The sequence below is a fragment of the Candoia aspera genome, chromosome 2, assembly GCF_035149785.1.
Source record: "Candoia aspera isolate rCanAsp1 chromosome 2, rCanAsp1.hap2, whole genome shotgun sequence".
In the NCBI taxonomy this organism is placed as follows: Eukaryota; Metazoa; Chordata; class Lepidosauria; order Squamata; family Boidae; genus Candoia; species Candoia aspera.
Window position 1 is genome coordinate 95,899,600 of NC_086154.1, and position 72,089 is coordinate 95,971,688.

The window sequence follows — 72,089 nt, forward strand, 5'->3', positions numbered from 1 at the left end:
CAATAAAATGTATTTTCCTGTACATTTGTGTATGGTTTTTTTCTGTATTTAATGCTACATATATTACATCACTTATTGTTAACAGTTATGTATCAGCAAATATAGCAATAATATACAGATGACATTTGTCTTAAATATTTTACCATTTTCCTACCAAATATAATTCCATATTTTTTATTCACGCATTACCTGAGCATACCAGTCTTTAGCCTAATAGTATACACTAGATGAGAGTTTCAAATTGCAAGCCATTGTACAGACTACTGCTTTACAAATGGAATATATTGTAGTCCAAGCTCTCTTCCTTGTCTTTTTCTCCCTTTTCTTTCAAATGCCACTGACTTTCTTAAAAAAAAAAAAAAGTGCAGGTTCCAAATGTTTTTTTTTTTTTAAATGCAACATATTAAGAGTTTAGAGAAGTAATCCCTACACAATATAATATGAACATAAAAAAGTAAAAAAAAATGTACAATCTCATGTTGTATATTTACACATGATGTTGAAGTAATACATTTTGCCTTTCTTTTTGCCATATGTTGCAACCTAAAACTTCTCCAGTGCAATCGCTCTACATATTGACTTGAAGGTAAGCCCCCCAAAGTTCCTTGATTACTTCCGCTCCCAGGTCCGGGTGCTTAGGACAGCAACCTTCATGGGCCATTTTATAAAATAATACATTCAGAGTACCTACAGCTTATTTAAATATTGTTCTCCTTCTAAAGCAAGCAACCAAAGAAAAGCCTTAATTCAAATACAAAAGCACAAAACAAGAAACAAGAAACAACCCTGTATTGTTTTATCAAACAGGACAAAGGGATTTAGAGCTCTGCACTGAATGTGCCATTGGTTTGATGTTATTAAGTCAGGTGACATTCTGATGCTTAAAGTAAGACTGAAGTGAGAGAGCGTATTAAAGCATTCATTATATGAATCGGTGTGCTATTCTGTGAGAATATCTACCATTAGGAAACAGACTTTTTTGTATGTAAATATGAACATCAATTTGCTTTAAAACTGGTGGTTGGGAAGTTCAGCAAATAGGAAATCTAGGAAAAATACTATATTTTCTGGAATCCAGCACTTTGGATAGACGCATCTCCTATAAAAGAATTCAAATAAGCAGCACTCCAAAAATGGAAACTAGAAGACCTTATGTGCAACATGAACATATATAAAGACGGTTTTACCCTCTATCATTTTGCATAAAAATATTTCTGTTCTGCCATGTACAACATCGCTTCTGGGAACATCCAGCAATAGGCTATCGACAAGTGATTTGGATTTCTTACATTTCCCTCGCTTGTTCAGAGTCCCGGTTCAGAATCTGGTGTCTACGTCACATTATTACAGCCCTAGAATACAGAGTTAATATCTTTTCTATTATATATATGTATATATATAATATACTTTTGCTTTATAAAATAAGGAAATCTCAATTTCTTTAAGACAGAGGCAATGAAGCAAATGAGAACTGCTGTGTGTTTAGAACCAAAAAGCAATTCCCAGTGCAAAACAGATGGGCAACTCTTATGGATGATGGGGCTAGTGTGGCGGGTTTTGGTCCTTAAGCTGGGGCTCTCTATTTAAGTAGGTAGCCCAATACACTAAGTTAAAAATCCCAAAGAGCAGTGGAAACGCTATTCTTGATAGTCGATCGATTTTGCTGACACTGTTAAAAGTTTTCTTGGGTTCAGGTGGCTTTGTTTCAGCTTTCACTTCTTTGGGCTCTATCGTTGCACTTTTAGCAATGGTAGCTAGCCCAGGGTCCCTTGCAATATTTGGGGTAAAGCTTGTTGCTGGTGCTGGTGCGGTGAATGAGTTGTTTTTCATAATGAGAGGGTCCTTTACTTTCTTTGGCTAGGAATAAAGAACACAGATTTTACACTCAACGTCTGTTCATCCATATAAACGTATTAGTGCTCTGGAATGGGAATACTTGGTTCAGCTCAGGTATCCCACAGAGAGGCGTGTAGAAACAGAAACTTTTTTCCCCTTTTTCCAGATATTGCACGTGTCAAATAGACCACAGAGAGAGAAAATAGGAGCAGGAATATTCCCTCTCTTCTGTTGAGAAACCAAATGTCTTTGCCTGTTCAGCTGTCACCAAACAGTCATTCCATTCGGTCAAATGGTTTCCATTTTGGTTTACCACTATTAGAACTGTAAGTTCTAAGAAGCGACTTGAATGGAAAACTTGGGCTCTCAATCAAAAGAGTTATGACTGGGTGATGCAGAGAGTTCTAAAAAATTAATATTCAGATGAAACCAGAGTTTTTCTTATTAGGACTTATGGATAGTCAACTAGAAAAGGCTCAGGCACAATTGGTTTTATACATGGTAACTGCCGCGAGGTTACTATGTGCACAAAGATGGAAGAATACAGAAATACCCATGATGGAGGAATGGATCGTGAAGATGGCAGAGCTTCTAAATGGCTAAACTGACTTATTTGACTAAGGAGGGAACAACAATTACTTTTATAAAAGACTGGAAACTCTTTATGGACTTTTTGCTGAAAATGGATACAAATGAATTGGTGATTCTGGGATTTATTGATTAAAAAGTTTTATTTATGGGAAAAATAAAACCATGACATGTCATTCCGGAGAGTGGAAATAGTAATTACTGTGTTTGTAATTGCTGCAAAGAAGATCAGAAGTCACTTCTTTAGATATCAGTCTTTTTCTCTCTCTTTCTTTTGCTGTTACTTTTTCTTTTATTCTTTCATATTTCTTCTTTCTTTCTACTTTTCCTTTTGTTTCCATAGTTTGTTAATCTTATATCAAATTTCTTTTAATAAAGATTATATTTAAAAAAAGTTATGAGTGGCATGCAAAAGATGTGACAGGAGGACACTTTTCTAGAACACAGCTTGACTAGCACAAAAACAAAGTATCAATTATGCTAGATATTCAATTTTAATAATATGAGAGAGAGAGAGAGAGAGAGAGAGAGAAGGTGAATAGACAACTAATGTCTTCCTTGGAGCTTAATCAGAGTAGTAGAAATAAGTAAAATATCTCCATTGCACCCTTTGATGGGCTTCAGGAAGGCAGGAAATCATCAGAAATATTGCAATGTGGTAGTAGTTCAGAATTATATATCTCCCAACTCCATGTTCCTAATGGTCTATACGCATTCATAACTTTCCCAATGCCATAGAAAAATGACATTTTCTTTTTAGAAACAGATATATGAGGAAGCACCATTTCTTTCTGACTTTCGAGTTACAGAAATGAATGGAAATTTAAAGGAATAAGTTCTGGATGAGAAGTCAATTTGTTTCTTATTAATTTCATATCTTTTTCCAATACCGTCCATTGATGTCTTGACAGAGGAACCTGTTAAGGTCACAGAATGGCAAAATCCAGTGAAGTTGGCATTCTCAAGACCAACTTGCCACAATACTGGTATGGAGCAGCAAACCTATCCTAAAAAGGTAAGCTGTATAGGCAATTTCTTCCAAAAAATGCTTACCCCTTCCATCCCCCCCTTGTCTGCACAGTCCCTTTTCTCCTACTTCTGGACACAGGCAAATCCTTTTTGCTTCTATTACTTTGCTCAAACCTCTCAGAAATCACCTTTGGTGGCTATTCTGCACTCATGGAAGTTCTCCCTTATGCTGTAAGCAAAGATGGACCCTACACTGCTTGTATATTTGTTTGGAAGTTCCCAGTAATATATTTCTTTCAGGTGCTTTGTATTTTTTTCCTGTATTTCTATTTGTCTCTATTTTTACAGATGTTTTTAATTTTGGTTTTGATTTTAATTGTGTTAATTTGATAGGTTTTATATTTCTTTTGGAATAAACAGAAAGGTGGGGTAAAACTTCAGTAATAAATAAATAATTTACTGATATTTTTGAAGATAAGAAATAATGCATGGATAGAATAAATCATTTAGAAACCTTGTGGATAAAAGGTGTCAGCTATTTTCATCTAGTAAGCAGAATAAACATAGTTAATCCCATTTGTAGAGCATGATCCAAAAATAATTTAGTTAAGATCAAGAATACTTTGGTTAGCTGACTTTGTTCAGCACTGGTTTCCAAGTTTCTTCTGATTGTTATTAAAAAAAATGTTTCCAATATTTTGCTCATAATCCTTTTCAGGGCAAAAGGAACCCTAAATCCTTGTAACTTCATCTTCTTAATTCTTAGCAATGGATATGTTATTGAGACCATTGGGGGACTGCCATAAAGATATCATTCACTTCTTTCACTGATCTGGGGACTGGATTCTTCTTTCTGGTAGGGCAGAATTGATCTATGGGCCAGATCCTGGACCTGGTCATCATTTCTTGGCAGAAGTAGGATTGGACAGCCAAGGTTACACGTTGCTATGCAAAGCTGGAAACTTCAGGTGTGCCGCAGGCTATGCTGCCAGAGGCTGTGAAGGAATGTAGAGCAAATCTTGAGAATAGGAAAGGAATGAGCAATCCATTGAGGGGGAACTAAGAAAAGATTATTCCTCTAAAAAAGAGGAGAGCATGAGGAAGAAACCCCAAATAACCTTACCTGATTTTGTTTAGTATCAGGAAGGACAGAGAGAAACTTGGGCAGGCTTTCAAGATTCGGTTATTCTACCTTGCTACAATAAAGAGCGTTCCTGCAATCCCTGGTGTGCCTGTTTCTTGACTGGGCTTACCTCGAATGACTGACAGGTGCAATTTAAAGTTCAATAAAAATCATAAATAATACCGGTAATCAATAAATATATAAAATACAGTCAAATCCAAGTAATGGCAGATCTAATTCAGCCATAAGCCAGTAAGACCTGCCCCGGGCAGGACTAGGGAACCAACCAGCCCCAAGAATGGCTCTTCCTCTCCCCACTCTGAGTATGGTGGCAAAACCATGTCTTCAATTTTTTTCTGAAGTTCAGGAGAGAGGGGGATAGCCTCACTTCCGGGGAAAGAATGTTCCACAGGGTGGGAGCTGCTGCAGGGAAGTCCCGCCACCTGTACCCCACCAGATGGAATTCTCTTGCAGATGGGGTCCGTAGCATGCCCTGTCTGCATGCCCGGGTGGGATGGGTTGAGGTAACGGGGATGAGATGGTCCCTCAGGTAACCTGGCCCCATGCCATGTAGGGTTTTAAAGGTGATAACCAATACCTTGAACTGGACCCAGAAGCAAACTGGCACCCAATGCAGCTCGCGGAGCAAAGGTGTTATATGTGCTGATCTTGAAGCCCCTAAAATCGCCTGCACAGCCACATTCTGTACCAGTTGAAGCTTCCAGATACTCTTCAAGGGTAACCCCATGTAGAGCACATTACAATAGTCTATATGGGAGATGGTTGTGGTTTGGGGGGAAGCCAGATCTTGTATACTCTAGGGTCTATCAAGTATCATCAGAATAAAGTAGTGCTGTGTATGAAATTGTGTGAAATAGCCAATGCACGCTCATTTTATCTCTTGCCCTTGCTCTCAGAATTACTTCTTTCTGCAATTTTTTTTTTCCAGACTCAAGGGTCTGAATCACACATGCATATACATCACTTTATGTCCTATGGCACGATGAATCATCACTCAACAACTTGCTGCTGAATGTTCCAATTTTCTCTATTGAAAAGTCTTATTTTTAGATGGTAATAAGTGGGTGGTATGAAAATTCTTTTTGAGGATTCTGATGAGTGATGGATGTTTCACATATATCAGCAGTTGCTTCTTAATCTCTGAGTAAATAGCATGCATGTGTGATTTTGTCCTTAGCAGCTATTTGGAAAACAGCCAAAACAAATGAAATTTCTATGTAGATTTAAACATCATTTTAATTATTTAATGAACTAATGCATTAATAAATACCTTACTTGTTAATATCTAATGTGAAATTCTACTTTCTGGATTATTTTGAAAGTTATTGACATTTCTTCCATTGTGATTGTGAAAATACTGTATAACTGAAAGTAATTCAGTACAGGCAAATATCGAAGTGAGCAGTTTGAACTTTAGACAGATTTACTTTTAAGTAAACTTGTATGTAACAGATTGCAAGTCTAGGATTTTTTTTTCAGTATGTTACTATTAATATAATAATGTATTGTCATATAATACCACTTTGTTTAGCAGGTTCGTATTTCTGAACCCCACTAGGTAGATAAGACCATGAAATCCACAGGAAGACTAAAACTATTTTTATGGAGATTGCCTATAATAATAGAATTTTGAAAGTCTGATTGTGCTGAACCTCTTCCTTCTTCTTACAGTTCTGGGAATTAGGAAGGTGTCTTTCTGAGCTGCTTCTGAATGTTATCTGAACATTCTGGACTTGAAAAATGGTGTAGCCTTTTGCCCAAGAAACAGCTTCTTCATATCTCCATCAAGGTCATCTTCCTTACTCTCTACATATTGCCCATAGTATATGCAAGTACACAGCAACCATTTCAAATATAAATAAAATATCATATCAATATTTGCCTTATTACCTTTTCAGGAACTACACTCTTGCCATCCCATGCATAACCTCTCTTTGTAAAGTAGTTCACTGTGGCAAATTCGATCAGAGCTGAGAAGACAAATGCATAGCACACAGCTATGAACCAATCCATAGCTGTAGCATAAGCTACCTTGGGAAGAGAATTCCGTGCACTGATGCTCAAGGTGGTCATTGTTAGCACAGTTGTCACCCCTGAAAAAACAAAGCAAGAATATTTCAAAATCTTTCAGGCTGCCATTTTGTTGCTACCTTCTTTTCAAGAAAGCAATAGATTTGCTTGTTTTCTTTAGCCTGCTCAAATTAGCTGAGTATGTCAGAAAGAAGTTGGGATATAAATTCAATCAAATAATTCAGTCAGACAATCAATAGGTAAAATTATCTTTCTGGATCCAAAAAGCTGTTTTAATAAGGCTGGGGAATTTGAGATACTTCAGATCCCATTCATGGATAGAAAGCAATCAGTAATAGACATTTGAAGGTTGTAATCCAGGGATGAAATGGTTCCACAATGGTTTTTAGTTTTTCATTTGGTGATTTCTCCTGAGTAAAAGCATGTAAACTTGAAGATTTAGAACTTAGACTACAGGCAGATTTTTAATGCCTACTCCCACCAGTCCTAGCTAATAGGGTGTATTTCAAGAGATTGTGGGAGTAGAGCAAGTTGCTTGTTCTCATCTTAGACTAATCTGCAATGATCTTTCTATGCCATATTTTTCCATTCTGCCTAAAAACCAATAATAGGTGGTGAATTGACATTGCATCCAGAGGGGAATAAAACTGAGTAAAATGGGAAATCAGAGGCAGTTCATTGGACAGGTGAGATAGTCTACCTGTGACAAGTGATCATACTACACTCATAATCTGGGGATGTATCAAAACATCACTTTACTACTTATTTATCATTAATAGATGTCTTTTTGCTCCTACCTCTTAGATGGCTTTGTGCTGACAGTACATACTGAGGTGAATTAAAGATACAATTTTGTTTGCTCTGGCATAATAATCCTAAAGTGAAATGGAAGGCACTTTCTGTTCACCAGCTCATTTCTAAAACCCAACTTGATTTCTCCAGCTGGCTTTTGCAACTGTTCACCTCAGGTTCAAAGGCTAGCTATTAAGGTTGATTAAGGTAGGAATGGGGGAAAGATGCCACTGTGCCAATATATTTTGCATGTTCTACAGTGCTGTTCCTCACCTACTGCTGAATAGTTTTCTTTTAACTAGCCACTGAGCTTTTACTAAGAGTAAAAAGTCTGCATCTTTCTACACTTTCTACCATTGCCTTAAATCACATACCCAGCAGTTACCTTGACAACTGCAGACATCTCATGGATTAAATCTCTGCTACAGCATATTTTCACTATGTCAATTGTTAGCCAAAACCCACAGCAATCAAAAATATCTTGCACTATCCATATTCAGATGCATTATTTATGGAAAATAATCTGACTTTTCTATTTTCCATCAGCTCTGTTCTGAAATGGCTTAGATTGCATAAAGATCTCTACAAAAAAAAATCTAAATTTAAGATGGGAATTCTATTCGGAGGAAGGATTTTAATTAATTTTAATTTAGTTATATAATTATGATAGATCCTACTATCCTCATATAGTAGTTTATTTATTTATTTATAATTCACATTTCTATCACCGCCCATCTCCCCCTAAAAGTTACAAGCTATTTGACCAAACTCTACTTTCTATCTCTCTAGTTCCATGTGGATACATTTATATGAAATATTTGAAGTATTCTTCTTGAGTTACTTAAAGGAAAAAAAATCCACTTCCATCTTCATCCCACACATAGACAAAAATTCTCATAGAAAAGCCAATGAAGCAAATACCATGAAATGGAGACTTGAAGGAGAGAAGACTTGAATGAGCTCTGTCCAAACCAGTGCAGGACAAATTTTGGTGGCCAAAGCCTAAATTTAACACTTTTAGGGAACCAAGGGCTGTAGTGGATAAGATAACAATGCAAACAATAGTTGGGACTATATCACACTCAGGTTTTGGGTCCAGGACTTGTCTCAAATGTGAATGAGCTGTCTCTGTAATTAGGTACTCCCTGAACATGATTTTGGCAATTCATGGACAAAAGCTGGCCAAAGACTGGTTTTATTACTTTTTGTGAATCTTGTTGCATTGCTAATGAAGTTGTCACACAGATTTTACCAGGAATCATTCAGACAAGCTGAAATTAAATCTAGACAGGCCAAGAAGCAATTTTGGTAAGAAGAAAGTTAAACTTCAGGACTGAAGTAAAGCCTATATTGGAGGGTAATGAGCTCCTTCAGAAAGCACAGGTCCACACTTTGGATGTTTTACCTGACCTGCACCTGACGCTAGATTTACAGTTGATGGATATGATGAGGAATGCACTTACATAGCTACAGCTGGTATATCAACTGCAGCTTTTCTTGGGCTGATTGGAATTAGTGATGGTTATCTGTGCCTTGGTCACATACAATATACTTTCTGAGAGTCTACCTTTGAAAAGCTTCTAGAAATTGCAATTGGTGCAAAATACAGCAGCTATTTTGCTGATATATGAATTGTATGATGCCTGTTCTGAAAGATCTGGTTGGATGCCAATTGCCTACCAGACATTTTAAAGTGTTGATGTTGGCTTTTAAATCCCTAAACAGTTTAGGATCTGACTATTTGAGGGAACCCAGTAGGAAAATCCAGTTCAAAGATTTCCCCCTTGCCAAAAGCTCACATATCTTCCACAGCAAAGAAGGCCTTCTCTTGTGTGACCCCCTACCCACATCCCATACCCCGGTTATGAAATATACTCACCAAGAAAATGTACTTAGCCCCCACTCTACCAATAAAAATGGTTTAAAAGCCTGCTTTCACCAAGCTTTTAATTGTTAATTGAACTGAGTTTCAAATAATCAAATAAATCAATAAATGTTAAGTCAGAATTTTTAAATCATAGTTTGTTGATTTAATCATTTATATGGCTTTGTTCATATAAAACACCAGTCCATAATGGGAGGAGATAGCTAAACAACAAAGCAATCAACCACACTATGATCTGGTGTTATTAATATTGTACAAAGCTTCCAATCAGTGTTTTGCTTTGACAAAGTTCATGTCACACACACACCACCCTACTCCCTCATAATACAAGGCAGATGTGCTGCTTCACTTAAAAGCCTTGCCCAGCAGGTCCAAATGCCCTGATGAAGCAACTGCATCACCTTTGCTTCTCACCAAGGCAAATCATGACATTTTTGCAGTACAAAATGCCTCAGTGAGACAAAGTGCTGCTGCCACAGACACCTTAAATGTGATAATGTAAATCAAAGGGCATTAATGCCACATACATTAATGCTTCTGAACAATTTGAACAGATTTGGGTAATGCAAGACACTCACCAAACACAGTTCTTGCTGGAACTGATTCTCTGTTAAGCCAGAAGGATACCTGGGATAGAATTACTGTCATTATGCATGGCAGGTATGTTTGAATGACAAAGTACCCGATTTTTCTCTTCAAATGGAAATGGGTGGTCATCACAACATATTCTCCTGGATATGGGGGGAGAAAAAGGAGGTTTCTTAGAATATAAATAAGAGAGGGGAGAAGAAGAACTAATGCAAAGTCTTCCATCAGCAATAGAGTAATTCAGAAATTAGTGTACCTTTGTTGCTTTAAATTATTTACATTTTTCACAAGAACTAATACAGAACATCAGGAATGGTTCAGCATTCTAATCTGGTGTTTTAGAAGGAAGCAGTTGGTATTTTGCAAGAATAGGAAGAGCCCCCCCCCCCACACACACACACACAAAACTCCTAAGCCTTTGATTCTCTAAGATATCATCAGCTGAACACATAGCATAGTTGAATACATCTTTCCCCTCTCTCAGACTCAATGGATTTTGCTAGTGACCCAGGACTTCCTTTCCTTTCTTCTGTGTGAGATTTATTTGACCTCAATAGTACAGTTTGCTAATTGTGACATTCAGAGGTAAAGAGTACTTCCCCAATCATCTGCTCTTTTTTCAGTCCGTATTGTGGTTTCCTTGCCTATTTGCTAGTCATCAGGCTGAACACTGGAATACTGTTAATATGATTATTCTCCAGTCATTAAAAATGTCAATCTGGTACCCGGAGAGTCAACCAAAGCTTCCTGTTGCCATATGTAGGCCTGAAAGGACACATGTTGTACATCTTGCTCTATGGTGACCCATAAGACTCTTCTTTTACTATACGGGTTGAATGCAGAAATTAAGATCATGGTGTAATGCAATCACTAAGCTTGTGCAAAACCATTTACAGGGACATTGTACTGAGCCTTCATCTGAGCTGGCTGCTTGAAGTGTGGAAGCATCATATCTGAACATGCATGTTGATGCTGCTTTCCTTCAATACCAGTCCAAGTGACATCCCCTTCTCTTGGTCAATGAAAGGCCCTTAAGGTAGCTATGCTGAACTTTAACAAACTCAACAGACTATGCCTGTTTGATGCTTCAGATAATAGTTTTAAAGGGACAGCTTGCCTTCTTTGCAGAAAGCATCCTCTTTGAACGGTTTTGTACAGCCCTAATGATGATCAGACCATCTAATGCATTAGCTTCATAATAGCATGCTTACAGGGCTTGGCTCAGAACAATCAGCAACAGGGATGAATGGGTTGACTTCATGAGAGGCAATTTACTCATAGTTCCTTTTGGCCCATTCTCTTTCTGCTTACTGTGCCACTTTTAGATTTCTTTTCTTTCTGTTTTTATAAACCAAGGAGAAGTTAAACATTGGTGGTGGCTGTTCATTATTTAATGGCTCTGGTGAAATGAGTGTTTTCAAGAAATTAAACAACCATCTCATTTTTCATTTCATCTTCTGTGACTATTAGTTTAAAATTTAATATCTTGAAAATATCAAATTCCTTAGGGGACTAATAATATGGCATTACCTTCAGCACTGACAAAACAAATGTTAGCCAAAAAAAGAAATGAGAAGGTCTGAAATCAAATAAAAAGTCTTCTTCCAAAATTAGAGATGACATATAAAATAGTCCTGGGGATTTGAAAAATCTAGCTTCAAGCCAGCTCTATTCAAGATCAGGCACTGAATGAAGATGTTCATTGTTTAGTGTGGTGATGATGATGACGATGATGAATATCTATAGCCCATCTTTCTTTGGGAGTTCAAGGCAACAAACGTGGTGGTCTCCTCTCTTTTTGTGACCACAGCCACAGTCTTGTGAGATAGGTTAGGTTGAGATGTAATATATTGCTCAAAGTCACCTAGAGAGCTCTGCGGTTGAGCCAGGATATAGGTCTCCCTGGACCTAGTCCAAAATCTTAACCATTTCATTGTGCTGAGCTTACTGCTGTCCTCTGGCAAATATACTGATGGAACTTTAAACTTTGTTCAGTATTTGCTGGGTTGGAGAGCTACCATAATTAAGAGGCTGTTTGCTAGCATTTGCTTGAAATGCTTGGGCATAATCCTAAAGTGGAGTTCTTGGTGGTCTCTGAGCTTGGTTGTTTGCTTGCAGACATTTCATAACCCAACTAGTGCCAAAGCATCATCACTGCCATAATCCTAATCTCGTTCCAATTCCCCATCCATACATTTTCTTCAACTCATGGAAACATTCTTATGAAATAGACACCTCTAGGTTTGCAGGTAAGCAAACCATGAACAGGTTCTTACATCTTGTCTTAGGAACCACCACTTCTAAATCTGTAACAAATCCACACACTACAGAAAATGCAAAACAAACATTTTATCATGATTTCAAAACCTGTACTGTCAATGTCCCTTCCATTTTTTCCCATCACAGATGAGGTCTCAACTGGGAAATGTGAAAATGTCCAGCTAAATAAGTATATTCCTGCTCAGTTTTCATTCATTTCAGCGATGTTTGATAGGTAGAATTTTGTCCAGCTTTCATTGCAGAGTGCAGCAAATCCTATTAAAGTGTTCCAGTTTTTATTTTGCAAGGATGCTGAGAATTTGATCCAGATTGTCCTTCATACAATTTTTCTATTAGTATATAAAATTTGTATATACTTTAGTACTGTATATAAAATTGGTTTGCTAGTTAGTTTGTTGGCTTTATATAACATCAACTACCCAAGCCTTTCAGCAGTTTGCAATAAATTTTTGAGATTAGTTCTACAAATTGCTCAGGTCTAACAAAATATGACAGAACCATGAATGATACCATTTTAGTACAGAAATATTTATTTTCTTCTTGCATTCCATTCACCGAATCATTTAATAAATAATTTATTATTTTCAGTGTTTGCCTGTAAAATATTGTAACCCTAATATCCATAAAATATTGGAGGACTTTTAGACTGCTACAATCCACAAACCAACTAAACTGAAGCTAAGGGATCAATTCAATATTTTTGGCTAGATTTTCTGAAAGTGTGATATTGTTTTGAACATATAAAGCTTATTCAAATGGAGAATAAAGGTTTATATGGGGATCCCTGAGGTTGAAAGTGTGCATTCCATTCAATCACATTATGCTCACAACCTGCAATAGTAATAGCATGGACAAATGTTCTTATAGTACTGTAAAAAAATATTTGCCCTTTTTCAGATGTTCAGAATGTTTGCATATTTTTGCACTAAATGTTTTCAAAGGTTCATGTGGATCCTACTGATATATAAAGGGACTCTGAAGTAAACAAAATAACATCAAATGTGGCTCTTGTTTCTTTTACTTGATAAACAGTCATCCAACATGACTTTGGATTCAATGTGCAAGTGTGAAAAAGTAATTGCCCCCTTATATTCAGAAATCTGCTGCACTTACTGTATACCTTTTTTCTATTTTCCTTCATTTTCTCCTATTATTACCACCACTATTACTATTACAACTCAACGCCATCATCAACTTTTAAATTTAATTATTGAAATTGTTCCTTTCTTAATAACAGTGCTTCTAGTGGTTTTACTGTTTATTTTCAGTGCCAACTTCATGCAGAACTTGTCGTTAACCGTAAATAACCATGATTAATGTCTTTTAGGCCATGATGTTAATTTTGTTTTGATATCTTTGCATTTTATAAGTGCTGTCAAATATGAGGCAGCTCAGGCAGGGGGAAAAAAATTCCATGAATAGGGCCTGGAATGCTAACAATGTTCTTCCCCTACCTTAAATATCTTTCAATTCCTGTTTCTTTGAGGGAATTTTTTATTCATGTTTCTGAGGAAGTAGTCCATCAAGTAGACCACATATCTACGTAATTGTGAAGCCCTTGGATGCCTCTTCATTCACAACTGATGGGGAAAAGTGTTTGTGTACATGTAGGGGAGGTTTGGACTTATTATAGTGGGTAGAGCCACAGAAATCAGCTCCATAAAATAGAATAGAATCCCTTTCTAGAATGGAAACAAAAAAGTGTAGAATTTAAGACTACTGACTTTTATGTTATTATCACAGAGGCTTCCAAGGATCATGCCCAGTTCATCAGATGTTTATACAGATCTATATTCCAGATATTACCATGTGTCTGATAATCAATGTCCCAAAAGCCTATGCAGTCATAAAGATTGTTAATCTTTAAGATAGCACAGCATTATTTCATTTTTTACCTTCAAAAGACTAAAACATCTATCTGTTTGGGAAGCTTTCAGCTTCTTGAGGGGGTGGGGGGTGATTAATTTGGATTTCTGATTATTTAATCCAAGCAACATCTTTCCTTGTTACCCCAGTCCCACTGTGTTTTTCTTTTCAGGCTCTTCCTTTTCTGAGCTACAGAGAAAATAAACTAATTGACTGCTTTGAAAATCGAATGTCTGTGTAGGTGTAAGCAACATGTGTTGAGCTTTACTGTTCCTAGTGAATATTAAGCTGGGGAAGATGCAATGATGTGTTGAGCTCCTGGAGGAAAGGTGGAAGATTCTCATTGTTTCCTTGTTGGATTTAATGAGATCTGAACCCAATGAGAACAATATTTGAGCACGGCCAATGTTTGTTTTGTTTTTCAGGAACACTGCAAAGCTAAGATACATTTCACTGAAAGATGTTCAATGTGATATACACAACTTTTAGAAGATGGATAATTAAAAAGCAAATTAGGGACTGTTTTCTTTCTTTTTTGAAAAAATGAAAGATGGCCCTTTAAAAAAATGCCACGTTCATCTAAGACATAATATTATTAAGATAAAACTGTGCTGTGGCACAAGCAGTGGACATGTAGCAGCACTAGTTTTTCACCCACCTGTACTGGATTGCACAATTCCAGAATCCACAGTTTGTCCCATGAGATCGTATTGGTTTAGCCGGGAGCCATCTTCAGCAACTACAACAGAACGTGCAGGTTCCCGTGTCCATTCATACATCACCTCTGATTTTGTGTAAGCATCTAATTCGTAAAAAGAATTCATTTCCAATGAATTTTTAAAATCCCTGGCCACATCAGTCTGACCAAGTGCCATGTGTTTGCTTCTCCCTTTTTCTAAAAATATTTCCAACGTTTTATTTTTGAGCAACAGTAATGCTGCGAATCAGTGGCAGTGTTCCAATATGCCAACATAAACATTTTTTCCCAAAAGATCGAATGGTAAATATACTGAAAGGCGGTTGGAGACTCACAGGCCTCTTATTAACGTTTGTGAACAGTTAATTTTTTTCATATGATCAAATATATCAAACCAACATTCAAGAACTAAGAGGGGCTATCTTCACTCTACTCCACCACAAGTAACTTGAGCAATTACATAAATTTATTTATTTATTTTCTATCCCGCCTTTATTATTTTTATAAATAACTCAAGGCGGCAAACGTACCTAATACTAAATGTAGCTCTCAAGAAATTCTTGGAACGTTTCAAAGTATGCTACTAATGATTATCACCTGAATCACCCTATCTCTTGAATTCCGATACCCTTGGCCATCCATCTCCTCCTTTAAACCACTAAGATAGCTCAGGCCATTTCAAGCAAACCTCCAACCTACCTTCTCCACCGCCATGAAATTCACAGGGAGATAAGTTCATTTGACTTCAAACTGTTTGGTATTCCCTGCCCAAGAACCTTTGCTTTTGTCCTTATGGGAAAAGATCTTATTAAGTGTTCTTTTTAGATAGGCTTCCTAACAAGTGGTTTTTAAAAAAAAAAGTATCAGCCATACAAAGTTTGAAGAGCGTGCATTTCACCTTTCCACTTCATAGTAAGTCATTTCATTTTGACATCCTGGAAGAAGAAACTATAGATTGAACAGACTGGTTTCCAGAATGGCACTGAATCTTACAAGAAGGGCATTTATTGAGAAAAGAATATAGCTATCCTGAAAGAATACCACAATTGCAAATATTTTTTTAAAAAAAAGAATGCATGGCACAATCTTTCAGGCATTAAACGATTCCAACCACTCATTCACAACTCCAGTTTTCATTTTAGGATGTACCAGATGAGACGCTTTTCAACTCAAGTCCAACAGAAATGGACAGGAGGTATGCAAGAATATCTTTCTTTTTTAAAAATGCATAGAACAATCTCCTAACAGAATACTTGTTTTCATTTTCTTTTCTTCTTTTAAAAAAGGGGGGAAGGGGGGGTCCAGAAATGATTTTCACTGTTGCTGTTTAAAACTTCCCATTCATCCTTAACTATTATGCAGTTCAGAATGACAGAAAACAATTGAGATGGCATACAAATTGACAGTTAATCAATCCTTTGAAGTAAATCTATATTTTCTGTGTGTGTTAATAAGGTTACTAAAGCTATGCTGTCTGTAATAAGATGTTGCCACAGATAAGCAGAATGGAGGAATGTATATGCTGTGCTGTCACAGTGCCCTTCACAAGTTTTCTCATGCCTGTATTAAATATTATATTATGTTTATCCATGTAGAACATCTTTAGCTACAAAATAAAGCTGCAATAATTGGAAAGTATCATACCCGCAAACCAAGGCCTTGTTCTAACTGCTAAGTGGCCTGTGGAAAGGAGAAGCTGGAAAATAATTGTCAGATTCAACTTACAGCTTCCAAATTTCAATGGGCAAGCATGTGCATCCATGGGAAAGTCTTCTAAATGCATTGGGCATTCTGCTCTCACTGTGAGTCTGCAAAGAGGTCAAAAGCAATAGAACAGATGTAGGATATAAAGAGGCTTTAATGCAAATGATAATAGACGGTCCATACTCCATTGCAGTACATTAATGCACTGTATTAAATGTTTGTTTGCAGCAAGGTTAACCAGAGATTTTGCTTACCTGGTTTAAAAGCACACTTTTTTTTTTGTTCTTCCAAGAATCCAATAAAGGAAACCTCAAAGTCTATGCTACCTTTTGCCCTAAAGACCAAACTGTGATATTTATTTATTTAGTATTTAAATTTATATCACCGCCCATCTCCCCCAATGGGGAACTCTGGGCGGTTTACAATAAATAGCATTAAAACATAGCCAGATAAAAATTACATTAAAATATACCTATATCATATATATATATATCAGTTTATAGTCCTGAAAATAAGTAATTGCAATGTGTAATTCAAAACTGTTTCTCTGTGATGCATAATATGCAAACCTAGATTTATGCATATTATACATAAATATGCATATTATTTATGCATATTATCTAGAGTTATCTTATCCCCCAAATTGTCCCATTTTGTTCTTTGCCATTTGAGCCATGATTACTACATTCAAAATGGAAGATGGGTGAATGGATACCTCACTATGGAGTGCAAATATATTTGTTACTTTTATTTATATCCTACCCTTTTTCACAACCATTTAGTGGGATAACAGCTATCATGAAGCTATGAGATAGTGCCTGGGTCAAAGTCAACCAATACCTAATTGAGAATTTGAACTTGAGTTTTTTTAATTATAATCTTGAGTTTTTAACCATTGTACCATGCCGGTTTCCCAGAATATCCTAGTCATTTTGTAAAAAAACAAACTTCTAATTTCTGAGTCTCACAGAGATACAATATCTTCCTCTACTCCTACTCCACAGTAGGGACCTTGTTTGATATTGGCCAAGAAGACTGGAAATGTCCCTCATCCTTGTTCCATCCAATACATTATTTACCTGGTTAGGACCTTGTAAAAGGGGCACAAAATATGTCATTATTCCCCTTGAAATCTGTATGCTGGTAGTCTCATCCATAAGACTCTAATTCCCAAACTTATTAAAGTAAAATATGGTGTCTTTGCTTCTATCCCAATGAATGCAGCAAGCTCAAAGGCCAGAAAGTGAAAAGATGAGTACAAATTAGAAGAAAAATAAAAACACTGAAAACAGCTACATTCCATTGACCCTTTTAAGGATGTACGTATTTTATTATCTGATGCAAATCTTGAAAAAAACACAGAACTCATTAAAGCAGAAGAACATTTATGAACAAAAGCAAAAAATACCCAGCCTGAAATATATGCAGTATATATTTTTTCATAAATAAAATGCCACATCTCTGCCTCTTACCTCATTGTGTAAAGCAGTGTCCCATCTTCTGTAATCCGCAAAAGTTTGTTAGGCATAGTCATGTTGTGAGCTACCGATTTCTTTCCATTGTGGAAAAATGTATCTGGTGTCCATATTTTGCTAGCCATTAAATTATTCAGTCGAAGTACTTGCATGGGTCCTTTGAACTTCAGTCTTTCATCCCTCCAGCTTTGTCGGAAAAATACATCTATTGTGTATTCCTAAAATTAGAGAATGGTGAGCTTTGAAAATATTTCATTTATGAGTGGCACCATTGAAGAGTACAAGGCTTTCAGGACAATACTGAGCTTTAACAGGTTCATGCTGAATATCTGTGTTCTTTCATTTGAAAGTCATAAAGCAGATGAACTGAAGTATGAAGAAGGGCGGCCCTTCCTTCTAGAAAAAAATGGATTCCTAGAACCTCCAACAAATTTTGGTTAGCACGGCCATGTGTTCTACTTTACAGTAAAATTATACTATTACTTGAAAGCTATTTTATTTCAATAGCTTGCAAAGATCAACTCTTTTTTAAAACAGAGTTCTCAAGCTCTGGGTCACAACCCCAGGAAATCCCAAGCAAATCTGAGGGGATTCTCAGGTCTGAGCAGGGCTCATTCAGTTAGAAGAAAGAGGAAAGACATAGAAAAAGCACAATTTTATAGGGTTCAGCTTTGCAGACTGAGCATAGCCTGGAACAAGTTCTAGTAGGGCTTCCACTCTCAAAGCTAGATCAAAACCTGTTCCCATTCTACCTGGACAAGCCAGCAGTCAGCTTGTCCAAGCCAAATGAGGGGTAAAGGATGAAGCACAGCCCGATGGCTTACGTATGCAAAGCTGGATCATTGACAGTATCATTGCTCCTGTTGGGCTCAGACAAGCTGGCAGCAAATTCAGGATTTTCTGTAATTGCCACCACAAAGATCCAGCAGCAATTCTAAGTAAGTATGAAACAAGAAATGAAAGTAGCTGTTTCCAGACTAAAACTCACATTTCAGGTATAATGCAAAACTAAGCAAGCTCATCCCATTAAAGCCAGCAGCCAGTTGATGATTTTAAACTTGATGTTTTATTTTTCATTTCCAATTAAAAGATTTGATTTTGTAAAGTTTTACAGTTCAATCATTGCTTTATTTGATATATAGATTAAAATTTAATTACTACAAATAAATGGTATGGCTATTTCTTGCTCAAATCTGTCAGTGAAATAATTATTAATAGGGAAAGTTATTTTATCATTATAAGGAGTCAGTTCACTACAAAGTTTGAGAATTCCTGAAATAAGTGAAGTCCTTGCCAATTGTCAATAATAGTGAGAGAGACTGTGGGGAGGCTGGGGAAAGAATGGAAGAGAGGGAAGACAAACAATCAAAAGATAGCAGGCAAATCAGTTGATAGCTTATGTCATAAACACAACCTAGCCCAGGTGGAAAAAATCTGGGTAGAAGCATTTCAAATCATTCAGAGGGACTCCACCTTAATTAACTCACCATATATGAAGATGGGAAATTTCTCTTACAGTTTCCAAGTTTCCTGATCTAGCTTTAAAGATACCTTACTGAAATCTATGCAGTTCTTTTTCCTTGATCTTGCCCCACTGTGTGACCAATCGCTAATTGTTTCTGTCTCTCTCTGGTAGCATATGGCTATGCAGTTTGCCATGTCTATGCGAAGTGACTTGAGAAGGGAATGGCTGGGCTGCTGATATCATGTGAGTAGTAAAATGTGCCTTGGGCAGCCATTTATGTAAATGGAAGCACTCCACTTGCTACATTCATTTCTCCTCAAGCCATTTTATATTCAGAAAGTAATTTAATAACATATCTGCCAGCAGAGTTCACTGGCTGTACTGCAGTTTGGATTAAAAGCATCTCCATCAAGATACCTTGTTGCTGATTTGGAGCACTATGCATAGGACTAATCTTATGGTAACATTAGAATATGATCTTAAAACCAGGACTGCAAACATGGGCAACCAACAAGGGATTTCTGTCCATCTCCTTGCTGCAATTCACATTACTTCAGCTAAAAGTTGCTGGGTCCTTTTCTGAAGAATTTTTGCTGTGCAACAGGGAATAATTGCACAATGGCTACTAATGAGTTCCAAAAAAATTCCTCTGCTATAGCTGAGGAGTCTGACTCTTAGTTCAAAAGATTTGAGAGCTAGCTTTCTGCAAATGACATTTCTCAAGAAAGAAGGAACAGATATATTTGTGAAGCCAAACATTTTCCTGAAAATTCCCACTTCTCCTGTGAAGCCTTGTCATAAACCCCAGCTCATCATTATTGAAGAATGTTTTAGGTTTTATGGCATAAACTACAAAGTGGGAGAAAGACTTAAAGGCAATATTGTTATTGAGAATGCTTATCTTTTTCTTGAGCCTTTGGGCCTTTCCTGAATCAGGCTCTGATAAAGTTGTTTGTGGCCTTCATGACGACTATTACCTGTATGAGTTGATGAATGAAAAAGATCTGAATGTTCTATCTGCATGTAACAATCCTTCAGCTATGGTTTAAACCAGGAGGATTCTCAACAATTAAAGGAACATAATAGCGTGAAGGCAGATGTACGTAAGGTAATAGCTGTGCTGTCCCAGTGGATAGAAAATTTCACCAAGTGCAAATTAAGTTATTTTATTACTGTGGGTATATCTGTAGAAAAGAAAGTGTCAATTCCAGCTGTGACTGTCAATCATTAGGTGGACCAGAACCATACCCATTACCCAGCACAGAGGATCTGTTTGCTACATTAGCTGAAGGCAAGTACATTTGTGAAATTGACTTTCATGTGCCTATCAACAACTGGAGTTAGACTCAGATTTAGACTCAAAGCAGTAATTAACTATTAAGACTCATAAATGTCTGTATCAAAGATACATTTAGGGTTTCAACTGGGTTTCAATTTTTCAATATATAGTAGATGCAATATTAGAAGGTTTACATCATGTTGTCTTCTTCTAGATGATATTTTGATCTCTTCCTCTAGGGAAAAACATTTAGCACTATCACACAAGTGTGAACTAGACCTGAAACCTATGGACTGCAAATGAAATTATATATGTGTCAATTTCTTCAAGAATCTGTAGAGTACCTGGGTAGCATACTGATCAGCACAGCCTCCATCCCATTAAAATAAGATTGATGAAATTGCTACAGCATCTCATCAACAAATGTCTGAATGAACAATATTCATTTATAGGTCTGTTAAATTATTATGGATCATTCCTGTTCAATTTGTCCACACATGCTACAATCACTGTATTAGCTGGTACGTATAAGCCCATAGTTATTCATGATAGCCTGGGCTAGATTAAGATATAGAAGAGTTTATATATGTATGTGCTGCTGCTTGTTCTGTGCAGAATCTGTCCTTTACTGCACCCTTTTACCATGGACATTGGCAAGATCAGGATGGGAAAGAATCCTTAAAACTATACTAAAATGAGCAGACAGACTTTTCTTCTGGCTGTACACAATTATTACAATTAGCTGGTGGTATTATCTACCAACATCAGTAGCAGTGAGATGCATTTCTCTCCTTTCGTCTACCAAGACTATTGGTCTCAGACAACAGATTTTAATTTACATCCAACGAACGTCAGTGATTTTTGAGACAAAATGGACACCTTCTCTGCACTATAGCACCCAGCCTAAGATGGTGCAGCAGAAAAGGCAGTTCAAACATTCAATAAAGCTTGGATGAAACAGCTGGAATTTCAGCTGAGCAAAGATCAGGGGGGCTCCTACGCAAGTACAGGAATGCTCCACACATGGTAACTTAAAAGTATTACTACTGAATGCCATGGGCAGCTAAAACCTTCTTTGGCCCATATTGTGGAGAAGCATCAGAAGAAGAAAAAAAGGGGAGGGCGGGGAGGATGTGATCATCCTACACAAAGACCTCACAATATTCAGGCCAGTGAAAGGGTAATTGTGAATTCTAACAATCTTGGCTCTGCTGATCACTAGGGACCACTTGGCAGAAGAGGGTTCCTAATTTATATGATACAGATATTGGTAACCGACTCATCCGCATTCATGGTGATCATCTACTTTCAGATAAAATTGTACATGCTACATTTTCTCACTACTTTAAGGGAGATGTGCACTGCCTTGTGCTTACATCAGATAAACTTAACACAGGACCTTTTATTGTACCTTCTTTACCAGGAGATGCCTCAAGTTCTTTGGTTGAGTGAAGGTATCCACTCTATGTATGAAAACTCAGGAAAGACTGGCTTTATATTTAGTAGTATTGTTGCATTTGTAAGAGGGGAGAGGGATGCAGTAAAATGTGACTTGGGGGGCCACTTTTGTAAGCAGCAGCATTCCATTAGATGCTCTGAGTCACATGACATGTTGTTGTTGTTTTTTCCTGACAGCTATTTTATGTCTGTCAGCAAAACTTCACAGTTAGTTAGGTTGTGCTGCATTTGGAATAAAATCACTTCCATCAAGATACCTTGTAACTAATTTGGACTACCACACGTAGGTACTCAGAATACTAACCTTGTGGCAACATCATAATAGGACCCTAACATAGGATTGAACAAGTTATTACAGTGTAAACACAGCCCATGAGCATTCTCCCTATAGCAAGTAGATGCTGGAAAGGTTCATCAAAATTTAAACTCCTGGCATGGAGGCATATTTTACTTATCAAATTATAAATTGCGTGTGGCAAAGTAGAAGACCACAAGTGCAGGCTGAGTCTCATATACGTGCTTATGATAATATTAATATTTATTGATATTATTACAAATGTGTATTACAAATGCTTATATTTCTATGAAGAGAGAAGGGCAGCTTATAAAGAGGTGCTTTGAGGATAGCTTTAGTCAGTTCTTTAGACTGTCTTCCAAAACCAAAAAAGAAAAAAGAACAGGATTTCAGACTCCAAAGTTTTCTACTAGCATGCAAACTGGATGCATTTTCAGATACTTGAAAGAACTATTTAAGAATCAGTTCCGCAATAGTATTTGCAGTTCTCCAGTGAAAATGGCTTTGCAGCTCATAACACTTACAGTATTCTGGGTTTATATATGTTATACATGGTGGTAATGGTGGATTTTAACCGTGGATCCCTTGTGAAACAGGATTGCATGTCGTGCTTCTGAGGAAAAAATGGTGTGTGTGTGTGATCCTTTTGGATATCTTAATGATTTGTTTTTTTAATACTGTCAGCCTTGGTGTTTTATTGAACCTGTTCTATGAAGTAGAAGGTGAAAATATGGTGTTATAGTGGTTCGAAACCTACTTTATGGGTCAGTTCTAGAAGACTGCATGTAGGGATTTTTGATTGTTCCCATAGCTATTAAACTGTGGAGATGCACGGTGTTTCTTTCTGTCTGCATGTTATTTTAAACTGATAGAAAGTCAATGGTAAGACTATTGGGGGGGGGGTTGGAACTGAGTGACATCAGTATGCTGATAACACTGATCTCTATTTCCGTTATCCTTTGGAATTAGATTGAACCATTCAACTGATAGACTGGTGTCTGGACCTGTAAAAGGTTATAGAAAAGCCAGCCAATGGAACCTGATCCCAAGCAAGACAGAGAATATGTGATCTGGGGGTTTCTGGTTCCAAACAGCAATTAGGTGTCCTGCTTTGAGGAGGGCGGGGCTGTTATTTTCCTTCTGAATGTGTCAGTATGTAGCTTGAGAATATTCCTAATTTCATCCTCACTACAAGAAGCTCAAGTGACTTGTAGTGTCACTGAACAGAGATAAGCTAGCCACAGTAGTTTCTGCAATGCCAACTTCCCACCTAGACCATAGTAACATGCTTTTCCTGGGACTGCCCTTAAAGATAGCATTGACTACATCCAGCACAGAAGGCAGAAGCTAGAATGGAAATATTGGAAATATCACTTAGAAACTTTATAACATTTTAAGGTAACCAGATTGATTCACAATGTTCTTCCTGTCTGAGTTCAAGGTGTGACAGGAGTTTCATAATTCAAAGTTTGAGTGAAGACCTCTCCCTGCTGGCTGGGGAATTCTGGGAGTTGAAGTCCATACATCTTAAAGTCATTGAAGCTGAGAAACACTTGTGTGTGTGTGTGTGTGTAATAAGTCCAGGTTATAAAGAAACACTTTTACCGACTTTATTGGGTTCTCTTAAATCCTTCATTTATTTTATTACTAACAAATGTGACATAACAATGTTTATTCATCAGTAGCCAGAATGTAGGAGAATTCCTTTGGACTCAAATGTGCTTGCTTGTGGCTTTGTTCCAGCACATAATATATAATGAAAATCCTCAGAATCAGTCCTAAGCTTGAGCGTTTATGTTTCACAATTTATCGCCAAGCTTTTAAAGACCTGGGTAGTCAAGCCTGACTTCAGCATTAGAAAACGTTTATAGGAAATAACAGATTTACTTAGAATCAAAAGGAATAATTGGAAGACCAATCTTCTAAATAACATATGAGAGATGAGATAATGCAGAATTTTTTTTATTACTATTTTGATTAGTGGCCTGAACAATCATAAGAAGACAGTATTTATTCTGCTCTACAATTCCCTAAGTTGGTTTAGGCTTCAAATGGTCCATTCTCATGGTGAGATGTTCATCACAAGCAAAGTTTCCCTTCCATTTGCTGCTCCTATGCCATGTTGGAAAAGCTACTACTGAATGAGCCAAATGTTATAAATGTTACAAATGAATTGAATCATTAAACTGAGGATGGCATTCAAGATGAATGCCTCGTTGCACTCAGACATTGTCAACTGCAGGGCTGTAAAACTGCTGGAGATGTAGAAGCATTTTGGACAAGAGCAGTGATAGGTACGCTCAGAATTCCACACTGTTCCTGAAGGCTAAACAATTCTTAACATACTAGAAGGCAGTATAGCATTACTTACCATATCATGATCTGAAACAGGACCAAAGCTGGTAACAAAGATGTCAGTCTTCACTGCAGTTACACGCTCTGATGAAGCAGGAAATTAGGACAGTGAATGTCTATCATTAACTTTCTTTAAATTCAAGCAACAGAAAATGCATTTATTTTTATTAGAGATACTAAAAGGAGGTGATAACTCTGTATTTGATGCTTTGCATTTGCCCCAGAATCTCTGGGATCTTCATCTAGACTTAGGAAAGACTTGTAAAACCCTGCAGAGCTATTACCAAGCTACTGTATGTATATAATACAGAACTAGAGAGACCAATAGGCTGACACAACTGCAGATGTTCAAAATTCATACACATCAAGGTTTGATCAGTTAAGCTCAAATCCATAAAATCAACTGCAGACTATGTGTGTTCCTCTGCATACACATTTCTTCTCAGAAGAAACCCTCCCAATGCTTTGTACAGTCCTCCAAGTTCAGAACACACTTTGGTGATTCAGAGTGAGATCCTTTAAAAGAAAGGTCAGTGGTATGCATAAATTCCTTTCCCCACAACCATCTTGGAAAAGCAAAAATAAGCAGACATAACATAGTTACAAGCTGGTTAGGAAGGGCATGTCAATGCACTAATAATTAAATATGCTATTATGTAAAGTGAAAACTAAAGAGAGTAAGGACCTCAATATTCATTTTATCTCTCTAAACATTAAAGAAAAATGCCAATATACCATCGCCAACAGTGACTGTAATATATTGTTTCTTTTTTACTCTATTGCTCTTAGGACTGACAGCTGTAAGAATGATGCTGAAAAGGCACTGTGATGGTAGAATCTCCTAATTAGCCATCCAATAAAATTGATATAGCCTAATCAAATCTCCTATGAGGCTATTACAGGAAGGGGTTTCTTAACATTTAATTAGGTTGTAGTGTGATTCTAAAGACTGTTACAATAAGAACTAATCGGTTATTGCAAGTCTAAAGAAAGTATAGAATATAGAATATAGAATATAGAATATAGAATATAGAATATAGAATAGAAATAGATTCCCCAAAGAAATATATTCATCCTGAGAAAACGGAATCTTCTTTTCTTAGCCTAGCAAACAGCTCCAGAACTAAAGTCTCCAAGTTTTCAATGCAAGCTGGGTAGGCTATGAACTGAGCTAGCAATGGGTAAAAGCTAACCCTTACTCAGGCGAAAAATGTTTCAGATAGGGTGAATTGAAGCAGAGAAAGGGAGACTTTCTAATGCTTCCTCTGACTTCCACTCTTTACCTCAAATTGTTCTCCATTTACAATGGCTTTTACTGAAATAATAATAATAATAGTAGTAGTAGTAGTAGTAGTAGTAGTAAACTAACTAAAGAAAAAAACCTCCAAAGCTTTCTGAATTAGTCCTCAAATAATCCATGGAATAGGTTCCCATTATTTCTAGTATGTTGTTGTTCAAGTAATAAAAGAACATTTCTTAGGTCCAGTGAAAAGCAGTATAACTATGGCGTATATTCTATTTAGTAAAAGAAAAGTGTTTCATAATATGCTATGGCTTTCACTATTTTGAAGGTGTTGGAAAGTTTCCAATTATTTCAAAATAGAGCTGGATCTCATCCCAAGTCAAGCGGGGATGGGAATTTAACAGGGAATCAATCTGCTAGGATCTTTAAATAAAAATTGCCATCAGCTAACTGTGATGTAGGTACAGCACTGTAATGGTGGAAAAGGGTGTTATAAAAGGTTAATTGTTGCTACTGATTAACTGACTTTTCCCAATCTCATTGAAGCTGAAATGTGACTATACCCCCCACACGTATTTGCATTCAGAATCCCTACCCCCCCCCCGCCCCCAAGATGCTGAAAATAAAGTTTCTATGTCTTGTCATTTCTCTACTGTGCTGGTTTCCACACTAGAGCCTTTCTATGCAGCTGAACAAGTGCTCTGGTGTGGAGAACTGGAAGCAGCAGTCATGGTGATTCCATGCAACATTTCAATTTTTTTCCCCACTGTAACCTTGCAATACTGTAGATCAAAAATAAAATGAGAGAGGTATTATTGAGTTGGGACTGGCCACCTCAAGCCATATCAAACATATTTCTTCAAATGGAAGTCCCATTGTATACAGCAGTACTCACTTCTTAGAAGCTACATGTGTACCATCAACTTAATTTTCTCCTTTGATGTGGGTTAAATGGATGTCTGCAATTGTTGACATTTCTGTGACATTTCCTGAAGGAATCTCCTTTCTTCAACCAACCCCAAATCTATCACTTTTCTTAACAACTTATTTCCTTAATCCAACCTGTTCTTCTTTTTCAGTTTCTATTTTTTTCTTTTTTAAAATGGTTTTTAATTAGTTATGTTATACAAGACAGTCAATTTTCAAACAAATATACAAAAATAAAATTAACTCTTCACTCAAAAGAAAAGAAAAAAAACAACACAACATGAAAAATAAAAACATAGAAAAAGGCAAAAAAGAGCTATAATTAAAATATGTTCCAAGTTCACCTGATGTTATAAATCTTCAAAAGATGAAACAGCTTTCAGTATTCACCAAGCCTGTCCAATATTTTTTTTTTTCCAAAGAGAAAGATAATATGACATTTTCTGATTGACAGAATATATAATTTTCTCAAAAACTGCTAGGTCACACATCTCTAAAATCAAATCCTTTATATCTGGAGTTATAGCATTTTTCCATCTTCTAAGGATTATTCTTTTTTGCTATTCCTATAGCATGAAAAACCCATCTTTGTTCAGAACATGATAACTTCCATGTAGTAGGTATATCATTTAATGCAATATACATTTCTTTAAAAACCAAAGTTTTCCCAATAGTTCTGTCTGCTTATTGTATAACATTTCTCCAAAAGGGGTTATAAAGAAGAACATTAGAATTTTCTAATTCCTGATTTATACTCTTGGGCTCAAATATCATAACAGTGAGGTGGGGGAGGGGAGGTGTTTCATTTTTGTTTTGTTTTGTTTTTTAAAAAGGCATTTGATTCCTTTTTTCATGCTAAACTGATGTTATGGTATTACCAAAACCTCAGGTTTAATTTTTTTTAAAAAAACCTATGGAAAATGTGGGTGGAAGTCAGGAACTGAATGGAATGGAATAGAAAATTATATTGAGAGGAGGTGATAACATCAGTCCCAAAAACTTCAACAGATCTTAGATTATGTTGTATTCAAGAACAACAAAAAATATTTCAAAATTATTGGTCTCCATTGTATTGAGTAAAAGATTGTGTCGCAGTGAGATCAATTCTTGCAAACATGTTTGTACAGTCTCCTACAGAGGTTCCATTTTGAGAGGAAGTTATTACAAATTTGAGACAAGATTTAATATTTTCAGATATACATATTCTTTTGCATTATATTACATTGTTCTCCTTCTTAGCTGTTTTATTTTAGCTATCTGATCTCATGTCCCTCTGTCTTTTTAACTGACATGGTCTCTCCATATATGTTTCTGAGACTGTAAGCAATGGTTCAGGAATCTGCCCATTCTCTTACATCTCCCTTCTTTAATATAGACGCATGCACACGCTGATCTTTTCGACACAATCTTGTTCCATATTTCCTGAGATGAAGCGGTAACCACTTTAATTGATTTTTTTCCTGCAGCTTTATATGGTTCAGTGGGTGTTCATTTATTATAAGTGCTTTTATACCACCTCAATCAAAACACGAATCTAACAGATTTTACCCAAGAAAAGCAGTATACAATAAATATAATATTAATACATCAGTATCATAATAAAAAAACCCACCATAACAACAATATTACCAGCAGCCACATGCATCCTAAATACATATATCCTCTGCATCTCAATCCCTGTATGCCTTAAATTTTCACTATTTGTCCACACATTAACAATCAGAGTGCATTATTGCACTGCAACAATTCCATTATTTCTGGAAGGAACTGATTCTGCAAGAGGGGGACTCCAGCAGAGAATGCTTGCTTCTGAGACCCCTCGGCAATACCTTTTGGGCATGGCGACTCCTAGTATTGTTTCTGTGCCAACATGCCATTGGAGTAAGCAGTCCCACAGATACCCAGTCCCCAACTCTGTAGGACTTTATTAGTTATTACTAGCACATTTAATTATACCTGGACACAAATCCTTAACTAATGCAGTTTCTAAAGCATTTTTATTAAATGACAATATTGGATGTTCCTATTAATACATGGGCAGCTGCATTCTATACTAGCAGAAGGTGATTTCCAGGGATAGTCCCATATAGAGTGAATTATAGGAGTCCATTTGGGAAGTAATGAGGCCATATTTTCTCTGCAGATGGTGATTTCCCATTTTACAGCTTGTCAACTGTTACAACTCATGTTCTATAGGAGATGGTCCCTGTATTAATTCCATCTCTGCAAACATTTTCTGTCATTCTACCATCTCATTAATAGTTTCAATATAGCTTTTCCATCTTCCTTTAACCCAATTTTCCTTTATTACATTTCTTCCATGATTACACTTGAGGATCCCTACCCTGGCTGAGATTTTTGGTGATTTCTCTGAAATTCTTAAAAATGTTATGTATGCTTTTTTCTTCTTCTTTTAAGTTAGATTCCTCTGTTTGTTGACATTCTTGACTGAGCTTTTCTTTTCTTGTCTTTTCTTGCTTGATGTTGAAAGTCTATACTGATTTGTTATATGTCCTTCTTGTTGCCCAAGGCTTTCGTTCTGTATCTATCCCTGATTATCATGATAAGTTGTTCTGAAAGCCACTTGGATCTTTTTCTCTTGGACATTTTGGAAATACTTTTTTCTGTATCAGTTTTCACATTGTCTATTATCTCTTCCCATAGTTCCACAGGTTCTTTTCTAAATAGAATAAGCATACTAAATCTTGTTTCTTGTTTCTTGTATTGCTCTTATATTCTGACAGTACATCTTCTGCATCAAATCTTGTTGCATACCTACTCTTTAATTTTATAAGATTAACCTGTATATTTGTCATCAATAATAATTCATGGTCTGTTCCACAGTCTACACCTGGAACTGTTCTAGGTGAGTGGATTGCACTTCTCCATCTTCTTCTTCCTGTTATATAACCTGTTAGGTTCTAGTCTTGTCCACTTGGTGATGGCCATATGCAGAGCTAACATTTATGTTGCTTGAAGTTGGTGTTGGCAATAAACAAAGAATCTCTTTGCAAAACTTTATTAGCTCTGAGAACATAGACTTTATAAACAGCAGCTATTCAGGAGAGGATCTTTTCATTCTTCACAGCTGAGCACACAACACAATATTTTTTTCTAGTCACTCTTCTCTCTCTTTTGTCCCTTCCTTCCTTATGTGAAACTTCACTGACAAATACCTGTTAACTGTCCTTATTTCTTGGTTCAGTGACTACGTGTAGTCTTCAAACCTTAGGCTATACACCTTTGTTCTAAAGCATGAATAAGTAACTTAATCAACACTGAGGGTCATGCCATAAATATATGAAGAAGCAGACAAGTTTGTTGGAGTTTGTGCAGCATGTGCAGAGTGCTGGAAAGTGTTTGGCAGGAGAGATCAGAAAGAAGACACCAGGCATTTCAGCAAAAAGGTTGTATTCAAAGAAAAACAGAGAACATAAACAGTTTCTCATCCAGATCCCTGGATGAGGTTCGAAAGCTTCTTAAATACAAAATAGCATATTTACAAGCACACGCACACACAGAAGCATGCTGGGCCCATAACCAGTTGTCTCTGTGTCTTACTCCTTAGCATAACAAAGAGGAGTGTTGGTATTTTGTTGTTGTGCTACAAGGAGCAAGTCACAGAGACAACAAAGTTAACCCTACGACTTCTTGCAAAGATGTGCTTAGATTAGGAAGCACTTTACCTAAAATATTTTGCTTATTTCAACCATATTACAAGCATCACAGGCACAAATACACTGTTGCAAATCCATAGTTCCAGGATATTCAAAGTGAATCTTTAATAGCTCAAGAAATAAAACAATTTGATTTAGGGCTAAATGGTTAAAATCTGTTGCAATCTCATTTATAAGACTTCTAAAGTTCTTGCATGTATGAAAATGATGAATTTGATAGCCTGAAATGTTCTCGATTTTACATGTATCAGAGAACTGTTAGGATTCTTTCACTTATCCTCCATAGATTAATTGGCCCTCCAGCAAGACTGAAAAAAATCATCCCACTTTTTGAGTTTCACACTACTTTCTGCTTTGGGTAATCCTCAATCCTGATAAAGTCATATGTTGTTCCAGACAGCCCTCCATTTTAACAAAAGAACCATTATTTTAATTTTTTTTTTCAAAATTATCTTATTTCCAGCAATTATTCCCTTCTTCTATCTATTGCTATGATAAAGGCAGTTGAAAAAGGTGTGTGTTTGTTATCTTTAAAGAAACTTCAACCAGATATTATTTTGATGTATTGCTACTTGTTATAATGACTGATGCTTAAATCAACACCTACTATTTTTTATTTCATATGATAATACTGGGTAGAGGGGAGGGGTTGAGAGAAAAATATTCTGTTTCCACGATACACAAAATCATTAGCTTTATGAAAGTCCTTTAAACATCCTTTAGAAACTTGGATGTTTAAAGTTCTTTTACCCTACTAAAAACTTCCCTCTGACCTGAGGGAGTGGCATTTTTAAAAAATAATTTGGTGCAAAATTTTCTAATTGCAGGATAATTTTGACTCCCATTGTGAGTCTTTCTCATCTTTATGTATACCATATGAAAACATTACAATTAGATGAACAATTAGTGCCTTTCAAGAGACCTTTAAGCCAATGTGTACAATCCAAAGCCATAAAGTATGACCTAAAATTCTGCCTCTGCTGTGATTCCCATCATTATATATATATATATGATGTTGACTTAAGGAGTAGGGTAACCAATAACAGTGTCTCTCCATAGCTAAATCAGGTCTGTTATGGTTGTTTGGGGGAATACATCTGATCTCAAGACTGTTTAAAGTTTTTCTGTGCGTGGAACACTAAAAGAGTTGAGGAAATCAAGATTATGTTTGGGCTGCTTTCTCCACAGTAGCCCCAACACAATGGAACCATCCATTTGAAATCTGGACTTGCAACAGCTTTTTAGTAGGTTGGCAACATGGATATGTTTATTTGCACATTGTATCACATTTTTATAACTATTAAAGCTTGTGTTAAAACATATAACTTTGTAATGTATACATACCACTCATAAATGCCAGATAATTTCTTCCTGCAGCTTCCATCTGATCTGTAGAATATATCTCTAGTCTTGCCAAACAAAACTACCTAAAGGTTAAATACAGTTTGTGGTAAAATTAATTTCATCCTAAATAATTACAGCTGTTGGTTCTGAATTGCAATAATTTCAATTAGGAAATTGAAAGAAGAAAAAGTCCTAAAACATGGAACTTCCCCTTAGTAATATGTGGAAATTCTGTAGAAGAAAAACTTAGTAGAGGGGAGATACCACCATCAAAGCACATAAGCAGCCATACTGCTGAGTTATTTGTATCATTCATTCACTGGGGCTTACATGCTGCTTCAGTGTGGTGTAGTAATTAAGGTGCTGGATTAGGAATGGAGAGACCCAGGTTCTAGTTCTCCCTTAAGAGGTTGAGTAACTTCAGGCCAATCACTCTATCTCAACCCTGGACTGGGAGGTTGAAAAACCTCTATCTACCAACCCAGATTGAACCAGTTTAGGAGATTATGGTCTGTAATCTTCAATGAAGAGGCCTTCATCCTGCACTAGATTGATTTTGGCTGATAATATATTTTTTTTCTTTATTTAATTTGTATATGTCTTTATTTATTTATTGAATGCCTGCGCTACCCAACTCCAAAGTGACCCTGGGCAGTTTCACAATTTAAAAGAAAAACTATGTATTTAGAACAACATCAACATAGCAAGGCTTGCCCATCCTAAGCTCACGTTGCCATATTCTGTACTACCTGTAGCTTTGGAGTGGTCTTCAAGGGTAGCCCCCTGTATAGCACATTGCAATAATCCACCCATGAGATGACAAAGGCATGAGTGACATAAGAAGAGCCTCCTGATCCAGGGACAGTCACAACTGGCACAAAAGCTGAAGATGTGCAAATGCCCTCCTGGCCTCAGCTGCCAGCTGTTTCTCAAGCAGGACCTGAGAGTCCAGAAAGACCCTCAAATTGTGCACTAGTAAGGTGGCATTAAAATGCTGCCTTAATCCAACAGGATTTACAATGTTTTCTACAGTAAGCAGGTTAAAATGCAACAACAATACAATAAAATGAGACAAAAGACTACTAAGGACAAAGCATCCACTCCTCCTAGGGCTTTCTTTAAAAGCCAGGTTTGCACAGGTCTCCTAAAACATAACAATAAAGGATAATAAAAATTGGAATGGTGATGCTGATTGTAAAAGGGACAGGAGTAGAACAGGGAAAAGAGAAAAAGTCCAGCTCATTGAGATGTAGCCACATGGCATATTAATGCATCTTGAATCTCCTTCATTCAAATAAAATGAGTAAGTACAATTTTTTTCAGTGCTGACTAAATAAATGTGGTACAAAAATTGATTTCTGTCATCAGTAAATGTGAGGTATTTAGATTAGTGTCATGTCTAATTGGTAGCATAATTTAGCCCAACCTATGCATTCTTCAAATGCATGGATCTCAGCTCCAAGTATTCCCTGCCACCATAATCATTGCTGAGAATTTGGGGAACTGAAATCTATAAGCTTGGAGGATGTCTAATCTGTGGAAGACTGAGATAACTAAGATGGGAGCACCAAAGTCTAAAATTCTTATTAAAAAAAATACTGGGATGCAGCCTAATCAAAAGGTGGAAGTGAAACACTAGAGATCTGTATCACTGCAATGACTCAATGTAGCTGCTAGCCTTGCAGCATGTAGAAAGCAAGTGGCACGTATTGCTATGCTTGTTTGTTTAAAATAATTACATTTCATCTATTTTGCAAAGCTATCTCCTCCCCTCTTCAAAACAACAATGAAACTCCCATCATGAATCAGCAATCTGTAAAGTATTGTTTTTATATAAGATATTTCCAGATGACACTAGGCATAACTTGAAAAGCAAACATAATAAAAGAATGCTCAGGTAGAAATAAGCCTGCCTGCATTATTGTGATTGAATGTACGTCACTCACCTTTGATAGAATATTACACATGAAAGGTTGAATCCAAATGTCTTGCCATGGAAGAAATAGAAGCAATCTATGTCACTGTTACCCCCAGAGCACCCCAAATATATTCCAAAAGTTTGGGGAACATTCCAGAGTAGACTGGAATATAGGACAGAGGAAAGAAAGGACAATTCCCATTGCATTAGCAGAGGGCTGCTAGCACAGTGCTGGATATAACCCAGATAGGAAAGCTGTCATATAGATGAACTTTAGAATGCTTAATGTTTTCATTGGATTATAGGCACACCTTTTGGTGATCCGGACTGCTGCTAAACAAAAATATGTAGAATTTTACTCTTTAGACTAATGCAGAAGAAGGAAGGCAATCTGGCTTCTGCATTTGTCTAAATAGTAAAAATTAAAATTAACTTGGAAGGTGTCTTATTACCTGTCCCTGAATTAAGGTAACATAAAATACTACAGCAGGAACTCATATTACAAATTGACTACTTCAGGAAATTCTGGTGGGATCTACGAGTCTCCCTGTGGTAATTTGAGGAATCTGAATTTCTTCTGATAGGTATTGGTAGATAGACACAAGATTTATCTATCGGGTTTATGAAAAAATGCAATAAATTATTCTGAAACTCAGGAGCTCTTACTAATCTAGAACATTAACAATATTTCAGAACAATGTAAATACACCTCATTTACAACCAACCTTTTAAATATATTACTAAGATCTTAAGTAAGACAGAAGGCCTCTCTCTGAAATTTTGAAAAAAGTATCAGAAGATTTGGGATTGGAATCTGCTGAATTCCATTCTATTTTAGCAAGCCATTGTTGACTAATAAATAGATAAAATAGCTGGTATTAACCCTCTCCTTAGAAATGCATTAGATCGATTGCGTTGTTTTGCATTAATAGGTAGCTGCATCATCCATTTAGTTACTCATTTCACTTGAAAACTTCTGATAGGTATTGATAGGTAAACTGGAATAAAACTCCATTGGCATCCTATCTACTACAGAGCCCCATTTTATTAAATATATACCTTAGAACATTTCCTTACCATCTTAACTGATACACAATTATTTTCAGTTACATAATGTTTGATTCAGTTTATACTATTAATCTGATTTTATTCAATGTTTTTATCTAAACAACTGTGCATCAGTAAATAGAGAACAGGGTTATAAAATTGCATGTTTTTAAGCACATTGCTTAAGAATAAATATATTTGTATTCTTAAGGAGAGACCAAAAAAATTAACATTCATAAAATGGATCTAATCTTTTCATTATTTTGTTAAAGATGTGACACGTTCCTTAACTAAAATATTCTTCAAAATTCTTTGCTTTTTAAAAATGTTTAGGCAATGTTACTTCAGACATTTTAAAATGTCAACAGTCCAAGTAAAGATGCACTTTAGTTTTCTAATATTTTGCTGCAATAAATCTGGATGGTTATAATAAACATTGAATTAACTTCTTATGTTGTACCACTTTATAATTCTCAGGAAAGATCACATTAGAATTAATTATCAAAGCCTGTTATATATTTTTTCCCAATTCCTCAAAAGTTTTCAAGTGAAATGAGTAACTAAATGGATGATGCAGCTACCTATTAATGCAGAACAATGCAATCGATCTAATGCATTTCTAAGGAGAGGGTTAATACCAGCTATTGTATCTATTTATTAGTCAACAATGGCTTGCTAAAATAGATTAGAATGGAATTCAGCAGATTCCAATCCCAAATCTTCTGATACTTTTTTCAAAATTTCAGAGAGAGGCCTTCTGTCTTACTTAAGATCTTAGTAATATATTTAAAAGGTTGGTTGTAAATGAGGTGTATTTACATTGTTCTGAAATATTGTTAATGTTCTAGATTAGTAAGAGCTCCTGAGTTTCAGAATAATTTATTGCATTTTTTTCATAAACCTGCTAGATAAATATTGTGTCTGTCTATAAGACATAGGATTCATATCAATAATCAAGTCTCTAATTCTATAAACTCCATTCTTAATCTGATCTGATCATATTTATCCACATGTTTAAATGTTGGGTGAACCAGGAATGAGAGGATAGACGAATCAAGTGCCAGAAATTGTTTCCACTTTTCCAAACTCCTAAGATAAGTTCTATTAATTAACCTACCTTAGGAGTTTAGGATTTGGGAAAATATTTATTAATTTCTTAAGGGAAGAATGGTATTACCCTAACAGTCTGAGAACCTGCTACTAAAACTACATATTAAGATTTAAGATTCTAAATAATCTGAATTAATATTTTTATGTGAAAACACTCAAAGTAGCACTTCAGATTTTGGGTATCCAAGAATCCATCTTCTCCCTCCCTCCCTCTCTCCCTTTCCTGTGGGTTTTACCTAATCCTAGTTATTTTTTTTCCTTTAATAATTTTGTATAAGTGATGAAATAATTATTTGCCATGTATAAACCAAGTAATAGGCAGGGCACTATTCTCCAACAAGAAGAGATGTTTAGAAGAAATAATCATTTTAATCACAAGCAATAACAAAGACTGGATTTCAGTAAATGTCACTGTCCTCTGTTAGTAATAGCCATACAGTCATTGAAGTTATATTAGTTTAATTGTCTATGAACTGTTTCCATTTTCTAATGTGGGATATTTGCTTAATGAGATGTAAATTGGAGATAAAAGGATTTCATTTGAATCTATTCCAGCATTCTGCATATTTTAGTATAATTAAAACCAAAATAAAACCCTACAGTCATTACAAAATCACCAGTTTCCTAGGTACCACAGAGTGACCTTCAACCTATTTGATCATTCCTGATTCTAACTACAGAGTGACATTCACCATAATTTTGAAGCAGTTTAAGATGAAAAAGAAAAACAGGTTGAATTTGATTAAGGGTCAAAAGAATTCCACTGGCTATCAATCCCACATATAGACACACACGCACCAACTCTGCTCTGATATCTTGTCCTGAAATGCACACCTAGAAGCAGGCAAATCCACAAAGTGGATGGATGGAGCATGCTATCTTCTCATGCTGTCCAGGAAGAAAAGAGGAAGAGCGTTGACATTAGGGGTGGGCAAAGTAGGTCACGCTCTCACTTGGACCGCCACTGAAGCCAAGGGCTCTGCATGCATGTGCATGTGCAGGTATAGCCAGTCAGAAGTGGCCTTGGCAGCACTGGACTTTTGGTAGGAAGCAGTGTTTTGAGGCTGCTTCACTCATGCTAAGATGCTCTGTGGAGCCTCTGTTTCAGATATTGTGAAGAGATGCAGTATATGCAGCCATTTCAAAAAGCTGCATCAACACAAAATGGGTGGGATTGTTTATCTCTTAAAACTTCTTAGAAAAGGTTGCCATACAGTGCCTGACTTAAGGAAGCTGTTAAAGAAACTTTTGCAACCCTGGGATTTGTGCAAGATTTGGGAAGACGAACCTCCCCCTCACTGACACAGCTATCCAGCTATGACTTGATCCAATCTCAATTCTTCAAAATCTCTGCTTTGCCTGAAACAAGTCTAAACTGGAGCCTGTGAAATTGTCCAGCTTTGTGCATATGATATGATCAATCAGTGCTTCCTGTCAGGGTCTAATCTGCACTTAATCCAACAGATACATTCCCTTATTCTTTATTATTGGGGGGGGAGGTGCTAGGATCTATTTATTCCTAGTATATATAGCAATCAGAATTAAAAGGTGTGTGCTTTGCTTGTTTATGCTTTAGTGGCCACAATCATCAAGAAAGCTTGAAATATGACCCCTCTTATGCATTATTCTCAGGCTGCTACCTGATACATGTTTACTTAGAAGTAACCTGCACTGAAGGTGTAATAAAAAAAATATGCATTGAACTACACCCTTACCTTACCACAGTCTTATTAGAAATTATTACATTTTTTTCAGATAAGCTAATAATTAAGAATGCTTTGCATACTGAAAACACAGTAAAAAACCTCAAGAAGTTAGCTTTCTAAATCAGACTGCTTTAACATGTCATCCAATGTCCACAATGTATACCTGAGGTTCTTATGAATTTATAGCCATCAGTAAGGCACTAACAGCCTATGCAAAGAGACTGAAAATGTCCTGCATGTCATATATTTCTTTCAGCCTACCTTGAATGTGGTTTTGCTTTGAACACTGTTGTACTTTAAATACTCATTCATCATATATTCTATGTTTCACGGACTTTCTGTGTTAGCACAAAGATGCATGGGAACGATTATATTTAAATGGCGGGTGAGCAAAACTCCTACAAATGGCCACTGTTGGTGGAGATGTTGATGCAAATTATAGAAATGGGGTGCTAATTAGTATGATATGATGACCTTTAATAAGGAACCAAATATTTTCACTATAATTAGATATTCTGATCTCGCCACGTGCAGGAAGTCAATCTTAGGCCAGAAAGTAGGAAGAACTCCAAGCCATCTCAGCTGTAATAGGATGCCCTTGGACTTATTTGGTTGTCTCCAGGGTATAGTAAAGGCTCAGATAATCAACCTGTAGCTAACTGGGCCCTTTGATTTTCAGTCCTACATCCAGAGCTATCCAAATCCCAGCTTGAATAGCCCTGAAGCATTTTAATAATGTGGTATCAAATGTCCAGTTCCAAAATCTCAGATACAACATTTACATAAATGCCTCTATTCTTCTTAAATGAGATGCATCCGCATTTATTTCTGTACTGTGTTAAGTGATATTACTAGCTCTTCTCATGAAGACTGACTGATACAATGACTACCATTGTATTAATTAAGAACTGAGAAATATTTATTTTTGAACTAATCCCACAGCAAAATAAATATTGTTATTGTAAGTGTACAAAGTGATCATTGGTACTGTTACATTGTACTTCCAAAATTACATTCAAAATTCAAGACAATCCATTATATTCTAGAGTTCCCATCAGTAGAATAAACTATGAACAATGCTTAACCAAACAAATGTTTAATAACCACCAGAGTTAATATGATCAAACAAAAATCTTATTCCAACTAGATTGCAGAAAGTGATAAAAGGCACTGAATATTTAGTTAACTACAGAACTTTTTAATGCATTAAGTGTGACAGTTGGTCAACTTTTTAGATTTCTATGAAAGTTGCACAGTTGAGAGTTGAATGCACTTTTTTTTATGCTTAGCGGGTCCTTTGGGATCCAGATAGACCATATTGTTTCTCTGAAATGAGGGCTGCACAAACAAAAAAATTATTTTTTTTGTTTTTGGCACAGCAATTGCAGCTACCAATGAAACAAGGTACTGTTTAAGTGAGAAACACATTTGTTTAAATCCAGAGTTCGCCTTCTATGAACAGAATGGTTTCTTTAGTTTATGTAGGTGACCAACATCTAGTAAAGGCTCTTACAGAAGGAAGGGTAAAACAATTGTCCTCAAATCTCTCACTACAGTGAATTCCCTTCCATTTCACCCCCTACATTTTCCTTTTTTTTTTTTAGAACAGTTTTCAGGGGAGACAAGATGCTTCAAGGACAAAAAGAAAATGTCCATGGTCTGGTACCTTTGAATACAACCCATTGTTTTCTCATAAATTATATTTCCTGAAGCAGATACAGACATGAAAGTTGCGTACTCAGTTTCCTCCACCTTCACATATATGGCTTTCCTAGTAATAGATTTCTTATTCCTTTGAAAGTCAATGAGATTGTGAAATATTAGTTTTGGCTGAAATTCACATTTCTGGTGCTTGAATAAAGTAACAAATCAAAACTGCATAGAGTACCACAATTGGCAATAATATTTAGTGTGACAAATCTTGGATATCCCATGCATGCTCATCAAAAATTTCATGCCCCCCACCCCATCCTTGATCCTAAATACACACATGCTAAAAATAAGAAAAAAAATAAATAAAACCTGCCCCTAAATATTAGAGGACACTGGAGAACCTCAAGAGAGTTTATTGAATTAATGCCTAGAACTATATGGGATATTAACTGAATTGCAGTTTATGCCATTGTTAATGCATGATCAGAACTGCAATTTTACTTTCCCTTCCTCTATGTGCTGGAGTTTATACATAGGCAATTAAGAGCAAATAAACTTTTGCAAGAATCATACCCTTCCCTAATGTACATTTTTTAAAAAGAATGTTTAAGAAATTGTGAACTAAATTGGACAATACCAAAAAGTGCAAATTTGAAAGTAGGTGCATTCTATTTTATATATAAATTTCAGGAGTGTAAGCTGAGGATTTGTTAGTGAAAGTCAGAACTGAATTAATTTCTATTATTTCTCGTTTTGAGCTTTTTACCTCAGATTCAGTTGAATTGGACAGGTACTATTTAAACCAATCTGTCCACAGGACTAGCACCCGAGTCGCACACTTTTATGTGAAAATACCTTCATTCTTCTTACCAGAAGTATGACTGTGATCACCGGAACTATCTTCAGCTTAGCTTAACTAAGTCAGAGACAAGGGGTGAATCAAGTTTAATGGAAAATATTTGAATGATGTGATGCAATATCAGTAATAGAACACCCAGTTTCCAGTTTTTTTGGTTTTGATTCAAGCATTATTTCCAGAGACAATGTATGTTCTAATAAATAAATAAGTAAATAAATAAATATCCCATTATGTTTCTATTCAGAATTAGAAGGGATCCTAGAAAACACCTTTGTTCAGCTTTGCATCAAAGACTGTGGTGTGTTTTAAGAAAACAGCAAAAGAAAATAAGGCAGAAGCCTGCTGCTAGGTGGATCAGTCACTGCATCTTCGTCATCTAGTCATTTTACTGTTTTATAAGTCTATGAAAGAAGATGGAGGAAATGCATAAAAAGCATTTGAAACAACATTGTTCTTATGGGTTTTCCAAAGATTATGATGCATACCTCCCAATCCTGGTCTCAGGCGGTTATCATAACCATCAAGTAAACGGTCCAGAATTCGAGTGAATATTGTTGTATTGTCCCTAATTTCATCTTGTAAGGAAGTTTGTCCATAGCTGGAAAAAAAACCATAATGTTATATGCTGGTCAATGACCAAAATAAAGACACTCATCCATTCACTTACCAGTACTGTTAACTTAAGCCATTAATCCACCAACAAACCTATTTAATTATAATTCTGCAACTTACTTGATCTTTCTTCCACTGATTAGTAGATTTGAAAGCTCTTTCATCAATCTGGATTATGCCAGCATTGTATAATTCCTTCTCCTTTTCTTTTCAAGTATTCATATTCTTTGAAAACCTTATGTCAAACCTAGATAATAAATTACACTGGGCTTTTTATTATTCAGCCCATCTTTCATGTACTTCTGTTTTATAAATGAGTGCTTTGCAAGTATAACAAAGCATCTTCCCATTATACCCCCAATCCTAAAATAATGTAGTACCCCTGCCTACAAAAAGAAAAAAAATACACTAAATACGATGAACACTTACAGCTCCATATTATGCAGCATTGTTTACATTCTGGTAAAGTCCACCAGCCCCAATGTAAAAAAAGACATGAAGCTTTTGTTATTTTTATTAAGATGCATTTTCTGTTTAATCTAAGTATTTGGGACTTCTTTGGTACCTGAAATGGTTTAGGAAAGCAAAACTAATTCATTTCCTAGTGAATAGAAAATTCCACTTTACGATGACATAGATATTTTCTCCATTCTTCCCAGATTTTATAACTGTAGCCCATGGATTCACATCTGTATCCATGTTCCTCTTTCAGTAGTGCTATTGTGTGATTTTTAGTGGTGGGCTGTTAACGTTACTGAAAGTATATACTGCATGTGTGTACATGTGTGTGCATGTGTTTGTGTAGCAAAACACTTTCAAACCTGTAGCAAATAGTTTCCAGGTATTCGCCATAGCCCCGAGCTAAGCTTTGGACTCATCCTCAGATCTCTGTCGTTCTTGTTATTAAGACCGTACTGTAGCTTCTTGTCTCCACTTTCAAATACAACTTACACTATTTCTCCTAATCATCTATCATAGTTGCCTCAGAGCCAAATCCTGGAGTCCTTCTTCTGCCCTTTAACCAGGGAAGATCCTATTTGTAAAATGTGATGTTTGCCAGTGTATACTCAGCAGGACTTAGCCCTTGAACCCGCAGCTGCTTCCTTCTTCATCATTCTGTCACCTACATTATTACTGAATCAGCCTTCCTTGGGTATCTGATGTGATGTGATTAACAAACATACTTTTGCAAAAATCTCTTCCAAGCTATGGAGCTTCATGAATGTTAATCCTGGGAATATCACTTTTAAGGGATATATTGCGCAATCTTAAAAGATCCTTCCCTAAATAAATCTGTGAGCTGTTTTCTAGCCAGTAATCGTAACAATAGAGAAAAGCAATTTTTACACTCTCTCTCTCTCTCTCTCTCTCTCTCTCTCTCTGTGTGATAAATTTGGATAACATGAAATCCCAGGTTAGAAAAGCAAATTTTGTTTGTAATTTTTATAATTTACATCCCTTTAGCCTAACCCTGCTATCTATCATTAACAGTTACATTTAATTGATTCTTTATTAATAATGCCTCATTTTTAGAGGACCAGACCTCAAATTTCTGTTTTAAGCATACATTTGTAAACCAATGGATGCATCTCCTTTTGGCAGAACCCTTTATATTTCTTTTAAATTCAGTCAGTAAGGAACCAGAATGAGCTACCTTATACTATTTGGTTAAAAAGAAAGGAGGACCTACATACATTCAAGAAAAGATGGAATCCCAGTCCAAGGTTGCATCCCCTGTCAACTATGCCTTTTTATGGGGGAGAGGGCAGAATTTGAAAGTTATTTTCACTTCAGAAAACCAACCCCAAGCATGCCATTGACAGCTAAGACTGGCACAAGGTACCAGGCTGGCAGTCCCCTTCAGTTCCTTTTTTTCTTTTCCCAGATGTATTAATTTTCCAAGTATGAAGAGAAAAACAAGAAATGGATAAAAAAGACAAAAAAGGGCTAAAACTAGATTTACAGACATTACAAAATTAGCTTTAAAAGTTTTGAAATGGCATTAATATAAACCTGCATATTAGCATATCATCTCAGTTTGAAGTCCTTTGTTAATATAGAAGTCAATATTAAAATCAGATTATTATAATTATCAACTATAACTCAATAAATTGTAAGATAAAATATTCCCTTGTATTTTCACTCATACATTCACTGAAATAAAATGCAGTCAAACTCTTGCAGAAATGTAATAAAATCCCTCTCTTTTTTTAATGCATGAGATGGAATCATTTCCAATTCTTCCATGTATCCAACTTTAGTATAAGGTTTGCAGCATCTAAAAGCAAGCTGGATTGTCTTCTGAGGCTACCATTATACCAACACAGTTCTTTGAAGATCAGCCTGATTCTTAGAAGCCAAATTGAATTTAAGATGGGTTTAACTAGGGATACCACTCCAAAAGCTATACTCTTCATCATGTCCCAATAAAACCAATGGGAATTTCTTTGAACAGTGAAGGCCTTCAATAGCATTGAATTCAGTGGGTAATCCTATATTTTTTTCAGATAAATATACATGTTGAAAAGGCAAGTATAAAGCTGATATACCAGTGATAATCCAGAGATGTAATTAATAGTGGAACGGGATTTTTAAATACATCGTCATAATTTCCATTTTCTAGATAAATATGCTACTATCCATTTCTTCATAAATATAACTATACTCATATACCCACTTATTTTATGATATTGGGGCAAGGTGCTCATGTTCAGATATTTATGTATGCATGTGTGCGTTCACATATTCTGCTAGTATTTAGTACCTTAACATTAATATCCTGACTGAAATAATACAACATGAAAGACTGTCCAGGTTGTTCACTGTTAAGTTTGTAACAAGCAATTTGATAGGGAGGGAGGGAGGGAGGAAACATCTCCTTGATACTCAGAACAGAACTGGTGGCCATTCAGTCCTTGCAATTTTTTCTCCCTTTGGGTTATTGATTTGTTAGTAGCTACAAGCCACACTTGAGTAAAGACTGGGCAAATGTGTTATCTAAAAAGTGATTGTTTTTCAATGTAGAGTTTGAGCAACTTCAAGAAAAATGTCATTTACCATGTTTGTGATTTCACACTAAAAAAGGTATAATAAAACACTGTACACTGACTCCATCTACAGGTCATTGTAATAGTGACACCTCATACAATTTTTCAAAAACAGGGAAATGCTTCTTGATTCTCTGATCCAAATCTGTAGTTCCGGTGAAACATGCAAGCCAGCACGTGGCATGGAAAAAATGATTAAAAAAACAGCCTTTCTGTTCTCTCTTCTTGTATTTATTTATGTTTTTTTCTTTTCAGGAGATCAGCTTTTTCTTCTTTCATCACTGATCTGCTATATAAAGTATTTTATTTATATATGTTTTTATATTCTATTCTTTTAGAAGACACAGTGAAACTAAATTTGATTCTCTCTCACACTCAGATTCTTTTACAAATATATATTATTTTTATAAGGTTAATTTAAATTACTTTCCTGAAAAAAGGATAGGGAATAAGGCAGTTACCAGTGCACAAATATTGGTTGCAATTTGTAATTTAAAGGAAAATATGTGTTTTTCATTCTTTAGTTCTATTGTTGATAGAACGGCAGTCTACATAGATGGAATTCAGTATAAGAAGACTTTCCACCTACCATTCAGGCAAGTGAAGTGTATTTTATTCAACTGATGTTAGTGACAATTTCCCCAATGATGTTACTGCTCCTAGACTGCATCCTTATTCTGCAAACTGTCTCCTGATACAAAATGTTCAATTCATGGGTATAATATCGAGATACTATTCAGAGTATCTTTAACCCAATGTCTTTAATGAATTCCACTTTCATGGGGAAAAGTCAATCTTAGAGTTTACAGCCTAGTCTCACTCCTTTAGCACAAGATCATAGAAGCAGAATAATTCCTATCTAAAATGCTATATATGAAGCATAACTGCTGGCAAACTTTACCTGCAAAGAGGACTATTCTATTTGTAGCTACATTCAGATCATTAATCTAATCTTAGACTGGGTCAAATAGTCCTTGCTGAACTCTTTCTCAACACCAATTGCACCAAAGATGTTTTGTAAACAAGCTTTAATTTTCTTTAATTTTCCTCATATTTTGGCTTAGATGGGACTTAAGCAGGATCAACTTCCCCCCAAAACGGTATGTACAAGTCAACCCTTTTTCCACACTTGCTTGCAAACAATGATGATAAAGTACCAAAATAATTTTTTAAAAAGCAAAACTCTTTTCCCACCTTTTTCCAGGTAATGTGCTCATAAGAAGAACCCAGGCCCAAAAGCGGTCATAAAGAAGATACATCATTTTGCTAGTAGATTATGGAAGCTGAAAACAATAAAAAACCAGAAGTAAACATTCTTTGCTTTGACAGATTATTTGAAAATACAACAGGTTTAAAAGAACTAGAGATGGCTTTTTTTAAAAGCAAAGAGCTGTCTCACAATGGTATGACTTCTAAAGGGAAAGATCCCTTCCATGTATACTTCAGTGTTTCATTTTCCTGAAAGTGGGTTCTCCTCTGAGTTAGCTCCATAGATAAAGGATAACTCACTTTATTTTTATTTTTCAACAGCCTTGGAACTCAAGTGTCCTTATAATATCTTTTTTTCCATCCCTAAGAAGGATTACTGTTAAGCTCAGGATTTGTACATCCATTTTACAATAACATAAAAGAAAACAGAAAGAACTTAGAACCTATTTTAGCTTTAATAGTCAGATTCCACCATTTGATTATCTGAGGAAAAGAGAGGTAAGGTCTTCTCCTAAAGTCCTTGAAATCTATTGAAGGTCCTGAAAAGGACAGAACTTTCTTCTGGAGAGAGAGCCATGCCTGTGCCCTTTTAACAAGCTAGTTGAACAACAGCATAACACTTAAAAGGCTGAGCAGGAGTGTAAGATAGAATTTCAGTGCTTTCTTTGGCTGGTACTAATCCCATCAATCCCAAAAGCATATTCTGTTGAAATAATGTACTGATTATTGCATCCACATTGTCCTTCCTTCCTTCCTTCCTTCCTTCCTTCCTTCCTTCCTTCCTTCCTTCCTTCCTTCCTCTTAGAATACCCTGTTGCAAAATAATTCATATTGCACCTTTTCACTTTATGACTAGGTCCAGTCCAGTTTCAGTTAAGGTGTTTTCTAAAGGCAAACCTGCCCTACATTTCCCACCCCCACTTGCAAACTTAGATGGTATTTTTGCAAGGGAGCCTGACCATTGCAATTCTCCTGTTTCACCAAGGCTTAGCTAATTGCCCCTTGCTCCATAGCCACAGCTGAAATCCACTTTGGTTGCTCTGTTTCTACCAGATATGTCCTTCCTCCTCCTCCCCCCAAATCTCCTGGCAGTCCTGAAACTGACTACAATTTAAAAGAAGCAGAATGCCAGACAACATAACCATCATTGCAAAAGGGCAGAGAAGAAGACAACATGACAGGATGGTCCTTGTATAAAATGTCCGAAGGCTAAAGCTAAAGGCAGGGCGAGGTGAACAAAATGATGACAGGTGTCCAGGTGGAGTGTAATAGAGGGATGTTCACAGCACAGCTTCTCCTGAAAAAATAGAGTGTTGCATCTCTAGGAGAGATGAGAAAAGCTCCACTTCTTTTCAGCCTGAACTTTTGCACTGATCCTCCTCTAGCAAGCCATTTCAGAGATACCGGCAGATGGCAAGATGCTTTTTTCTTACTCTACAATTCTTCCATACCATCATCCTTAAAATAATTAATGGGGGTGGGGGGTGGGGGGTGGGGGGTGGGGGGTGGGGGGTGGGGGTGAGAATACATGGCTATAGTTGCCTGTAGATGAGAGGAGAAGGTGGGAAATCACCAAGTGCAAAAGCAAACCACAAACAAACCAACAAAAAAACGAATCCACTTCTCATCTCTTCTTGCCCCCCCCCCATCTACCATCCTTATTTTTGAATAGTTTAAAATGAAAGAGCAAAAGGGAAATCCCAATCCCTCTCTCCCACCATAGGCACATCCGTCCAAACCTTGAGCCATCATTCAAGAGGCATTTCTGCCTGAAGTGATTTTGCCTGCTTCAGAGCCAGAGATGGAGACTTGGAGAAAAAAAAAAAAAAGGGGGGGGGGTAGTATTTATGGATTTGCAGCCAGCATAGCAACTTTGTTCTCGTCTCCCTGAGAAAGTCATCCATTGCCCCCAATCCATCCAGCTCTCGTTGGAAACGTCTGAAATAATCCCTGCTAATCTCGAGCAGATCCGAGGGTCCCCGTCTCCCTCCGTCTCAGCCCCCCCCTCCTCCTCCCCCGATTATGATCAATTGCCCATCGACCGCTGCGGATTTTCACCCGGGGTCGGGGGATGTGGGAGGTAGGGGGAGAAAGCTGGGTCCGGCGAGGTACCTGCTGGGGAAGAAGGCAGCCGAAGGAGCCCCCTCCGTCCATAAACGCTCCGCCTGTGAAAAAGGGAGCGGGCAGGGAGAGGGAGAGGGAGAGGGGGGAGCCTGGAAAAGATGCTAGGGCGATACTCACCTCGAGACCCTCCGGGCACGGCGTCGCCGATGCAGCGGGAAAGTCTGCCCGAGAGCTCCGCCAAGAAGCCAGGGCGTCAAGGAGGGAAACGGCTCTTTAGAGCACTGAGTCTCCGCGGCTCTCCTCAGGCATTCAGGAGCTTTTGGCCATCATGGACTCTGCCGCCGCCGCCGCCGCCGCCGCTTCCCTCTTCGATTTTTAACACCCAGATTCTCTTTCCGCGGCGGGATTCGGCTCGCAGCTCTACAACAAAAAGCTTTGCACTTTACCAAGACAGTAGTAGTACGTCCCGGGGTAAACCGGATGTGAAATAGGCTGTGACTTCATGCCAGAGAGATTTTATTTTAGAAAGGAAGGTGGTACCAAGCTCTCATCTAGAGACCAATCCGCCCATTTTTTTTCTCCAAATATGCAGCACAATTTAACTTCAGCGCTCTCGCCCTAATCCCCCTCTCTCTGGCTGCATGCTCAGATCCTTTCTACACTCTGCATCACGATGACTGTTGCTGTTGTGGTGGTTACTGTGGCAGAAAGGAAGGGAAATGTTTTGGAGACCAGATGAGGAGAGGAATTACTCTTACAATCTTCCAAGAGTTGCCACCGAAAACTGGTGCGGAATAATGATAACCGTCACTAACCACCACCCTCGCCACTCATCCGCCCCAGTCTGCCTCCCTTCTTGTTGAGCCTTTGGACAAATATTCATCCAGCTGATAAATATACAGGGGACCTAGGAAACGTTAAGGATGATTCTCTCTCCCCCTCTCTGGTTAGCACATGCACCCATTCGGTATATTTTGTGGTTTCGTTGGAAAGAATGAATCTTGTGCAGACGGAGAGGGCGGTTAACTGAGGATTCAAGAAGATCTGCTCAAGGCAGAAAACACTTAAGCCTCTCTGCACCTCTGGGCACTCTTAATTGGGAGGTGACATTTGTCTAAAGTGCTCTTTACGATATTGTGGAGAAAGAGAAGCTCTGTTGGGAAGGGGGTGTATTTTCACAGCGATGTGTGTGTGCCCATTCCGCTTCTGAATGAACAGTTCACTTACTTTGCCAAATGGTGCAGGAAAATGATCCTTTAATATCACTTTGAATGAAAGTACCTTACCGGCTAAGCATCCTCTCAATGCCATTGCCTGTTGAAGGAAGCATCTCTCCACAGTGCCCAGAAGAATAAGAAAATCAATTGGACAATAATAAACTGTTAGGCCTTAAATACTGGGCTTTCTCTAGGTGCACGCACACCTTCTTATAGCTATACTGCCCCAGCCTCCTCCTTTCCCTTACTACTCATCTGTGGAATTCAGCTGCTCATTTTATGAATGGATGCATTTCTAAAAGCAAAAACCAGCTGATTAGCAATGGAGCTCTCCATGGTACTGGAAAGCTTAAAGGGAAGGTGGTTATGTCTTCATGCAGCACCTAACCCTAGTGAACAGGATGAGAAAATCCTCACATTTGAGAATACTTTTTGCATAGAATGTAAATCTCCTGAAAAGCTTCTAATCGGGCATTCCTAAGAAAAATTGCTTTGCTGGACTTGGATTCCTTGACCTGTTATGGAAGGCCCCCTCAAAAGTTTATGGAAGGGTGGGGAGTGGAAACGAGATGATAGAATTTTCCTGAGCTGAAAATAGAAGACCATTGGCAATAACTCATGAGAATAAGAAAGCAATATAATAAGAGAGAGAAAGAGAATGAGAGAGTTAAAATGGGGGCTTTGCTCAGACTCTGAAAGGTTTGGGGGAGTAATGTTCATTCCACTTCATTCTTTCTCACCACACTATGTGTCAATGTCATTTCCTCCCTCCCTAGAAAGAAAATTGGATCATTTTTTAAATAAAGCTCCTGTATTCTGCAAATATTCAGAACCTTTTCTGATGCTGAGATTTTGTAGTTCAATAATTTCTCAAGGCCATTATCAGGATCAATATCCACATGAAAAAGTTGGTGATGATTCTGTATTATCATTTAACCTCTTGGATGACCTCTTTGTTAGGTTTGAACTTGGTAATTTCCAAACTATCAATGTATACCTAATTTGGGAGGATGACAGGATCAGAAATATAGAGTCTTCTCTTAACCATGAGGTGAGGGTTGTAGTAAAATATAGAAGTTTGGGGTATTTCTTTATTGCTCTTTCTTGAAGTCAGCCATTAACATTGCACATAATGGAAAGGAAGAGGGAACCAACATGTTGCCTACACCTCTTCCCTTGCAGTTGTTATGAACCTCTGCATGTAAAGTCAACTGCTATAGAAGAAAGCCTACTCAATCTACAGAGGCTTCTCCTGTAGTTTAAAACTCTTGAAAAGAGGATGCCTTTATAAAGGAGGGTGTATTCAACAGATAGTTGCCTCCTCAGGTAAAAGGCAAAAAAAAAAAAAAAATGGCAGTTGAGTTCATCCCTGTATCTCCTCCTCCTGGCATGTAGAATTTACACCACAAGAAAGAAATCAGAGGTCTTGGGAAAGAACCCTGCACTTCTAACAATCTTAATACAGGAAACTCATGGAGCAATCTCATGCCCAGGTCAAAGCTCCAACATGGGGCCATTCTGATTAGTCTAGTGGCTTGCCAGATGTAAACTGAGAGGACAGAAGTGACATCAAAGAAACCTTTTCTGTCTATAGATTTCTCAGTTGTGTTTTTCTTCCTATTGAAAGTCATGGGAATGAATAACTTTATATCCCTGCTGTTTGAAGAAATGGCCTGCTAAATAAGGCCATTTCTGTCATTCAGTGTTGACCAAGTAAGTCTGGGAAACTCATAAGTAGAACAAAAAGGCCAAAGCCTCTTCCCGTACCAAGTGGCATTTGCCTTCAACTGTGGTGGAAATACACAAGTCATCATAATTGATGACATAAAAACTTACCTTTAACCACTTTTTCGTACTACATAATTTTATATGTATTTTTCTTTTTCTTACCTTTCTAAGCTAAAATCGGTTTCTCCATAAGGTACCTTCTCTCATCCCACGTTTGTTGTTTTGCTTTTGTCTGTATTTTTCCTAAGTGAATATTCTGAAGTGAAATGACCAGCAAAGTACTCAGTATTTTAAAGACAATCATAATATATTCATATAAAAGGAATTATTATATTTTTATCTTCAATTATTTTTGTCATAATTCAGTTTGATGGAGATGGAGATTTGGGGGATTTCTGATGAAGTTTTTTTTGAATATGTAGAGGTGGATACCCAAGAAAGATTTTCACTAGCTGTTCCCCAAATGTTTTAATCTCTATCCACAGAGATATGAGCTTTAGCTTTTTATTTTGGTCTTTAGTGGCAGGAGATAAGACAGGAATCTTTGAAACACTCTCTTTACCTTTTTCATATTTTGTCGTGATATTTTGAATGCTAAGTATGATTTTAAAAGAAACATACAGAGCTAGGTTTCCAAGGAACTTATTTTGCATCATATAAGGCTTTGTGCAGATTGAATTATTGATTTGTTTACTTGTTTTATACAGAAAATAGCCATATGAGCTGCAAGCATATATGCAGTTGCTTCAGAAGAAATTCTCCTGAACAAACAACCAACCAACTACAAAAATGACTACCGGGTTGCTAGTTCTATAAAAGGAAGGCTTCTCATTATTAGGAATTATTAGGTCCAATTCATGACAACTTAAGACACAATACTTCCGGAAAACATATACGTGTAAGAAGGCAGCTTGTTTTAACTCTTTTTAGATTATAAAAAGATCTGATCTTCTCCCCTGAATGTACTTGGAAATCTTAGAGTGCAATCCTAATATATTAAAATCTCCTGCAATTGTGTTATAGATTTGAATAGTATTATGACTAGTATACATAGTGAATGGCAAATTATAAGCGACCTCTGTCAAGCAGACACATAACCTCATTTCCCTTCAGTCCAGCCAAAATGCAATGTCCTGAAAAGCACTGTATCCCAGATTTAACTTGCCCCACATAAACACACATACAGAGAGACACACACGTATTCTAAAGGCAGTTTCATATGTCACCTTGACCTTAAGTTCAAATGCATTTAAGAGATTTTGACTGAATAATACTTTAGAATGTATTCCATCATCCTATTTTCCAAATCAGTGAGAAAGATTCAATTTCATTTCTTCCCTGAAATACAGTAGGCACAAGGAAAATAAATCTATAAAATAGAGAAGCGTCCTGGGTATATGTCAGTACACTGCATGTACTTTCTAGATGGTGGGCTGTGGGCAGCAGTATGTTGGCTTGCTAGGTACTTTCTAGATTGCACAGAATGGCATGAGCATGTTTGGAATAAAACTGGACTTTGGTTGTGCTTGAAGTGTAGTGACCAAAATGTGCCCAAATTGACTAGTGCTGCCTTTACTATTAGCATGGAAGTCTTCATGTGGGATGGCAATGACTAAGGCTGGTAACCTAGTTCGCCCCTCCTCTAACTTATTAAAAGCTTTATGGAAAGCTTCAGTTGATCCAAGCTGTGATGGTCATAGTAGGTCAATATTCATAGACTCAGCTTCTGACAACTGTGGCAGGTGAAGGTTATGACTTGGAAAAGTATATAGTAAGGAGTATGACTTAACAAATGGAATGAGAGGAAAAACATGTTCTGTGTCTGTGAAACTAAAGAAAGGGGAAGGACATAACTGATCTGAATGAAGGTGGTCTGATCTTGTGGAGTAGAGTCGAAAAATCTAGGCAGGAAAGTAAATATGTGGGTTAAATTATGAATGAAAGGGCTAAAATGTAAGTCAGAAAGTATGAATTAGTGTCATCTAGGTTGATATGAGTATGCATGAAAATATGAATCTGTAGCTTGGAAAAAACTCATGTCAAGCTCCAGTGAATGGTAATAATGAAAGACCCAGGGATGCTTTTAGAAAAAATTGTGCCATATTCTGAATGAAGGTAATCTGGGAAGGGCAGGGGCAAGAAATTAGTGACATGAATTTATAAGAGGGTGGACATATATGTATGAGTAAGAACAAAATGAGAGAGTAAAGGAAAAAGTGACTGGGCCATTCAGAAGCACAGTAATGAAGTATATGGTGATGGGTGAATATCTGTTTAGTAAAAGGTCTGTTCTGAACATGTGGTTTAAGCATAATCTAGTCATGTGCACACTTGTAAAAAGGAATGAATCAAAAAGCTTGGTTGATTTCATTGACTGTGATGAAAGAGTCAGAGAATTATTGGATGATACAAGAGCAATAAGAGATTCTGAATGTGGGACAGACCATCATCTGATAATGTCAAGATATTGAGAAAAAATGGGCGTTGAAGAAAAGGGAAGTGAAACCAATTGGAACTGAAACCAATTAGAGTGAAAAATACGGAGACTGCTGGAAGAGAAAATATGAGTCCTCTGTTAAAACATATTACAGGGCAGATTCTCTCAACAGAATGAATAGAAAGTGGTGCTATCTATATTATTGTGGGTCCATATGAAAGTAGGAGTCATAGATGGTGTAGCTGCATGTTATACTGCAATGAATGGTGATATTGGAAGAACCAGAGATGACTTTTGAGGAGAAATTGTTTGATATTCTGAACGAATGAGATCCAAGGGAAAAAAAGGTTATCTTGCTAGGTAGCATGATTGGATAGGTGGGAATGACATGAGAGAATATAGAAAAAGTGATTGGCCTATCCAGTGCAGAGTCCACCAGATCATCTCTAACAGATGACCACGCAGCTTCTGTTTGAAGATTAGCAAAGAAGAATTCCTCCTTTCACAAAGCAGCCTATTTCACTGACTGACAGGTTGTGCAATCGGCAAGTTCTTCCTGACATCTAGCCTGAAACTACTTTCTTGTAGATTTAATTTAATTGATTGTTTTTAGTCCTGCCCCTGGGGCAATAGAAATTAAGTCCACTCCTTTTTCTATGTGACAGCCTTTCAGATATTTAAAACAGCCATTATATCTTTCTTCAGTCATCTCTTCTGTAAGTTAAAGATCCTTAGATTGAGGGCTTGGTTTCAAGACCCTTCACCATCTTAGCAGCCCTCCTATGAACTTGCTACGGTTTGTCACTCTCCATTTATAACTGTGATGCCCACAACCAGACACTCCACTCTAAATGAAGTTTGATCAGAACAGAGTAGAAGAACTTCCTGTGAGTTGTTAGTGAATCCCAAATAATATTCGCCTTTTTAACAGGTAACGCACAGAGCTGGCTCATGTTTAACTTACAATTCCCAAGCTAGATCACTTTCAGAGATACTGCTGACAAACCAAGTCTTCCCCCTCCTATACTTGTACCTTTCATTTTTCTTACCAAGATGCAGAACAACTTCCCAGTTGTGTCACCTGAAAACTGACTGGGTATCCCTTTGCAGGTCTTCTCCTTGAAGAGTTTGAGAACTGTTCAGGAAGAAAATCTGAAATCAGGAAGATGAGAAACTACACTGTTGGTAATTGTGAAGCTTCAGATATGCAACAACATTCAGTATCAGAGGGCTTCGAGAAGGGCGGGGCAGATGAAACATCCAAAATTGAAACCATTCATTCTAGAAGCCAAAAGAAGTAGGAGGAATGTGAAGTAGGGGAACACGACTATAATACATTCATTCCTAGTTGTAAGGAATTTGTTTGGGAGATCTCATTTAATTGAAAAGCTGCTAGGAGCTTCTGCAACTGGGTAATACTGCCTTATATACCAATAATTATAACATATTTTAAGCTAACAGCTGAAAAGCAACACTTTTTCTTCTGTGCGTAGGCCAGGAGTGGGTGAAGTTGAAGATCTGAAGTTTTCAATCTGGTTCATTCTAGCCCATAAATACAGTGACATCTCTATCAGACTTTTCTGACTATTTCCTCTCTGGGGTTGGTTTCTCTTCCTTTTGTTTCCCAATAAATTTGTTAATCTGTGTCTAATTCTATAGACTCATATTCATATTTGTCACAACTTTCCTCGGTTGACATTTGATACACTGACAGTGATTCATAGCCAGAGAAGCAGATGAGATATATTCTGTGACCCAGGAAATAGGGTCCCTGTAAGGTGGAGTGGGCAACCTCTCTCCACAATACTTTAAGATAATGAAGCATCAAAATGGTCAGATCGCAGGAAAATCTGCCATTTCCCAAAATTCAGAATGGAAATAGAAGTGAGAGATTTAATCCTACTCATTCCCCCAGTGACCTAATGCTGCTGTTTTTAGACTGACTTTGGGAAGTTTTAAAGGAGGAAATTGAGCAGGTGGCCTTCTGAATTGCTCCTATTCCTACCCTTAAAACTCCACACCTACTCCAAATGCCCCCAAATCATCCTGAAAATGGTGATTTCAGCCCTCCCCCAGTCAGTCCTTATGGTGACATAACTACATCATTTGATGGCTTCCAATAATTCCCTGGAGGAACAGGATGCTGAGTTGTGGCTTGTGATACAAGCTTGCCATAAGAAATCTAGCAGGTGGTACCTCAATTCTCCAACCACAAAAGAGTATGTCAGGATAGTCCTCAGGTAGGTGGCAAATGACGTACTATACCAGCTTATGCGGTAACACAAACCTTTCCATCTCCAATGATACTTAGCTGCCAGAGAAAGGAATATTCAGTCATCCAGCAGAGAGGCTGTCCAGGAAGTAGAACTGTGTCCAGATCAATGGCATAAAACTAGTGAATGTAGGGGAGATGGCCACCTTGAAGCTCATAGAAACGGAGCTCCACCTCAGCTCTCCCTTGCTGCCCACTCTCTGCCCCATACTTTCAACAAATGTGATTAAGTAAGGTAGGGTTACCAGATCTGGGCTGCAAAATTCCAGCCGACCACTAGATGGGAGCAAAGAGTAGAGCTATCAATATCTCTTTGCTGCTATGTCAAATGGTAGACATGGTAACTTAAGTACAAGGCCCCAATAGGCCTGAGAGAAGAAGAATGACAGGACGCAGAAGGAATTAGGGGACAGTTGAGGTGTGAGTACTCATTGAGCAGCAATGCTGCCGTTACCACTTCTCCTCCCCCTGCTGCTTCTGATTCAGGAATTGTTGCTGCTGCAGCAGCAATAGCTGCAATGGAAGTGGAAAACTTGGAGTCCCTGGCCCTGATGATCACTCTTCCTTTTCTCACCCTCTCCTCCTCCTTCCAGACTGTACAGGAATAAGGGGAGGGAAAATAGGCATCCTATACTGAGGGTGCCAAACTCTGGATTAAATGGTAGCAAAGAGATGCAGACAACTGCAGCCCAGATGAGTTATTTGTCTTGAGGCCCAGAGAGTTCTGCTTATGTTCCCGAACCAAACTTTTGTAGCCGTTACTGATAAAGCTGTGGCGGAATTGCCCATCTTCTCAAGAAAGTGTTGAGGCTCTTCCATATGCACCTTGCTTTGTTCCCTCCCCGATCCATGCCTCACTGATGCTGCTGGTACAACCCAGTTTGCGTAAGGGAAGGGTAGCAACACCCTGGAAACCCTAGACAGGCTGTGAGATGGTTACAAACCAGTCACAACCTGATCTGCAGTCATCACTAAATATATCGCGAATCTGTCTCTCAACCACAACTATTCAACCCCTATTCATTCCCACAAACATTATAAGCTGCAGTTTTTGCATCAGTGGACTTTAAAAAACATTTTGCACTAAATTAGAACTGAAATAGCAAGAGAAGGAAAATTGTTTGCTGCTACCTTTCTGGGGTTTGGGGGGCAAATACATACATAGGTTTGTCTCCATTGACATGTTGGATTTCTTCATTGATTCCTATGAGTATGTGGGGAAGAAGGATATTATCTCGTGTGTGTTGTGTTGTGTGTGTGTTTCCATTAATCTATGGATTCTTCCAAACCATATTCTGTTTTGACAACATTACATGTGTAGCCAAATGCACTGCCACAAAATGTTACCAGTGTCAGTTGTTCCAGTGAGTCAGCCAAAATAACTTGTAAAATATTTCACCAAATTTCTTCTCCCTTCTGGTTTTGTGGGGATTGTCCAACATGTTATGGCCACTCAGTATACTCCTCCTTCCTGCCTGATCTATTTTGAGGTTTCTCTTCTCCTTAGACATTTTTCTTGAGAGTTGTTTGTGCTTCTACTATGTCTGATGATCCTTCAAGCCCATATTATAAGTGTATGCTGATGATTTGACTACATAAGCAATGACACTTTTTAGCCTGAATATCAGAAGTAAAGAGCACACGAACACATTTATTACAATATAATCTAAATAGAACAACCTTTCACTTGGGGAGGTGAAAGCTGAGGAATGTTGGTTCCCACAAAAGCATTTGGTACATCATTTATTTATTAGATAGATTTGTGTTCCATGATATACATTGATTTCTCAGGATTATGCCCACCTAAACTGACTCCTGCCTATCTATAGTTGCACCAAGCTTTCTGTGTTATGTGTCTGGTGCCCCTCTTTGATAAATGTATCCCAAGCCTTAACTGAAAAGTATTATCCTGAAAATGTCACAGAATCCATACAGTATCTGTAATAGGCTCCCCACAATGGCTTTTCCCATGTGTGCAAGTCCTCATTTCAGTACTACAGTTTACAATTGTCAGACTTCAAATAATCAATACACATGTGCAACTAGATTAGAGCAAACTCAACAGAAATGCAAGTCCTGGATGTTTAATATAGTTTTACTCACATTTTGGACAGTAGAAATATAGCCAGAGAACTGCACCAGTTGCATACCTGGCATATAGGGATCTCCCAGAGTGTGATGGAAAATATACCATGTTTCCTCTTTTTTTCACCCAACAAAGTCTTTAATGCTAATATAACAGGATATATAGTTGTGACAGAAAACCAAACACTATGCACAATTACAGTGGTGCTATACAGTGGCAGGGTGAATTCAGAACCACAGAGTTGGAAGAGGCTATTGAGTCTAGTCCTTTGCTTAGGGTAGGAATCCAAATGAAACATGTTATTGGGTGGGCATTTCTACATTCCACATAACAGAATCCTTTCCCCCACCCAGCTTTGCATAGTGATGGAGAACCTACTGGTGTCAGGTGACACATTTAACATTTTTCATGGGATCAGTGAGTGGGATGATGAGGCAAAATATTTGGGATAGATGGAGTTTTTCCTATTTGTTATTTGATCACATGCATCTTAGTTTTCCAGTATTCTTCATTTCAACTAGTTGGGGAAATGTATTGCAATTCTTCAGCAAGCAAACAGGGCCACCAAATGCAGCTTGGGGATTGCGTGTAGTTTTAGAACTGCTTGGTTACCCATTCCTGACATAACTCCCCTATGCAATGCATAGAGGAAAGGACTGTGCATTAATAACAGTATCATTTGTATACTTGTCAGATTGGCATAATAACTAATTCAAGCACAAAGCAATTTAACACCAAGAAAAATTGGATATGGTCTATAATCTCATACCTTCATTATTTAGTCATTGCATAAAAATGCAAAGAAAAGTCCTACAATCCTTCACTAAAGTATTAACATTATTCTATTTTAATATGAAATGTGTGTGCCTTCTATCTGGATAGATATGTCCACAAGTATAATACAATGTGTATTTTATGAATGCCAAAGTAGTTAGTTGTAGATCAAGTGCCCAAATGATGACATAAATCCCAGAGTAATTCTGCCTACTCTGTCATAGCATGGCTGTCACAGATGTTGGTGTGACTGGAGTGCTAAATACTCCTAATCATAGCACACAGACAATATTTACATTATATTGTGGAGGCTTTGAGATTTCATCTTTCCTTTCAAAGTCACCTTTCTGATGAAATGGTCCTTGAGGAATTCTGGGGCAAATGTAAATTTGCTGACATAATTGCTAGGTTGTTTTATTGTTTTATTTTTTAATCTGAATCCATAAAAAGCCTCAAAAAGTCAATAATTAATTAGCATCCCTCTGAATGATAATGATGACATTTTGCATTTATATGTTGCTTTAAAAGCCCCTTCTATTCATTATCTTAGACATCCTGACTGCAACAACAGATGGATGGTAACTCTCTTCAAGCACTTCAAAAGTATTTGGTGATATAAGGAAGCACTTCAAAAGTATAAGTAGGAAGGATAGAAAGGACCATCTTAATTAGACTGTGTCACATGCTTCACGTGTACTAACCCTGAAGTTGTCCAGAAGCTTCAGATGCTTCAGAATATGGCAGCTAGACTGTCAACCAAAGCATGACATCAGGACTTTATCATGACTGGTTTAAAAGCTCTGTACTAGTTGTCAATTGTTTTATGAACTCAGTCAAAATGGTTGGTTGTAACCTTTAAAGCCATAAATGGCTTAAGAGCGGAAAAATTACTTATCTCAGAAGAAGACTGTCTGGGCATTAAGACTGGCAGGAGAGGCACTTGTAAAGATGTTTTCATGACAGATTGGAACACTTATTTCTCTGACATGGGTCACACCTCATCATTTCACAAGAGTCTACTCTTATTGAAAGTTTCATCCCAATCAACTACAAAGTTGTTGTTTTGTTTGGTTTTAAAGCAAATAATTTCAGGTTTCCTGTGCTATTCAGCAAAATATTGCCCTATTCTGATTTTAATCTGAGTCAAAACAGGGTGTTCTGATTCAGTGGAATCTCTTATTTTCTCAAATAGCAAAATCAGGTCCAAATTAAATCTTGTAGTCAGTATGTCTCCTTCCAAAAACAAACACAGAACAAAAGAATACAAAACATTTTTTCCAGCAGTTCTAGACAACCAAATGCTTAACCACATTATAGAAAGAAGAGTTCTCCAAATTTTTGCTCTGAATGGCCACTTCCAATGGCTGTATGGTTGCATGATTGATACTACATGCAATGAATAAAGGCAAATGACATGATCCAAATGAAATGACATGATCTCTGAAATACAGCAAATTGGCGGTTTTTACATGCCAGATCAGATACATACTGAAAACTATCAGTAAGATGAGATCAATACAAATTACAGTTCATAGATTGGTGATCCACTATATGCAGATAAAGTATATTCATATATGAAATGACAACATCCAAACTTGTGAGGCTATGGCATTTTTTTTCTAAAAATATGGCAGATGGTGATGAGAGATTTACTTTCAGGCTTCCTTCTCTGAAGGTAAAGGAAAAGAGCAAGGGAAAAATGGCATTATTATTAAAGGAATTTCAATATTAATTTTTAATGGAAACCTTTATGGAATAGTCCATTGAATAAACCTTAATCTGCAAATATTAGTATTTTTCCTATCACATCACAATGGATGGTTCCTGAGAATAATTGCCATCTGTAATCAATTATGCACAACATGGATATGTCTAAGATGAATATCAGTAATGACCAGCTGGAACTGGTATTGTCTTACTCTGTGACAATGGGAAGTCTGGAAAGATTTGTAGCTTCTTACAAGACAGCTAAGGAATGGTGAAAGATGATAACAGTGAAAGATCTCTATCACCCTACTTTCTGCTCTGACAGGGGAAACTGCTGTTGCTATCAAGGCTATGATTAAATAGTGCTTACTTCTGAGGGCAGGGCTGCAACTAGTGTCTGTGTCACCCGGAGCAAACATGGATTCCATGCTCATTTTGGTGCCCCCCCCCAGCATGGCGCCTGGGGCACATGCCCTGCTTGCCCCCCACTAGTTGCGGCCCTGTCTGAGGAAGTGAACATTCAGAGCACCATGCAAACCAAACCAAACTAAAAAGGTGAAACCTGGGAGAGTGTGGGAAAGGGAGACATTAATTTTACATGTTGGTTTGTAGAAAAGACCAGAGGAGGAAGAGGAGGAGAAAGAACTTGATATGGACTTTAGAGGAGGGAAAGGGGGAAAGTTTCTCAAGATGAAATTTCCCAAATATCAGCAAAGGAGAGCATGGTGCCTGAAAAGATAAATAACTCTACAATTAAGACATATGCCCTGGAAATTGGACAAGAGGAAAACCATATTTTACAGTGAGACATAAGCAACAGAATAGAATACAGTGGCAGTAAAAAAACCCTTTCTGATAAAATATGGATTTGGGCTAGGGCAGTCTTAAACAACATTTGTTAAAGGTACAAAATAACATTATATGATGTTCCAACTTTGCTTCCATGGCTGAGAAAGCACCACCCATTTCTGCCATTATGTAAAATGGTACACAATGATGTGTGGCATATCACGTATTCCTGTGGAGAATCAAATGGGAGTTAAATTTATCAGGGATATCTCTGAAGCAAAAAGATTTACAATGTAGATTCTACTGAGGTTTAATCAATCAACATTAGATTACACAACTGAGTCAATAGCGGGCAATTTATGATCCTCTAGAAATAATCAGTTCATACTCCTGATTAAATAATTTGTTGCCTCCAAGCAGCCCCACTTCCGGGGGGGAAAATGATGAGACAAAAGAGAGGATATAGCAGAAAGAAAGAGAGAAAACATATAATAAAGTGAATAGGCTTGAATTACATAATGTTTTATACAAAACATGGAGTTGAAGCTTGGTTGCTGAAAGCAATAAGCATCTACACAATGGAAATAAAGCGGGCACGAGAATGAATGGGAACTAGCTAATGGTTCAAGAGTGAGCAGGGTCTAATCAAGGAGGTATGACATTATCTTGATTGTTTAATGTATTTATGGTTATATGCAAAAGGCATAATTGTAAAGAACTTGCAGCAAGTACATCAATGTGTATAAAGATGGAAAAAAATAGATGGAAAAAAAGAAGATGTGCAAATGCTGATAGAAATGTGGTGGGTAATAAGTGGTCTGCTGCACACCTTTGGTTTGCAATGTTTATAGCTGTTGGAGATTTCCTTATCTCATTGCATCTGAGTTGTTCTGACCACTCTCAATCTCAAGATAAGGAGAATGGTCTTCACCCTCTCGTCTGTCTCCTGGCCTTGTTAGTTGAATGAGTTTCTCTGTTTAAGAGACAAAGGGAACTTCCTGTCACTCTCTCTCTGCTGTGTTTCCATCTCTTCAAGATGTAGTTTAGCCACAGGTGGGCTTTTTTGACCTCATATATTTCTAAATAAATTTACTTTTTGCATCAAATATAATGAATGCCTGTTAGCATTAAATAACAACAGTGCTAAGGCTATATTCTGCACCCAAGACAATATTATGAGCATTATTCTTGTTGCTACTACATTCTCTAATTAATTTTTCATTATTTATTTATTTGTTTGTTTATCAAATTTGTCAGCACCCATCTCCTCCCACCATTCTTTCAGGATACCACAAAACATTCTGGTACACATCCCCTAACTATGGCTCCTGCTGAATTCAAATCTCCAACAACAGCACGGCCATATTTCTACTTGAAAAATAACTTAGTATATGCTTAGTGCATATGCTTGCACTAAGAGTGAGCTTGTAGGAGTACCTGAAGTAAAATCAGATGACCAGAGCAGGCAGTGGCCAGATTTTCAGATCAAACAAATGAAGTACTGTACTACGGAGGGATCTGACAGAGGGAGTAATTCTACATAAATTAGAGAATCAAATGTACAGTGGACTTTCTCACTTCCATGCATTTCTCAGTGACCTGCTGACCAGCAAAAATTGGGTCTGCACACTTCCTGCCCAGCATAAAGCCATACTGCACTTGCCAATTCTTGTTCATTATCACTTTCTGATCAGAATTGCCAGGCATTTTCCCAGGAATACTTCTTCTTCTTCTAGCTATAAATTCTATCCACAAATTCTCTGTTTACTTGCTTTGCAGGAAACAGTTACTCTGTCTATCAGGCTTGTTGCAAGACAGTTTGGAATAGCGAGGAGACCTCCTTTGTGAGAGGTTCTGCTCTAGTTTGGACACTCATTTCCAGAGGGGAGTGCTGAGGTATTCCTAGCCCCTTAACATTCATGATCACAGAGTTCTACTCTTCCTCCACTGTGCTTTAACTGCTACATCGAACTGTTGGGACTAAGTATGCAAAATGTCTTCTGGGGTTAATGAATAAAACACTAACAGTACAACAACCCAAAAGAGGTTAGCTCAGTGTGTTGCTTTGATTTTCTTTATGTGAAGCACATGAAGGAAATACACATGTTGAGATATTGACTGAGAGGAACACAGATGATACACAAGTTTATCTATCTTTTTCTTCCAATGTGGTTGAGATAATGTTTGTTCTCCCACATAATGTTTAAAACCATCTCATTCTGCTTCAGATAATTTCAGATAGATTGCAGACATGACCTGCTAAAAGATCAGCCTTACAGTTTGCGGGTGTTAAAAATCTGCTCTTTGGGACTGTGTTTCACTTTTTTTTTTAATTATTTATAAAATGTGTATCCTGAATGTCATTGCTGGAGACAGCAGAAATGACCAACCAAGCATTTGATCATGTTATGCCAGTGCTTTATCACCTGTACTGGCTCAGGGACATTTGCACAAGGGGGGTCAAAATGGCAAGATGGTGGTCATGTATGTGTGATAAAGCCCTACCCCTTTGTACTTTTAGGCAACATCAACACAACAAGTGTGGGGCTTCAATCATGCAGTTGCAATTATCATCTTGATTTTTTTGACCCCCCTTTGCAGATGTCACTGCAATGGCTAAAAGTTGGTTTGGTCAGTGATTTCCCTTTGAGTGATCCACTGATTGTCCTTAATCAGTTTATCAACCTTTCTCGCATGAAACTCGTCAGTTGCTGTCACAGGTTGCCCACTTCTGTCTTGATCACACAAATCTGCTCTTCCCAGTTCACCATCTTTACTTTTTTTTGGCACAGTAATGCAGCAACATAGCTGTTACCACAAACAATTTACATTTGGTGAATTTCAACTGGAGGGACTCCTTCAGCAGTCAAAAATTCAATCATGGCTCATTGCTTAAAGTGATGTGATCAGTACTCAGTGCAGGCTTCCATTTCATGAATAATAGTCACAACTTTTTCTCACAGCAATTTCCTGCCCACTGAAGTGAAAGAACGGATGCTATAGGACATGTTAGATCTATCAGTTGCCATCTTGGCAACTTATAACAGTGGAGGCATTACTTTCAATTCAATCATCATATATATGTGTAAGTTAATAAATACTTTGCCATATGCACTAGGGCTGTATTATACTTCAGTTCCAAAGGCAAAAGGGTACTTTGGCATGCACAGGGACATGCAAACAGTATCTGTCTACAAATGGATAAAAGATGTCATTCCGCAAACTGAGCTGCAGCTGTGGAAGAAGCAGAATCCTAGGAAAAGATGCAGCTGCTTTAAGCAGTTGCAGAGACATGCTATATGAACACTTCCTCACAATCCAAAGCTCCTTTCTCGGTTTGAATCCAAAGCAGTCCTACGGACAGTCCTCTGATGCCCAACTCAAAACTAAGGGTATGCCTTTTTTTGCCTCAGACTTACTGTGTAATTTCCTATTAAATGTTATCATTTGAGCATATCAGTTAAATATTTACATATTAATCCATATGCGCAACTATTGATTCATTAGCTAAAAAGCACATGAGGTTGGCAATCTTTAATTGGCCAAAAGTCTAAGTCACTATTTTTGAAGTGCTGAGAGTTTTCTTTGTCATTCTTATCAGTGTGTAATTATGAAATAGCTGCTTTTGGATGTACCATTTTCTTTCAATTCCCATTTCAAAACTGCAAGAAAAATGTGCTGTCAGTTTTCAGCCAGTATCACTGGAGTAGGCCCCAAGTCACAAAAAGGAACTTGAGAGCTGCCTGTGATCCTGGGACCCTGGGTTACAGAATTCTGAACTAAAGTAAGACGTAGTTAATAAGATAACTGTATATATCTATAGAACCTGCTAAGGTTTCTGCATGGTTATAAGTGCATGCTTTCATATTTTTGGTGAATTGTCTTCTTGATTTATTTTTCAGGGAACAATTCTGTTGTTATTTTTTTTTTAAATTAAACATACAGAAGATCAGTTGCTAGATCACCCTGTCTACTTCAGTATTAGTTTGTAATAATTGAAAATGCTTAAGTAATTATGAAAGATGTACAGCAAACTTAGTTTAAATTGGTTAATTACACCGTTTTCTTTTTTGGAGAAAAGCAATATAATCTCAAAGCAGAGCTTTATTCTGAGCAGATCATACACCGTAGGTATCTAAGTCATCCTGGTCTAAAAGTATATAATGGAAAGTATTATGGAAATGTACTTGTTCTACCAGTTACACTTACGATATTAAAACAATTCTTGGATTCAAGCCAGGCATCATCATCATCAACAACAACTCCCCTTGCATTCCAGTAAGTGCTTCCAAGAGAGATCTGTTGATCGTTGTCCTATTCAGACTATGAGGCGGCCAGGCAGGGTTATAATCAAAAACCAATCTTTATTAATACAACTATTTAGAATAATAAGTCCATGTGATTAATGAGGTAGGCTGATTCCAATTAAGACCATCCAGGCAACAATGGGAGAATCGGCAAGGTTGAAGGTGAAGGCTGTGGCAGGACCGCTAGGCAGGATTCACTGACTGGAACTGTAGAGCTAGATGAATCAAGGACACATGGCAAGGCTGGAACTGGAGATGAGTGTCCACAATCTGAAATACCACTCGTACTGGGCTGACATGTGGAGGCTAGATGAGACTGAGCTGGAACCACTGGGCAAGGCTTGGCTCTGGAGGCAAGGCTGAACTGAACTGGATATTCCAGGCTAGACTGGTCATTGGAAGCAAGGCTGTACTGAGCTGGAAACTCAAGACAAGGCTGAGAACTCGAAACAAGACTGAACTGGACTGGAGACTGGAGACTGGAACTAGGCTGGGAACTTGGCGCATGACTGGACTGAACTGGAGACTCTGGACTAGACTGAGAGCTGGGAACACAACTGGACTGGACTGCAAATCCTGGGCAAGGCTGAGGACCCAGAGCATGACAAGATGGGCCTGAAGTTCCTGAACAAGACTGGGCACTTAAAGCACTACTAGACTGGACTGAAAATCCTGGGCAAGGCTGGAAGCTGGAAGCACAACAAAACTGGACTGGAGATTCTGAGCAAGGCTGAGAGCTAGGAGCACAACAAAAGTGGACTGGAGATCTTGGACTATGCTGAGAGCTTGGAGCAAGGCTGGGAACATGCTTTGAATGCCTGGAATGGCAGCGGCGAGGTCCGGAACTGGACGCAAGGCTGAGGTTGTTAGAATTGGCTGGAAAAGGATCCTCTGTGACAGCATGTGCAGGATTCAGGTCCTCCATGATTGGAAACACAGGCACTGATACCCCTCGGGCTACAGACAAGGTTTCCAACGTGGGTAAGGACTCTTCTGCTGAGGCTGCAAGCTTGAAGGATCAGTTGCCTCCAGCAGCTTGCTTTTCGCAAATCTACCTTTTATGCCAATCCTTTCCACACCTTTTCTCTCCAGCAGCTAATCGGGCTGCTTTCTGATTCACATGCTTTTCTGCATGCCTTTCCTGAGTGTTGATTGGAGGATTCAAATCCTCCTCCGAAGACTGGCCAAGCAGTGTCTGTAACTTTTCCTGTGCTGCTGAGTAACTTCTGGGTTTTGTTTTCCTGGTTTCTGCCTGGTAAGTTTCTGTTTCCCCTTCTGACTCAGAAAAGAGTTTCATTTTCTGAGTCAGAAGCCAGCTGAAACCTCACAATTATTCCAGGAATATTTGAACAATTGAAGCTATTATGAAGCTATGAATTATTATGTTTAGAATAGATGTTTAGAAAATCGGCTCTTTGGACTTCCGGTGTGGACATGGCGGACTGAACAGCTGTGCCCACAGACTCAGCAGGCAGAACTGACAATGAGGCAGTTTTTTCTGGCTCAGGCAGGTTTTTCCTGAAGTCAGGAGTGTTTTTCCAGAAAAGGAAAACACCTGGGATTACCCCATCTGTCCTCTGAATGGCTGCTTGCAGCCAGAAGATCACAAACAGCATTCACACTTGACTGGTAAGAGCTAGCTGGGAGACTGGAATGTCACCATTTTCCAAGCCGTGCTGTAGCCTTAAAGGGCTATCTCATTTCTAAATCACCCAATTTATATTTATTTTAAGTACGCCTACCCTAAGAGAGGCTTTCTACAGCAAGGAGAAGTGGGTTCTCTTGGGGCTTATTGTTATTTTGGGGATCAATTTTTTTAAAAAATCTTTTTAGGTTTTGGACTTTGTTTTCCATCCAAATATTAAGGAGGATTGAGAGTAAATAATTGTCTTCTTGTTATTATTTTTGTACTAAATTTGAAGATATTAGCATTTTCCTACATGTTGAATTGGCTGTTTTGAACTTTCAATTTTCTGCTTCTACTTTCTCTGGGGAACTCTCTGTATATCTCACTTTCACTTATGTAAACACATTTCAGAATTATTTCATATCTTTGACTTTCACTGGTTAAGCTCCTAGGGGGCGCCATAATCTACTGCATGAGACATGGAGGATTTTAAACAGACTTTTTCTGACTTCCACTGAGATTTTAAACAGATTCCTTCTGATTCCTACTAAGTTTTTATGCAAGGCATTCAGGACGTTGTGGAAGATATGAGATCTAAAATGTGTCATCTGGTTCGGGATGTGGTAGATGAAACTGAGGAATTTAACAGTGACAGAAATGTCTCTTCTAAAAGTGAGGTTGGGACTTTTGTTGAAAACTTGCATGAAGATACGATAGTCGAGTTGAAGAAAGGGAGAGATTGAGTTGCAAGCCATAAGTAAAATTGATCTTCTGATAGAACACCATGGAAAAGAAGGGGCTATTATGTATGGGAGGTCTCCTGAAGAGAAGTTGGTGTTTTTGAGGGGGGCAGTTGGGCTGTTCAATTTTTTAAAGAAAAAAGCTGTACACATTGTGGGGATATGTAAATGCTCTGGTTTATTTTGAAGTAGGATAAGGGTTTAAGTATATTTATCTGGATTGCTTTTAGGGTTTGGCTGATTTCATTTATCTTTAACAATTTGGATTAAGATTGTTGTTGTTTATTCGTTTAGTCACTTCCAACTCTTCGTGACTTCATGGACCAGGCCACGACAGAGCTTCCTGTCAGTCGTCAATACCCCCAGCACCCCCAGGGACAAGTCCGCCACCTCTAGAATATCATCCATCCACCTTGCCCTTGGTCGGCCCCTCTTCCTTTTGCCCTCCACTCTCCCTAGCATCAGCATCTTCTCCAGGGTGTCCTGTCTTCTCATTATGTGGCCAAAGTATTTCAGTTTTGCCTTGACTATCATTCCCTCAAGTGAGCAGTCTGGCTTGATTTCCTGGAGGATGGACTGGTTGGATCTTCTTGTAGTCCAAGGCACTCTCAGAATGTTCCTCCAACACCACAGTTCAAAAGCATCGATCTTCCTTCGCTCAGCCTTCCTTATGGTCCAGCTCTCGCAGCCATATGTTACTACGGGGAACACCATTGCTTTAACTATGCGGACCTTTGTTGTCAGTGTGATGTCTCTGCTCTTAACTATTTTATCGAGATTTCTCATTGCTCTTCTCCCAAGGATTAAGTGTCTTCTGATTTCCTGACTGCAGTTAGCATCTGCAGTAATCTTTGCACCTAGAAATACAAAGTCTTTCACTGCTTCTACGTTTTCTCCCTCTATTTGCCAGTTATCAATCAAGCTGGTTGCCATAATCTTGGTTTTTTTGAGGTTTAGCTGCAAGCCAGCTTTTGCACTTTCTTCTTTCACCTTCATCATAAGGCTCCTCAGTTCCTCTTCGCTTTCAGCCATCAAAGTGGTATCATCTGCATATCTGAGATTGTTAATGTTTCTTCCAGCAATTTTAACCCCAGCCTTGGATTCCTCAAGCCCAACATGTCGCATGATGTGTTCTGCATACAAGTTGAATAGGTAGGGTGAGAGTATACAGCCCTGCCATACTCCTTTCCCAATCTTAAACCAGTTCGTTGTTCCATGCTCTGTTCTTACTGTTGCTACTTGGTTGTTATACAGATTCTTCAGGAGGCATACAAGATGACTTGATATCCCCACACCACTAAGAACTTGCCACAATTTGTTATGGTCCACACAGTCAAAGGCTTTAGAATAGTCAATAAAACAGAAATAGATGTTTTTCTGAAACTCCCTGGCTTTTTCCATTCTCCAGCGGATATTGGCAATTTGGTCCCTAGTTCCCCTGCCTTTTCTAAACCCACCTTGTACATCTGGCAATTCTCGCTCCATGAATTGCTGCAGTCTACCTTGCAGGATCTTGAGCATTACCTTACTGGCATGTGAAATGAGTGCCACTGTTTGATAGTTTGAACATTCTTTAGTGTTTCCCTTTTTTGGTATGGGGATATAAGTTGATTTTTTCCAGTCTGATGGCCATTCTTGTGTTTTCCAAATTTGCTGGCATATAGCATGCATTACCTTGACAGCATCATCTTGCAAGTTTTTGAACAGTTCAGCTGGGATGCCATCGTCTCCTGCTGCCTTGTTATTAGCAATGCTTCTTAAGGCCCATTCAACCTCACTCTTCAGGATGTCTGACTCTAGCTCACTGACCACAACGTCAAAGCTATCCCCGATATTGTTATCCTTCCTATACAGCTCTTCTGTATATTCTTGCCACCTTTTCTTGATCTCTTCTTCTTCTGTTAGGTCCTTGCCATCTTTGTTTTTGATCATACCCATTTTTGCCTGGAATTTACCTCCAATGTTTCTAATTTTCTGGAAGAGGTCTCTTGTCCTTCCTATTCTATTGTCTTCTTCCACTTCCGCACATTGCTTGTTTAAAAATAATTCCTTATCTCTTCTGGCTAACCTCTGGAATTTTGCATTTAATTGGGCATATCCCCCCCTATCACTATTGCCTTTTGCTTTCCTTCTTTCTTAGGCTACTTCTAGTGTCTCAGCAGACAGCCATTTTGCCTTCTTGGTTTTCTCTTTCTTTGGGATGTATTTTGTTGCCGCCTCCTGAACAATGTTGCAAACTTCTGTCCAGAGTTCTTCCGGGACCCTATCTACTAAGTCCAGTCCCTTAAATCTATTCTTCACCTCCACTACATATTCCTTAGGAATATTAGTGAGCTCATATCTAGCTGATTTGTGGATCTTCCCTAATCTCTTTAGTCTGATCCTAAATTTTGCAATAAGAAGTTTGTGATCTGAACTACAGTCAGCTCCAGGTCTTGTTTTTACTGACTGGATAGATGTCCGCCACCTTTGGCTGCAAAGGATATAGTCAATCTTATTTCGGTGTTGTCCATCTGGGGAAGTCCATGTATAAAGCCGTCTCTTAGGTTGTTGGAAGAGAGTGTTTGTTATGCAGAGTGAGTTGTCTTGGCAAAATTCTATCAGCCTATGTCCTGCTTCATTTTGTTCTCCCAGGCCATGCTTACCTGTAATTCCAGGTGTCATCTGCCTGCCCACCTTAGCATTCCAGTCTCCTGTGATGAAAATAATATCTCTTTTAGGTGTGTTGTCCAGTAGGTGCTGCAGATCCTCATAGAACTGCTCTACTTCAGCTTCTTCAGCATCTGTGGTTGGGCCGTATATTTGGATCACTGTGATGTTAGATGGCTTGCCCTGAATTCGAATTGGGATCATTCTATCATTTTTTGGATTGTATCCAAGCACTGCTTTAGCCACTTTACTATTAATTATGAAGGCTATTTTAGTTATTTCTTTTTTTTTTTTGTAGTTTTTGGTTTTTCTGTAGCTTTGATCTTTGCTTGAAGCTTAATAAAATTGGCTCTTCATAGAGAGTGAATATCATTCCCTTTTTTATAGATACAGATGGAGTATGCTGAAAAGTCCTTCCACACAGTGGTATAATATGAAAGGAATTGCAATGTCTTGAAGCCTTTTACTTGTGTACCAACCCATGAGATTCAGTATATCCTGTCTTCCATTTGAATGCATCAGCCACTCCTAAAACAGATATTGGGAGTAAGGAAGAAAAAATGTGAGATGTTGAAGACTGAGTTCGCAGTCTTTGGAGTTCTCAGGGTCAAAAGACTGAGTTCTCAGGGTCAAAAAGTCCCTGTACTCAGGTAAAGGGACAATGCTATTCTATTGCCAGTGTTGAAGAAAGGTGCAACTACAATGGATGGCAAAAGACAGGTACCATCTCATGTATTTATTTATTAAACAAATGTATACAGCTGCCCATTTACCAAAAGAGAATTCTGGGTGGCAAACAAAATGAAAACACAATACAATAAAACAACTACTTAAAACAGTAAACTATGCTGAGGCTTGGTTAAAAGAAACAACAACAACTTGTCCCTTAGTTATGCAACAAATTGTCTCCATGCCAGTCAGGAGAGCCCTGGTTGGGCTTTCAAATATGCTGTTGTATTTAAAGAGAGAGAATAGGCTGGATAGACCTAAATCCAACTCTAGCCTGAAACAAACTGAATGACTTTGGGCCATTCCTCATCTCTCAGCCTAATGCACTTTATAGAGTTGTTATGAAAAAGGGGGAGATACAAATTGTGTATCTCTGATATGTCAGTGCATTTTAAAGCAAGTCCATACATGTTAGAATTAAAATATGCATTTCCTTTTTTCCCCGTCCATAAACATGGTTTTTCACATTCTTTCTCACAGGTCTCTTTCGTGGAATTTAGATGATGCTACTAAAAATACATTAACTTCCCTTGAGTTTCAAATACAGTAGTGGTTTGATCTTCCAGAGTAAGAACACATTGACCTAATATTCTGACTTGGATAAAGTTACTGGTTTATGTCACTGTCTTGGGTTATTTATATAAGATGATTATTGCTGCTTTAATAATACATATATTTGAAGCTCTGTAGTGCTCAGCCAACAATTTGTAAGACCTTTTCTATCATCTGTTAAAAGAGGAAAATAGGAGTTAATTCCAAGCAGTTGTAATTTTGTCATCAGTTGCCACCCTGGCCCATATTCTATTTTAAATTTAAGGCATACAATTCAGTTCATCCTTTCAGAGATTAATATAATTTTAGGTGGATATCTATGTATTAATCTTCTTAAGTCCACTGCCACAGAAGTACAATACTCTAAGTCAAAAAACACCAAAACCTTGAAAGTTCATATTGCTCTCTCATTTCCTGCAGATAAAAGTTATCAATTTTGGGATGAAAAAAGCCACTTCAGTCTTTAAAGTAAATTGGCAAGGAGAGAATAGTAGTATTAGCAGCAATATTAATAATAATAGCACTTGTTGCAATTGTTTATGTTGAATTGTTGTTTTTTTCAGTGTGTTGGCACTTTACAGAATGCATGATTTGGATCCTAACTATATTCTCATTGATGGACATTGAACACAGCCCATTAAGGATGTGCCTGTCACCAGAAAAGGGATAATAAACTCCCTCAGCAGCTTTTTATACCTTCTGAAACTATGCTCTGGATGGGTGAAAAAACTCTAGAACAGCGGTAGGAGGAACCTTAAGAGGAAATCTGCAAAAGTCCCATCTCTTTCCAGTTCCACCAGTTGTATCAGATGCTGGGTTAAAAGCCAAGTACAGCTGGAAGGAATTCACGGATAACTAACTTGACACAGAGGCAAGATGATAGATTCTGGCTGCAAGGAAGTAATATAGCTCATGATAGTAATCCTTTGAAATCTGCACTATTGACATTCTTCCTGACATACAGCTATTAAAGACAATTCAGCTCCTGTCAGGCCTGGTCTTTTTCAAGAACAGATGTTTCTAGGGAATGTTGGCAGAATATATCACAGTATAATCTGATCACTGCAAAAAGTACTGGATGATATTCCCTTTAAGTCTGGTTGAAAACACAGTTTTATGACCGTATATCAGACACTTCCCTGATCAGTCCTATGGAAGAAGAATACAGCAATCCAAGTCAGAGAAATAGGTTTAATATTTATTTAACCTGGATTTAAGCCCATGTAGGATTAATTCACAACTTAATTGTTGTTATTGTTGTTGTTTTTAAGTCAGCCCTCAGCAGCTAGGAATGTACATTGTCAGCATATATTCCTATAGTTAATTTTTAGTACCATTGACAAAACTCATAT

The 72,089-nt window shown here is 37.6% G+C and overlaps 1 protein-coding gene across 1 annotated transcript; it reads right to left on the reverse strand.

The window, feature by feature from the left end:
* Positions 1-896: 896 nt before the first annotated feature.
* On the reverse strand, positions 897-47,213 carry LOC134490023 (gamma-aminobutyric acid receptor subunit alpha-1-like). The gene is given in 10 exon segments (XM_063292908.1): positions 897-1,857; positions 6,428-6,630; positions 9,824-9,976; positions 14,638-14,781; positions 16,402-16,484; positions 17,853-18,073; positions 24,724-24,791; positions 40,677-40,789; positions 45,045-45,133; positions 47,094-47,213. Coding segments are annotated over 10 exon segments (1,509 nt in total). The 3' UTR covers positions 897-1,542.
* Between the last annotated feature and the right edge of the window lie 24,876 nt (positions 47,214-72,089).